At 42.4% G+C, this 72,089-nt stretch overlaps 4 protein-coding genes and 1 long non-coding RNA gene across 5 annotated transcripts in view; 2 read left to right on the top strand and 3 right to left on the bottom strand.

Annotated features, from left to right (window-relative positions):
* LOC308169919 (sperm-specific sodium:proton exchanger-like) overlaps positions 1-554 on the bottom strand; it is a gene marked incomplete at both ends in the record, with an annotated part of 18,613 nt that extends 18,059 nt beyond the window's left edge. The window contains 2 exons of the mRNA XM_080544652.1: positions 157-260; positions 374-554. Of these exons, the coding sequence (XP_080400778.1) occupies positions 157-260; positions 374-554 (285 nt within the window). The remainder of the gene's footprint in view (positions 1-156; positions 261-373) is intronic.
* Positions 555-6,385: 5,831 nt separating this feature from the next.
* On the top strand, positions 6,386-9,980 carry gal (galanin/GMAP prepropeptide; the record flags this gene model as incomplete). Its single annotated transcript, XM_080545049.1, has 6 exons — positions 6,386-6,466; positions 6,819-6,873; positions 7,702-7,773; positions 8,740-8,826; positions 9,362-9,433; positions 9,919-9,980. 6 exons carry the CDS (start codon positions 6,386-6,388, stop codon positions 9,978-9,980), a joined length of 429 nt encoding a protein of 142 aa, XP_080401175.1.
* Positions 9,981-12,712: 2,732 nt separating this feature from the next.
* Positions 12,713-23,928, bottom strand: LOC308170186 (fatty acyl-CoA hydrolase precursor, medium chain-like). The gene is made up of 23 exons (XM_080544947.1): positions 23,853-23,928; positions 23,381-23,514; positions 21,729-21,882; positions 20,953-21,057; positions 20,760-20,861; positions 20,257-20,403; positions 19,334-19,411; positions 18,949-19,096; positions 18,648-18,797; positions 17,768-17,840; positions 17,432-17,605; positions 17,026-17,226; positions 16,678-16,816; positions 15,927-16,060; positions 15,685-15,838; positions 15,349-15,453; positions 15,159-15,260; positions 14,624-14,764; positions 14,066-14,143; positions 13,681-13,828; positions 13,374-13,526; positions 13,073-13,145; positions 12,713-12,904 (listed from the first exon to the last, which is right to left on the bottom strand). Exons 2-23 carry the CDS (start codon positions 23,509-23,511, stop codon positions 12,727-12,729), a joined length of 2,868 nt encoding a protein of 955 aa, XP_080401073.1. The 5' UTR covers positions 23,512-23,514; positions 23,853-23,928; the 3' UTR covers positions 12,713-12,726.
* Positions 23,929-40,224: 16,296 nt separating this feature from the next.
* On the top strand, positions 40,225-41,183 carry LOC308170299. Its single transcript, XR_013937783.1, has 2 exons — positions 40,225-40,366; positions 40,975-41,183. It is a non-coding gene; the product is annotated as an uncharacterized lncRNA (long non-coding RNA).
* Positions 41,184-44,248: 3,065 nt separating this feature from the next.
* Positions 44,249-58,178, bottom strand: ric8a (RIC8 guanine nucleotide exchange factor A; the record flags this gene model as incomplete). Its single annotated transcript, XM_080544651.1, has 11 exons — positions 44,249-44,426; positions 45,907-46,026; positions 46,496-46,640; positions 48,158-48,302; positions 48,408-48,503; positions 49,453-49,603; positions 49,862-49,956; positions 50,282-50,908; positions 55,038-55,055; positions 55,216-55,263; positions 58,089-58,178. The coding sequence occupies 11 exons, from the start codon at positions 58,176-58,178 to the stop codon at positions 44,249-44,251; spliced, it is 1,713 nt and encodes a 570-aa protein (XP_080400777.1).
* Between the last annotated feature and the right edge of the window lie 13,911 nt (positions 58,179-72,089).

Below are 72,089 nucleotides of genomic sequence, written 5' to 3'. Positions count from 1 at the left end.
GACAGATTAAGACTAGCCCTGGACTACATACTTTTTTCAATATAAAATCTCCATTGTAAATGCATTTTAGTCTAGCATTAGACTTAATCTGTGTCAGAGAAACTAGCTAAAGGGCTCCAGGGGGCATAGAATAGTCTTAGGTGGTCCTGATCATACCTCTGGATAGTGGGAACCGAGTGCTCCCAGTAACATGCCAAACAGGGCTAACAATACAGTGTACGGGAGTTTGAGGCCGTTCTGCAAGGCCGTTCTGACAACAGCTAAACAACAAAAAAGAAGAAAAAAAAAGATTGTATTAACTAATGATTGAAACAGGTATTGATTGTATGATGCGAGAGAAATGTAGTGTTGTCAGATGACATCATTTACCAACCTCCAAAGAGACATGCTCCAAACACAGTGAGTATGATCCCTGGTTGGTTATCCTGGCGGAACAGGTGGTCCCAGTGGTCCCAGTGGTCGTCTGAGCCGTTTACAACCGTGTTCATGCTGAACCCAGGCTGAGACGTGTTCCTGCTGAACCCAGGCTGAGACGTGTTCTGGAGTAAAGCCATGGAATGATCCTAACAGTGCCTGTACTGGAACAGGGTATATACAGGAATCTTGAGGTTAATTTCAATACCTTTCTAAGACTTTTTAAAGACCTTGTCAATATTTTTCCAGACTTCACCACCACTTCGAGCTGTAACCGTTTACATCAGTGACACTTTTAACTTAACAGCTTTAGTTTGCAATAGACTAGACCACTATCATACAACACCATTTTCGGTTCATCTTTGTTTTTTAATAAAACTAATAAATTCACGAACTTTTACTAATAGTTTAGGACTCAAACTCTTTGGACAGTCTAATTCAGAAAAATACCTACAAAATTCAAGACCTCATAAAATCGTGATAAGACTTTTTAATACTTATTAAGGGTCTTGATTTTCCCAAAATTGATTTATCAACTTTTAATACTTTTCAAGACACCGCGGATACCCTGGAGAGACAAATAACAAACAACAAAAGTGGCCATTGGTTAACCCATAACGGGTTTGCATGTTAATATGACTGGCTTTGGGATTACTTGTCATAGTTGGGATTACTTTACTTTCTCACGTCGGCGCAAAAAGGCCAAACTGGTCTCAATGGTTTCCCGCTAGCCGCTAGCGCGTTGTTGGCTAGCTAACATACGGTTTATACATGGTCAACGGTCACGGCAACCTGACAACTTACGACTCAATCGTACTTACCTCACTGAATAACGGTTTGCGTTTTCGGAATTCACTCAAATTCAATATGACGATAAGAGGAGAGGGGTGAAGATGACACTTTCATTGATTTATATGAACTCCGAGCGAGCTGGACATTTGCTAAACTAGCCAACTTACTGAAGGATTGTGTTTCTATGGTGATGACGTCATCATAGTTTGACTTCATGTCACGCGCTCACGTGAGTTGATGTTTATTTATGAAGTCGTTTATTTCCAAAACATAATTTGAGTATAGACAGAAAGCATGAAATAACATCTTATCTGCAGTCTATTACTTTCAGACGTTGTGTAATAACATCAGCACTAGTCTGCAGACTCTGCACTTCAGTGCACCATTAAAATAATGTGTGATCTTTGTAAAGGATGCAGAGGACATGGTGTCTCAAAGACATTAAAGGTTGGTGCATTTAAAAAAAAAAATAATATTATTACCAATTGATGAGTATAGCCTGTTTGTTGAACTGTTGCATCCGTAAATGTATGCATTTGTATATTAGTGTGTTGTGTTACTGTGTTGTTCTTTCCATTATTGAAGGTTTTGCTTCACTTCATTTGGTCAGGCAGCTAATTATTTGTATTTTATTTATTTTCTTTGGTTTTGGTTTTGGTTTTGGTTTTATTCCTTTATTTTGTTATTATGAAGTATGTATGTATACAAAGTTTACAATTGTCTGTATGTATATAATGTTGACAATTGTTCAAATATGATTTTTGTGTCGGACCCCAGGAAGACTAGCTAATGTCATGGCATTAGCTAATGGGGAATCCTAATAAACAAACAAACAAACTTAATTTGACTTTTGTTCATCTTACAGGAGGTGTGCTCTGATGATCAGCTTGCAGAGGTTGAGGCAATGTCGGCCTGCACTGCCGTGTTGCCTCATAGATGCCTGCATTCTGAGAGAAGGGGAGAGATATTCTCAGAGTCTGCACATCAAAGTCTCCACACATCTGAAGTTGCACCTCTCCAACCATCACAACTGTGCAAAGTCCAGTTCAACTATCGTGGCAGACATGGATGCGTTGTAATGATGAAAGATGGAATAACAGCATTGTTCCTCCCTGCCCAGAGTCCTACATGTAAACTGCATTGTGTTCAAATGCACGGCCAACAGCCAACATGCTGTTACAGGCCATTGCAATTTGATACAAGACAAGGAAGAGAAGATTTTAAACGCAGGTACATTAGCCTTTAGAATGCATATTAGTTCTATCCATGTATGTGTGGAAGATAGTCTTAGGTTAAATCAGTTGTTGATTATGACCATATATATATATAAATGCAACACTTTTGTTTTCGCTCCAATTTTTTAAAGACCTAAGACTTTTTCTATACATGTACACAAAAGGCCTGTTTCTCTTAAATTAGTTTAAATCTGTGTCAATGAGCACTTCCATCCACCTGACAGGTGTGGCATATCCAGATGCTGATTAGACAGCATGATTATTGCACAGATGTGCCTTAGGCTGGTCACAATAAAAAGACACTCCAAAATGTGCAGTTTTATCACACTGCTCAAGTGTTTTGAGGGAGCGTGCAATTGGCATGCTGACTCCAGGAATGTCCACCAGAGCTGTTGCCGGTGAATTGAATGTTAATTTCTCTACCATAAGCCGTCTCCAAAGTCGTTTCCAATTCCAATTCTCGGAAACGCCATTGGAGACATCTGTGGCATTGTGCTGTGTGATAAAACTGCACATTTTAGAGTGGCCTTTTATTGTGACCAGCTTAAGTCACATCTGTGCAATAATCATTTTGTCTAATCAGCATCTTGATATGGCCATATATGGCCACACCTGTCAGGTGGATGGATTACCTCGGCAAAGGAGAAGTGTTAACACAGATTTTTTAAAATGTGGGAACACAATTTGAGAGAAATAGATATTTTGTGTACATAGAAAAATTCTTAGGTCTTTGATTTCAACTCTTGAAATTGGAGCAAAAACAAAAGTGTTACGTTTATAGTTTTGTTAAGTGTATATATATATATAGATAGATGTAGATATATAGACAGATAGACAGATAGATAGATAGATAGATAGATAGATAGATAGATAGCCAAATACAAATCTGTCTTAGTCCTACAAGGTTTATGTATTGAAGGACCAGGATGAATGTACTGTAGTGTAAAGGATTGTTATACATACATATCTTCTCCTATCTTCTTTCAACCAGCGCTGTGATCAAGCTTTCAACTAATCGTGCAATCAACATCCATGTCATCAATGTCAAAGGGGACAGCAGCCATAGATCTTCAGCATTGAGCTCTTTGGCTGTACTCCCTCATAATCAACTAGAGCCTTGCTGCTCGGCAACTGGAACGTATGACAATGGAAGATTTCCCACACAGACCAATGTGGAAGGGACAGAACTAGTCACAGACCTAACAATGCCCATTGCAGGACAAAAGCTAATGGATGGTAGGCTGACTGCTGGAAGAAAGGAAAACCCAACACTTGAAGAGGGACAGACCATTGTGAGAAAATCTCGAGGGTTCAGTGTGTCCTTGTTATGGGTTGTTGGTGTACCATTTTGCACTCTGTTGGTTGCTGCCCTTTACTGCCACTGGAATAGTGTGGCAACGCCTTGGCATACTGGTAGCTGTTACCGCCGTCCATTTTAACTGGAAACTACAAATGATAGAATGGCATTTTCATATACTGTAATGTCAGGTCGTCATATTTCAGATTTGTTCAGTCAATAAAGCATGCCATTGTAACAAGTTGTTTTTGCCCTTTTGGAAGTCATTTTTTTAATCGTAACTTCTGAACTTTCTGGTCGGGTAATGTTTCATGGGCAAGTAGTGCTACATCTGAAAAGTTGAAAACGTTGTAAGTGGGCTAGATATTATTATAAAAAAATTTTTTTAGGTGAGATGTTTCAATATACATGTCTCTGCAGCCCAGTAGGCTATAGGAAAACATACCATGCATTGTTTGGAGATAGACCACACTACCCCAAAAAAAGTTTCTGAATAAAAGTCCTAAAAAAAGAGGTTTCAGAATAAAAGTCCTTAAAAAAAGATTCTAAATAAAAGTCTGAAAAAAGTCTTAAAAGTTTCAGAATAAAAGTCCGGGAAAAAAAGTTTCAGAATAAAAGTCCTAAAAAAAAAGTAGTTGTATCTGAAGTAGAAGATTTGCTGTCCCTTGACCCAGGTTTGTTTCCAGCTAAAATGAGTGACAAGGACAGGGCAACTATTGTCAAGAAATTAGCAATGAGAGAAGAAGACAAAGAAATCCTGCATGATTCACAGGGGAAGCCATTTCCAAAGTACCTAAAATACACCAAAGCAGCAAAAGGTCTGGGAAAAGTGAAAAGGGACTGGTTAATTCACAGTGAAAGTGCAAATGCACTGTTTTGCATACCATGTGTTCTTTTCTCCAAGGAGCAAAACATTCCCTCTCATAGTGCTTTGAGTAGTGACCATGGATACAAGATGTGTGATGTTGTGTGGCGTCGCATGTATGATACATTTTGTATCTCTTCTACAGTATATCTCTTGTATGAGACACTTTTGTCTTTGTGTGAAACAAGCAATGCTGAGTCAGTAAATATCTCTGCTGTAATTCTTCATTGATCTAATCTTGACAGTATTATGGCCAACTGATCTTTAAAAGATCTACATTTATTTAGACACAATACCACCCCATTAAAATTATATTTTTATTTTTTGTGTGATTTATACTTTTAAAATTGGGTTCAAATCTTCATTTAATTTATACTTTTGTCCTTTTGTTGACATTTGTTTGCTGAATTGTTGATTCCTGTATTAACTGTAATTTTCAATTAAATTTACAAAAGATGGCCATCATTAGATTTCTTGCAGTGCATCAATAGTTCATTCTATGAACTTCCTGAGACCCGGCAATTCATTTTTGTCCTCTGTGGGGGACATGTCAAGCACCATTTATGCAATCTATTTGAGTCCTACTGTCCTGTACAGAGGACATCCTGGGCTTTCTAGTGACATCCTGGGCTAACAGAGCACATGGACTTCTTTTTCAAAATGGCTTGCATCCCATGTTCCATTATGGCAACAAGGGAGGTAAGTGATATTTTTTTGATAATTATCTAATTGTTCCTTCAATGTGAGAGTCTTAACTTCGATTTAGCTAGATTTCAGAAATATACAGTAAAAAAAAAAAGAAAGTCACAAATGATCTTGATGCCTCTGATGAGAAAAAGAACGATGCCCTTTGGTGTAACCTCTCTTTAAACAGAGTGCAATAATGTTCATGAAATGAAAAGAATTTAACAGAATTAACAGAAATCCAAAAATGAATGCAATCATTACATTACATCATTATATTCTGTGATCAAACCAAGACCGATGTCCACACTAAGGGACATGATAAAAAAAATGGTGAAAAGTTTTGCTGCAACATTGTTTCTTTAAAACCCCAATACTTGAATTATATCTTTTTAAAATGAATGTCAAAACCCTTCTGGGTCTCAGGAGGATATGGCAACAAAGACAACATGATCTTATTGTAATTTAATGTAATTTAATGTAATTTAACATGATCTTATTGTAATGTTCTCCTAGTCGTGACATCGTTTAAGCTTGGTGTGACGTCAGAACTTGAGCAGGTAGCCGACGCCTTTGAGCGTCTTTTTTTGTATGAGGGGGTTATAAAAGGAACACAGGTCCAGTCTCAGAGAAGCACTACGAGAAGATAGAAGACCATTCCAACAAAAATATTTTAAGAGGCAGCACACTTTCAGAGAAATCACAGAGAAGGTAAAAACTTTTAATCTGTCTCTCTCTCTGTCTCTCTCTCTCTCTCTCTCTCTCTCTCTCTCTCTCTCTCTGTCTCTCTCTGTCTCTGTCTCTCTCTCTCTCTCGCTGTCTCTCTCGCTGTCTCTCTCTCTGTCTCTCTGTCTGTCTCGCTGTCTCTCTCTCTGTGTCTCTCTCTCTCTCTCTCTCTCTCTCTCTCTCTCTCTCTCTCTCTCTCTCTCTCTCTCTCTCTTTAAAGTATATCTCAACGTCTTGTATTCTTGGAAAAAAACTTCAATCTTTATTATGGTAAGATGCTACAATACCAGTCGTATGTGCTGTGACTATACTGTTTTGAAGTTGAGCGTTGTTTTCGTTAATGAAATAGCATTTATGTTGATCTTTCCTTAGATGCAGAAGTGTATTGGTCTTGTGTGCGTAGCACTGATATTTTGCGCAACTCTGTCGGAGACGATTGGATTGGTCATTGCGGTAGGTCGGCATATTATTATTAGGTTCCTTGGGCGAAATATTGTATTTCATGTCATCTTCTCATCAACAACGTGTATAACGATGATATAAAACATACATTTTAAGAAATAATAGTGGCTAAATGACAATAATGAAAGGCATTGAGAATGTATCAGTTGTTCTTAGGTTTATCATTATTATTATTATCATTGTGAATATTTAATTATTTATCATTGATTTAATCCGTGCGTGCGTGTGTGTGTGTGTGTGTGTGTGTGTGTGTGTGTGTGTGTGTGTGCGTGTGTGCGTGTGTGTGTGCGCGCGCGTGTGTGTGTGTGTGTGTGTGTGTGTGTGTGTGTGTGTGTCATCACAGGCAAAGGAGAAGCGAGGCTGGACTCTGAACAGTGCTGGCTATCTCTTGGGTCCCCGTGAGTTACTGTCGTTTAAAACTGCACGTAGCCTACTGGACAGCACAAACACTCTCATTAGATTTAGACCCAAGCATACACACACCTGTACTGAGAATTTAACCAAGCTGTATAAACATACACACCTGCACTGTTTCCATTATCATGCTCTTTTTCATATTCTACTCCCATTCTAGGCCTATAGTTTTTCACATTTCACCCGTGTGACGAAGCATGGATTTCTATTTATTGTGTGTATCTATTAGTCTCTTTAGTCTTCATCCTATTACATCTATTTTCAAAGAATATAGGATAGCTGCACCATGCTTGGTGACTTGGTGTCACATTGTATTTCTCCTCATGGGAGAAAGAGTGGGAACACACGGACTAATCCAAAACAGTAGATGTTCCTCTTAGATAATGATCGGGATAATGCAGTGTGCCGTGGAATCACATTTGCATTAAGTTGCTCGTAATATGTTGTGACATAGACATTTAGTCATTGCTTACTAATTTGACATAAGGACATTGAGTGGTTCCTTTTGTGGAGCAGGGACTGCTCTTATTTGCACATGTGTTAAAACATTTTTAAAAAATCAACACCATTATTTTCTATCACTTTTGAATCAGTTTTATGGAACAACAAGTTAATACAATGTTCTGTTTGTTTTAATAACAGCGTTTTAGAGTAATAACAGCATAATGAGTAATTCTCCACACTGTCATTATATCTATATATACAGGGTGCACTCCTTTACTTCATGGGCACAGGTGCCTACGTGTTTTAAGGTCAGGTAAAATGGTGCGTGTTTTAAGATCAGGTAAAATACCATCATCCCTGTGTTTCAGGTCGTATTGATCACCTAATACAGATAAAGGATTCTCCCGTTGCAAGGGGGAGAGAAGAACTGCTTGGTCAATGTAAGATAGCTCCTGCAGGACGTTGAAGTCATTAGAGGAATTGCTCTGTGACACATTGCTCTTTGTGCTTATGAATTGTTTGCAGTGAGTGAACATACTGTAAGACTCATATAGGCCTTATATCATGCCATGTCCAACTGTTTACTAGATGAACAAAAACAAACCGGATAAATTAGTTAGAAGATCCTTTCATTACTTATTTGCCAGTATAGAGGTCCTCTTGCAACCATAGTCACATTCATTCCTTATTATTTATTTACCTATGTATAACATCATACTGAGTTTTTTAATCTCAGAGATGCATTATGTGAGTTAGGAGATTGATGGACCAATGATCACTTCATTTTCTGCATGTATAGTACTTCATGCCCACTGTATGTAAGTAAATGCATTAACAGCTTTGGGTCACAGTGACTCAAGGACTACAATTAGTCTTCTTACAATTAGATCATTCGTGCACTTACGTAATTGGTCAATCATTTTTTGACCCAGTAAAAATTGGGGTACAGTATATCGTGGTTGCAATAGGTGTCTGGTCTGGTGTGCCTTACACGTGTAGCTATACTACAAAAGAAGAAGAAAAAAGGACAGACGGACAAACTCTGACAGAACAAAAATATTTTCACCTCATGTTTCCTTCTGCTATTTTGTTTTTTGTTGGTCTTTGTGTTGTCAGGTCGTGTTTTTTCATCATCAGTTTTCAGCAACTGTGCATGTGCCTTTGCTTCATGCATTCCGTTGGTGAAAAAAACAGTTCGAAAGCAATTCCGTGACTCAAGCCCTGCAGGTTGCTCTTCAGAATCTTGACGATTGAAACAAAACAAAAGAAACACACCCACAGAAGTTACAAGGGGGTGCTGTATCAGGCTGTCATGTCAGCTTTAGGCAGGACGTGTGTGTGCGATGCAGATGAAATGGGATGTCATCTAATGCATGGCTAACTGTGACTTTTGTTTTGTCGTTCAGATGGCATCGATGGCCACAGGATCCTAAGTGACAAGCATGGCCTTGCTGGAAAGAGAGACATGCCACTGGATGAGGACTTCAAATCAGGTGAGAGTCGAGAGTCAAGTCAAGTCAAGACAAGTGTACTTCATTATCCCAAGAGTGGGAAATTCATTTGGTAAGCTTCACACATGTAAACATCATGCAGTATTAGAAGAGCAACAGGATTATAGACATATACAAATATAACACATGTTTAGAGTGGAGCAGCAAGAGGAGCACATGGCACAATAGTCAATATAAAAAATGGGAATGGGGGGGGGGAAAAGATCACGAGGTGACCACTCACTGTTTGCTTCTCTAACAATTCACTTTATTTCAGTGAACCAGTGATACAAAATAGATACATTGACCAACGGGTGAATTTAATTGGCCCATGGGAGAAAAAACACAATGTTCAGAGTGGACAAAGCCTTGTCACCCATTAGCCCTACACCCTGCTTCCTTTCTCCTGTAATACAGTGGAGATTACATTTGAGCCCTGATTAGTGCCATATGAAGGTGGCTATTGCCACATTGACATAATGTCTGCTTTGTTCAGTGTAGACTACCCTTCTAATAAAAGTGTGTTCCAATTTCACAGGTGCCTTAAGAATAGCTGATGAAGATGTAATACACACGATCATTGACTTCTTATCATACCTGAAACTGAAAGGTGAGTTCACTTTATAAGTATCAGTTATTTTACAGTAGTTTACCAAATGCAGCTGGTAATATTGACCATAATCATCTACTATATCAGGTCTTACAAGAATTACAAACAGACAAATTCGTATTAGGCTATATCAAGAGTATTATGTCATACAGTTATTTAATGCTACAAGCAGCATGTGTCTGCAAAGTTCTTTTTTTAATTTTCTTGATATTCAAAAATGCAAGAAAAGCATAAATGCAGAGTGCTTACAGTCACACATATCTGGCTTTAAATAGTAATAACATACTATCATCATCGTTGTCTTAGTTACAAAAACATGAAGATAGCCTGGATCCAGATCCATGTGTGCTTTCACCAACCCCTACAGTATGGGTCAGGACAAAGTCAGCTACAGTTGTTATAGGAATTGGTTAAACTGCAAAGATCTGGAGCCAGACAAACATAAACATTATGCTCACCTGTCTATATGTGATCATACCTTGCAGAAATCGGAGCCCTGGAGAGCTTGACCTCCTCTCTCACATCAGAAGAGGTGGGCCAGCCCTAGTTTGGTCTGGACCTGTTCAGCTTCAACATTCTGTGGTCTCTCCTCTGTGCTTCTTCTGTCTGCTGACTGAAGTGTATCTGCTCATTTACCATTATACTGGGTACTGGTGTCCTCACCATAACAGTCTGATCCATTACACAGAATAACCATGTTCATATTATTTTGAATTTAATAAAAATGTGAATGGCATTGGGATGATTTTGTATTTCTTCCATAAATGATGTGGTTTTTCAACACATAATGTACAACACTGAGATTACACATATGAGACAGAGTCTCTTTTTGGTATATGATATACTGTATTTTTTGGCTCTCATTTTGCTATGCAACCAATAATAAACATTATTTTATACAATAACAATCCCCAAACACACTACCCCCACACACATTGTAGATGTGTATGTGACTATGAGTGTGATCATCCTGTATACTATCACAGGTTATACAGTGCCGATAGATATATTTTCCACATTTTGTTGCGTTATAGACTACATTTAAATACACAGACACAGACTAAAATGGATTAAATATTTGTTTTGGTCATCAATCCCCACACAATACCCCATAATGAATAAAGTCCATTCATTCATTCATTCATCATTCATAATGACAAAGTGAAGAGGCTTTTTAGATTTGCAGAAATTTATTAAGATTTAAAACACAGAAATAACTTGTGCATAAGTATTCATACCCTTTGCAATGACACTCAATAAATCACTCAATAAGTTGAATTGAGTCCATCTTACTGCAAGGATAATAGTTCATGTAATTTTAGAATCAATATCTTTGTTTTTATAGGGTCTCTGTTTTGCATAGGAATCAATCATAGAGGTAGCATGAGCAGTCTTTGCACACGCATACAGGTAACACACGCATACAGGTAACACACACATACAGGTAACACACGCATACAGGTAACACACGCATACAGGTAACACACGCATACAGGTAACACACACATACAGGTAACACACACATACAGGTAACACACACATACAGGTAACACACGCATACAGGTAACACGCACATACAGGTAACACACACATACAGGTAACACACACATACAGGTAACACACACATACAGGTAACACACACATACAGGTAACACACACATACAGGTAACACACACATACAGGTAACACACACATACAGGTAACACACACATACAGGTAACACACACATACAGGTAACACACACATACAGGTAACACACACATACAGGTAACACACGCATACAGGTAACACACACATACAGGTAAGGTAACACACACATACAGGTAACACACGCATACAGGTAACACACACATACAGGTAACACACACATACAGATAACACACACATACAGGTAACACACACATACAGGTAACACACACATACAGGTAACACACACATACAGGTAACACACACATACAGGTAACACACACATACAAGTAACACACATACAGGTAACACACACATACAGGTAACACACATACAGGTAACACACACATACAGATAACACACACATACAGATAACACACACATACAGGTAACACACACATACAGGTAACACACACATACAGGTAACACACACATACAGATAACACACACATACAGATAACACACACATACAGGTAACACACACATACAGATAACACACACATACAGGTAACACACACATACAGGTAACACACACATACAGATAACACACACATACAGGTAACACACACATACAGGTAACACACACATACAGGTAACACACACATACAGATAACACACACATACAGATAACACACTCATACAGGTAACACACACATACAGGTAACACACACATACAGGTAACACACACATACAGGTAACACACACATACAGGTAACACACACATACAGGTAACACACACATACAGGTAACACACGCATACAGGTAACACACACATACAGGTAACACACACATACAGGTAACACACGCATACAGGTAACACACACATACAGGTAACACACACATACAGGTAACACACACATACAGGTAACACACACATACAGGTAACACACGCATACAGGTAACACACACATACAGGTAACACACACATACAGGTAACACACACATACAGGTAACACACACATACAGGTAACACACACATACAGGTAACACACACATACAGGTAACACACACATACAGGTAACTTATGTATTCGATTCACATTAATTGTAGACAAATGCAGTTCCGCTATTCATACTCATTCAAAACAAAATATACATTGCATGGTCTTACCTTTACCTGTATCCTAAAAACCTATGTTCCCTCTACAGCAGGGGTCTCAAACCATAGATAATACCTCAATATGTCTCAAACTGCCAGCCATACTGCTTCTTAAAAAATACTCCAAACAGTTCATAACAGTGGGTTGGAAAATTAAAACAAGACCCAGGGAAGGAAGGATTTCTGGTCAAATATAACATAACATGCCATTTAGTCAAAGGTGTAAGTGTACAGTGATTGTAAAAATCATGTGTTCCCAGGGCACCCAACAAGGTACAATAAAAGCATCTGCTAGAGACAAATAAATCATACTAAAATAACAATACTTTCTCATTATTAATAATCACATTTCTACATTCCCTGCATGTATGATTGTTACATTGTGTTCCAGGGCATGGACATACAGACTAATGTTTGTTCAGTGCATTACTGCATGTTTGATTCAAGGGAAGGAAGAGTTGATGAATGCAAAACAGTGGACCTGAGGGGAGATGGAGGGGAGAAGAGCCTTATAGCTCGCTGTGCTCCATCTTCTCCCGACCCACTTTCTCAGGAAGGGTCTGTGTCATGAAGGTGAAGCGGTCCCTCTTCAGGTGCTGACGAGGTACCTGCTCCAGTCCGATCGCCAGGTAATCTCCCTCTGGTCCGTACTGGGGCCACTGAACCAGCCCGGCCCCGTTAGGAGACCTGTTTACACACAGACGTACACACACACATAGAGATGTACACACACACACACACACACACACACACACACACACACACACACAGTATATGAACACAAGAAATTCCAATGAGGCATTCTACATGTTATGCATTTTTGTTCTAGAAACTGGATGGAGAGCAGATTTCTACCCTGTATGAGCAAAGTTGCCCCAGTAGCTCATCATGGTTCTGCTTAGCTGTTCATCTTCCTCTGTGCACGAGGCTGAGAAAAAGTTGCAGAATTAGAAACTGAAAATACCATTCAGTATCTATGGAAAAAATAGGACAGGCTAAAGAAATAATAATGAAAACATAAAAATAATTCTTCAGTGAATAGGTACACAGTGCGTGTCCAATAAAGAGGGGTCAAACCGAGTCTTCTGAAAGAGAACAGTACTATACATATATTTTAGGGCAGAGCTATTCGATTATTAGATTGAGTTGTATTTACCATCAATTATAATATGGGATTGAGTAGTGTAGCAGTATCCCAAAACAAAACATAGCTCGTCTCCATGGTCACTCCCAACAAAGCTTGGCCTCATCTTCTTAAGAACGCTGGGAGATTTCTGGAACTCATACAGGTACACAGGGGCGCCTGCATCTGTTGGGTGGTGTAGGACAACAATATTAAGGAGAGTGTGCATCTGGTAATGGTGGCTGATTCAATGTTACCAAAGCCATTGAGAAGGTTGTAGTTTTCTAGAAATCCTTTTAAATTTCATTAATCTAAATGTCCCTGACTCCTGAATTCTTACCTCTGTGGAAGTTTGCCGTCTTAAGGGCTGGAATGGTGAACATCAGGTCCCCAAACAGCTGAGTGAACCCATCCCTCATTTTCACCCGATCTCCAGAGGTTCCCAGATACTCATCAGCCACCAGCTCAGTTATCCACTTGTCTTTGGGCTGGAGAAGAGAAATAATGTTCATATTGATACAGAAAATGTACAGTTTTGAATAATCAGTAATGAGATGAGGCAGTGATCAGTTTGACATTGCATTAATGCAATACACTGTAGTATGCCAGGTAGTGGCAGAGTGCCATACAGTGATTGATATGACACTAGTCAGTAACTGCATATCTATGTTTTAGAAATTTTACATAATGTCGTCTGAGCAATATCTGTGCAGGTGTTTTCTTACATCAGGGTAGAACATGGCCAGAAGAGGCATAATCTGCTCCCTGTCCACTCCATCCTCCCAACCTGGCGGAGCAAAGAACTTCCACAAGAGAACACATTTGTCATTAGCTTCTCTAACCTCCCTGAAAACAACATACTGTATATTTGGTTTAGAAGTGGCAGAAATCAATGCGCAACCTAACTAATCTGACAACATGGAGCCGGTTTCCCAGACACAGATTAAGCCAAATCCAAGACTAAAAGGTATCTTCAATGGAGATTCTACATTCAAAGTGTGATTTAGTCCAGGACGAGGCATAATCTGTGTTTTTCACTACTGAACATGCTTAGGGATCTTTGTTTCACACGTGAATTAACTAACACTATCGCTTTACATTTGATTAGACAAATTGTACACAATAAAAAAAGAAGAATTCTCAACTGTACTTTCATTTAGACCTACTTATTCTACGTTTGGAAACAGATACATGATTTTAAAGTTCAACCGTGGCAAATGAAGTCATTCGGCCTAATATTGGATTTTCACATGATGTCAAATCATTGTTAAAAGCCAACTCACTCTTGCTAGCAGATAGCCACCTTCGTCATCATTTACTCCAGTCATAAATGGCACTTTGTGTATCTCATGATTTCGGAGAATCTCCTTCCCTGACTTGGGAAGGAACTGCCCATCAACAGTCACACCAAGAAATATCGGATTCTAAAAAAAACAAGATGGTTGAAATGGTCAATAGTTAGAAGTTGCCAGGTGAAAGGAGAGACAGTAAGTCAATATTACACTACTCCTCCAGAAAATATGAACACAAGTTATTACCCTCTAAGGTTTTTAATAGTTTACACATTGTCGGCAGCTAAGTATAAGTGAACACTCAGAGTTATTATACCCATGATATAATCTTATTGAAGGTGCTATTATGTCCTGCAACAGTAGGACCATGTATTTTATACAAAACACTTACGTACATGTATGCTTTCACTGTCCTCTACATCACTTTGGATTAAAAAAAACGTTGCTAAATGTCATACAGTATATTTTATATTATATTAGCAGAAACATTGGTGATAATATCAGTTTGGTGTCCAGGATATCTCACCTGTTTTTGAAGGTTCAGTATGTCATCAACAGTCAGTTTCATCACACACTCTGCAATCTTCTCTGTAGTGGAGATATCACATCCAGATATGTTTGCCACCATCTATTAGCAAGACAGAGGATATTAATTATGTCCTGCAAATCACTGATTCATGGAACTGAATTTGGTGGGAACACTGTAAATATGGGACCTGGGCTAAAGGCAGGGGGTTGGGATTGAAGAGCATATCCACTTCTGCAGTGCCACTCTCAGCTATCCCACCATGGAACAGGCCAGCAGACAATGGAGAGAGATGCTGGTAATGTTAAATAAATAAAGTCAGTTTCACAAGACTGAAGTCTCCTAGTATGAAATAATCTATACTGTGAATGTATTTGATAAAAGAAAAAACATGCACAAAAACATATAGCAAAAATATAAACAATGAAAACATTGTAGAACTACACCTTTTTGCCTTTCTGGAGTGTGTGTGTGTGTGTGTGTGTGTGTGTGTGTGTGTGTGTGTGTGTGTGTAAGTAATCCTCACCAGTAGAGATACGCTCACTCCTCCGGCAGACTCCCCAAATATGGTAACAGTGGCAGGATCTCCCCCAAAGTTGTGGATGTGTTCCTGGACCCACCGCAGGGCTTCCACATTGTCAAGTAGACCCATGTTCCCTGGGGCAGACTTGTCTCCTGTGCTGTATGGAACAGATTACTTGGGTCTCCTCTTTTATTGAGATTCCTGACAATCCACATTCATGTGTTCAACAGCAGATCCAGTCTTACCTGAAGAAACCCAGCAATCCCAGGCGATATTGAACCATAACCACAACAACATCCTGATAGGCAGCCAAAGCAGAACCATCATATGATGATACAGAGCCAATGCTATATCCCCCTCCGTGGATCCAGACCATTACCTGGGAAACATATGCAATACATTCTGTCCATAGGCCCACACATTTCAATTCTCTACACATGCATTATCCTGTTGCTTTTGATGATCAAAGCCGTTTCTCAATGCCATGATAGAAGCCAGTATGGAAACATCTTCACTGCACAGTTCCACTGTACACTTAAAACCACTGTCACTAGTACGGTAACCATTATTACTAGTGTTACAATGATGAACATACAGTACATGGGATTTATTCACTGTGATATCAGCTTTACTGACAACTAGTCAGGTTTGACAATAATAATCAAATACCTTACAAATCACTTTAATAGCATGCATATTAGAGAAATGTAAACTGTAAAGAGCATCACTGACTATATGTTTTTTAAATATCTATTGATGTTAGATTCAACTGGGTGAATGGGATGAACGACAGTCATCCAATAGTCTTTCATAGAAATACAGCTATGCTCATTAAAAGAATGTCATCCTCCCTAACTTTGAAAGGTACCACTGGTTTCAACAGTATCACTGAAAATAACCCAAAAAACTGTCTGTAATTTAAAAACAACTATTATGGTTCAGACTGTTAGCTACAGTCCAGGCTCTAAACTACAATGTGTCAACTGTTAGACTTACAGGTAACTTGGCATTCTCAGAGGGTTTAACCGGGGTGTAAATGTTGAGGTAAAGGCAATCTTCTGACACCTCTGGAAGATCCATTTTGATGGAGTAATTGCCCATAAGGTCGATGGTCAACTGTCTGTCTTGAACACACCTAAAAATATGGCATATCATCAGGTTTTTGGTTATATTGCATTAATGGAATGACATGAACGTATTTGTAGCAGAACAGGTCACCTTTTCAAAGTTAAGTTGGACAAATTATTTTTTTCATGGAATATATTTATCTAAGCCTTATACAACCAGAGACCTTACACAACCAGAGATGAAAAGGTGTGTTAATGTGACCTTGCTGGGTCTTACATGAGAGGCTGCTGGGTGGCATCCCTCACTCCCTCCCATCCCTCTGCAGGCTGGGGCGGGGCCAGTCTCAGAGGGCCCACAGGTGGCTTGGCAAACGGCACGCCCAGGTAGGAGTGCACCACCGTCTCCTTGCCCTTCACACTCAAGTACTGTCCTCTCAGACCCCCCAGTTTGGTCTGGACCACCGGTCCTGTTTTTGGTCTGTGAAGAAATTGCCATTGGGCATTGTTCACACAAATACAAAAATGTACCTCAATTTACAAAGTGTTGACGGTCAAGTATGATTTCTGCTAATTGTGAAGCAAAAATGTAAGCAATCCATTAATTGAAAGCCTATGTTCCTTGATCATCAAATTGAGTTGAGTTAGGATCAGAGGGAACGGCAGAGAGAACAGTGGCAACCTACAGCTCGCTTTGCTCCATCTTCTTCAGACCCAGACGCACTTTCTCAAGGAGTGTCATGAAGGTGAAGCGGTCCCTCTTCAGGTGCTGACCAGGTACCTGCTCCAGTCCGATCCCCAGGTAATCTCCCTCTGGTCCGTACTTGGGCCAATAAACCAGCCCGGCCCCGTTAGGAGACCTGAGTATGCACACGCATGTGCATGTGCGCGCACACACACACACACACACATACACACACACACACACACACACACACACACACACACACACACACGTGATTACAAAGAGGCATTTATGTTTATTATTATTTTTTGAAACTGGATGGAGAGCAGATTCCTACCCTGTACGAGCAAAGTTGCCCCAGTAGCTCATCATGGTTCTGCTTAGCTGCTCATCCTCTTCTGTACATTTGCCTGAGAAAAAAGAGGCAGATTTGGAAGCTGGTGGTGAGTGGAAATACTATTCAGCATCTATGGAGAAAAGTATCAGAAGAAGGTCCTTTGTCATTGCACAGAGTACAACAAAATGTATGTCATGCTCTAGGCAAGGGTTCAGAGCCTGGAGCAATTAGGGGTTCAGTGCCTCGCTCAAGGGTACTTTGACACATGACAAGCTGGGGTTTGAACCCCTAAAAGCCACCCCTAAAAAGTAGAAAAGTAGGCAGGGTAGAAAAGGAGAAAAGTAGGCAGGGTAGAAAAGGAGAAAAGTCGGCAGGGTAACAGACTAGAGAAAAAACTAGAAGTTATGAATGTAACCCGGGTTCTCTGAAGGAGATGAGGATGAGGTTACTGACAGATAGCTCTTCCTACTGCTCATCCAATATACTGTATAGCACCTAGCAATGATATATTACATCTGAACCCAACAGAACACCTTTGGGATGTGGTAGAACAGAAGATTCACAGCTTGAAAGTGCACCTGAAAAATCTCAAAGGAATGTTTCCAACATCTTGTGGAATTAATGCTACAAAGAATTTAGGCTGTTTTGAGAACAAAGGGAGGCTCTACTACCCAGTATTAGTATAGTGTTCCTAATAAAGTGTTCTGTGAGTGTATGTGATAGGGTCTGGTGAAAAAGTCCCCAAGTAGGGCAACATCATTTTTCAGTTTATTATAGATTGTAAAGCCCAGTGGCAGGATATTCACCACAGTCCACAGGGTATCAGAACCCCAGACGATACTAGATTAGCTAACTAGCTACTAGATTGAGTTGTATTTACCATCAATTATAATATGGGATTGAGCGTAGCAGTTTCCCAAAACAAAGAAAAGCTCGTCTCCATGGTCACTCCCAACAAAGCTTGGCCTCTTCTTCTTAAGAACGCTGGCAGATTCCTGGAACTCATACAGGTACACAGGGGCGCCTGCATCTGTTGGGTGGTGTAGGACAACAATATTAAGGAGAGTGTGCATCTGGTAATGTTGGCAGATTCAATGTTATACTAAGGCCATTGAGAAGGTTGTAGTTTTCTAGCAATCCTTTTAAATTTCATTTAAATGTCCTGACTCCTGAATTCTTACCTCTGTGGAAGTTTGCAGTCTTAAGGGCTGGAATGGTGAACATCAGGTCCCCAACCAGCTCAGTGAACCCATCCCTCATTTTCACCCGATCTCCAGAGGTTCCCAGATACTCATCAGCCACCAGCTCAGTTATCCACTTGTCTTTGGGCTGAAGAAGAGAAATAATGTTCATATTGATATAGAAAATGTACAGTTTTGAATAATCAGTAATGAGATGAGGCAGTGATCAGTTTGACATTGCATTAATGCAATACACTGTAGTATGCCAGGTAGTGGCAGAGTGCCATACAGTGATTGATATGAGACTAGTCAGTAACTGTATATCTATGTTTTAGAAATGTTACATAATGTCGTCTGAGCAATATCTGTGCAGGTGTTTTCTTACATCAGGGTAGAACATGGCCAGAAGAGGGATAATCTGCTCCCTGTCCACTCCATCCTCCCAACCTGGCGGAGCAAATAACTTCCACAAGAGAACACATTTGTCATTAGCTTCTCTAACCTCCCTGAAAACAACATACTGTATATTTGGTTTAGAAGTGGAAGAAATCAATGCGCAACCTAACTAATCTGACAACATGGAGATGGTTTCCATTTTTACATTTTTGGCATTTAGCAGACGCCTTATTCCAAAGCGACTTGCAATCGATACATTTGACTAAGCAAGTGAATCATAAATTCACCAGTCGTAGCAGGAAGAGTAATCTAGCTCAGTCCAGGGGCCACTGGCAGACGTTGTGATAGAAAACTGTTACATCATAGTAGTAGTCCACAGTGTAGCTTATGAGCCCTTTCCATGGCTGTGTCACAGTAAGTGTACACCTATTGTCTATGTTTTTCTGTATATACTCTGTCAACTTTAACCTTGCACATGCTTTGTAATCGTTTCCCAATATACTTTTATTTCTCTAAAGGAGGGCTCTTCCGGAATATGAACGCGGGACCTCTCGCACCCTAAGTGAGAATCATACTGCTAGACCAACGAGCCACTTGTTTCCCAGACACAGATTAAGCCAAATCCAAGACTAAAAGGTATCTTCAATGGTGATTCTACATTCAAAGTGTGATTTAGTCCAGGACGAGGCTTAATCTGTGTTTTTCCACTACTGAACATGCTTAGGGATCTTTGTTTAACATCTGAATTAACTAACACTAAAGCTTTACATTTGATTAGACCAATTGTACACAATAAAAAAAAAAAAAAAACTCAACTTTATACTTTCATTTAGACCTACTTACTCTACGTTTGGAAATAGATACATGGTTTTAAAGTTCAACCATGGCAAATGAAAATCATGGCCAACTCACACTTGCTAGAACCCAGCCACCTTCGTCATCATTTACTCCAGTCATAAATGGCACTTTGTACATCTCATGATTTTGGAGAATCTCCTTCACTGACTTGGGAAGGAACTGCCCATCAACAGTCACGCCAAAAAATCGCATCTGTCCCATCTAAAAAATAAAGACAAGATGGTTGAAATAGTCAATAGTTAGAGGTTGCCAGGTGCAAGGAGAGACAGTATGTCAACATTACACAACAAATAAAAAGTTGTATAGAAAATATTAAAATAAGTTATTACCTTATGATGTTTTTAGTAGTTCAGATATTAGCTGAACACTTTGTTGTTTAGTTGTACTCTTGATATTTACTTATTTAAGGTATCTATGTACGGTAGGTATCTATGCTCTCACTCTCCTCTACATTGCTTTGGATAAAGTAGTCTGCTAAATGACATATTATATATATATATATTATATTAGTAGAAATATTACATACTAATATCGGTTTGGTGTCCAGGATATCTCACCTCGTTTGGAAAGTTCAGTATGTCATCAACAGTCAGCTTCATCACACACTCTGCAATCTCCTCTGTGTTGGTGATATCACATCCAGATATGTTTGCTACCATCTATTAGCAACACATAGGACATACATAATTGTGCTGCAAACCATTGATTAATGGAACCTGAATTTGGTGGGAAGACAGTAAACTACAGTACCTTGGCCACATGTAGGGGGTTGGGACTGAGGAGCATATCCATTTCTGCAGTGCCACTCTCAGCTATCCCACCATGGAAAAGGCCAGAAGCCAATGGAGAGAGAAGCTGGTAATAAATAAAGACAGTTTTAAGAGGCTGAAGTCTTCCAATATGCAAGAATCTATACTGTGAATGTATTTACGGGGTAGTGGTGGTCTAGTGGATAGTGAGTTGGACTTGTGATTGGAAGGTTGTGAGTTCAATTCCCGCCTGAAACCACACCACTACTAGTGTGCCCTTGAGTAAGGCACTTAGCCCTCAGTTACTCCAGGGGGAATGTCCCTGTAATTCGTAATTGTAAGTCGCTTTGGATTAAAAGCGTCTGCTAAATGGCAAAATTATTTATTATTATTTGATCAAATATACTCTGCAGAAAACATTGGCATCAAATGGTACCAATATAAACAATTAAAACATTGTATAATTCTTTATCTTTCTGGAATTGTTCTAGATATCAATACAATATAAAAACATACTGCACTCCAAATGTATCTTGAACATTTTATCCACAATATTAATTGTTAGATGTAAAACAATTGTGTAAGGTTAAAAATATCTAAATATATCTTTGATTAAATAATTTGATATACAGCAAAAGACAAGAACGTAATTTATTCCTTTAAACATAATATCAGTCATAATTACAGTTTTTAGTATAGTGAACCTGATAAAGTACATACAAGATAATAAAAAAAAAAGATAAAGTGTGTGTGTGTGTGTGTGTAAGTAATCCTCACCAGTAGAGATACGCTCACTCCTCCGGCAGACTCCCCAATTATGGTAACAGTGGCAGGATCTCCCCCAAAGTTGTGGATGTGTTCCTGGACCCACCGCAGGGCTTCCACCTGGTCAAGTAGACCCATGTTCCCTGGGGCAGACTTGTCTCCGGTGCTGTATGGAACAGATCAGAGAACACAGAAAAACACTGTGTACCCAGGTGGCTGAATGCCTCCATGCCACGCCGCATTGATGCAGTAATTTGTGTATCGAGTGCATAAATGAACATACTTTACAGAAGGTCGACATTTCTGTATTATAAATCCTTTTTTAGGTTGGTCTTATGTAATATTCTAATATTTTGAGATACTGCATTTTAGATTTTCATGAGATGTAAGCCGTAATCATCAACATTAAAACAAAAAAGGCTTGAAATATTTTACTTTATGTGTAATGAATCTAGAATACATTAAAGTTTCACTTTTTGAATTAAACTAATTCATTAATTCAACTTACTGAGTGATTTGTTGATGACATTTTTGCTTTTTTGTTAATTTTAAGAGTGTCATAGCAAAGGGTGTGAAGACTTATGCACGAGATATTTCTGTGTTTAAATTTTAATACAATTGCAGAAATGTAAAAAATAAAAACGTATTTTCACTTATGTGGTATTGTGTGTGGATTGATGCCAATTTTAAAATTATTATAAATTGAGTATAACACAACAAAATGTGGAAAAAGTGAAGCGGTGTGTTGACTTTCTATAGCCACTGTATATGTTATTTAATTTATTTAGTGTGTCTTTATTGAGTGTGAGTGTGTGTAAGTTCATCTACCCCCACCCCACGCCGATGAAACACCCCTCTATCGAATACTCCAACCCCCCAGACAAAACGTGTGTGTGTGAGGGGGGGCACAGTAAACATTCATCTCAAAAGTCCTAGGGCCGGCCCTGGTTAAATACGATCCAGAAACGTCTCAGTTTGGTAATAACATTAAGAGCCAAGCATGGCAAGACTTTTGCACATTGCGCCGGTCACCCCCTTCCCCCCAAGTTTTCTAACAAATGTATTTTAAAATATTTTTTCTCATGCTAGTATAGCCAGATAAAAGTATTAAGTCAGTAAGTAAGTAAAACTTTATTTATATAGCGCCCTTTCCAGCACGAATGCACAAAAAATATCCGAAAAGTGCAATTTAAACATCAATGATTAAAAACAAAAAGGGGACAACATAAACAGAACATAAACAGGATAAACAGGAACAATAAGAAGGCTAAAGCTGACTGCCGGCCTGCCTAAATGTAAATTAGATGTGTCTTTAATTGCCGCTTAAAGATTAGTTCTGAAGGAGCGGCTCTCAGGTCAGGGGGAGGGAGTTCCAAAGTCTTGGGGCCGTAGAATACAGGAAATGACATCTACTCTGTTACATTTCTGAGCGACAACCACCAGACCCCTATTAAATTGGACCCACCCACTTGTTTCCAACTCCAATGCGATGATAAACTATATCAATAGTATCCTTCCCTTGCTCTCTAACTTGATACTAAACACCCATTGGTCATAATGACCAATATGATTAGCTCTCAGGGCTACAGACAGGGACAGATTACTTGGGTTTCATCTGTTATAGAGATCTACATTCATGTGTTCAACAGTAGATCCAGTCTTACCTGAAGAACCCCAGCAATCCCAGGCGATATTGAACCAGCACCACAACAACATCCTGATAGGCAGCCAGAGCAGAACCATCATATGTTGATGCAGAGCCCATGAAGAGTCCTCCTCCGTGAATCCAGACCATGACCTGGGAAACACAGGCAATACATTCTGTCCATAGGCCTGCACATAAAAGGTAATTGGCAGCCACAATTTCCCAAAAATCTTCGCTGCACAATGTCCCTATACACTCACAACTATTATGTTACAATGCCAACCATACCTGGGATCATTCACTAAGGTAACAGTCCGACTGGCAAATGAAGATTGACTGTCATCATCAATTAGCTGTCAGTCATGTCAGTTGTATTTGAGAAATGTACACTGAAAAGTTATTGGCATTACTGAAAATGACACAACATTTGTCTATGTAATAATACGTAAAAAAAACATCTGTAAGCAAAATGTTCCTGCTATTAGACTTACAGGCAGCTTGGCATTCTCAGAGGGTTTAGCCGGAGTGTAAATGTTGAGGTAAAGGCAATCTTCTGACACCTCTGGAATTTCCATTGACCAGGATAGCATGTCCGCAATGTCTATCGTAATCTGTCTGTCTTGAACACACCTGAAACATAGGTTTTGGGTAACATTGCATTCACTAACATTGCATTAACCTTATTTATGTGATTAATAACTAATTTAATGCCGAGTATTGCTTGGGGCAGGTCATGCTTTTTCAGTTCAGTTGTGCACATTTTGAAATCACTACATTCACTGATTGTATTTCATATAATTAGTTTATCTAAGCCTTATACAACAAGAGACTTCATTGAGATGAAAAGGTGTGTTAATGTGACCTTGCTGGGTCTTACATGAGAGGCTGCTGGGTGGCATCCCTCACTCCCTCCCATCCCTCTGCAGGCTGGGGCGGGGCCAGTCTCAGAGGGCCCACAGGTGGCTTGGCAAACGGCACGCCCAGGTAGGAGTGCACCACCGTCTCCTTGTCCTTCACACTCAAGTACTGTCCTCTCAGACCCCCCAGTTTGATCTGGACCACCGGTCCTGTTCAGTTATATAGATGGTTTTAGGGGTATGTTGTTTCCTATGGTTATAGTGTCTCTAACGTCCTAGCTGTGGTAAATCAAGCTCTCCAAAACGCTCCGTTATATTTATTCAATGTGCTTATCAAAGTCATTGAGTCATTGTGAGTTAGGAAGTATTCACTTCTTTTGTGCACTTTATGTTTCCTCTTCATCTAAACTAGCCCCATCTGTGAAGGTATATTAATTGTATATTTTAATTTGGGTAGCATTATGCCTAAATAATATTCAAATGAAAATACAAAATTAATAGGAGCTCACAGAGGGAACTATTTCACATCCATCAGTCATGTATAAATCATCTGTTTCTGCTAAATAATAACTCAATTTACGGCTTTGTGCCGAACAAGCAAAATCCTCTCTGGTTCCAGGCTAGGTGTGCCACCAAACCCAATCAAGAACCCCAAAACAGAGGAGGCATGAGGGGCAGTGATTGCAAACACATTGCAACACATTTGAGTAAGAACTACCTGATCCAGCAATGTAAAAACAAAATGTGCAGGAGTCCACTGAGATACATTATGAATTGATATTCATAATCAGTAACCAACCCACTAAAGGCATTAAGGCAGAGTTCAATCTAACAGGAGGAGTCTAGTAACCCCACCCTTGGAAAAACTTGACGTGCCTGTCTACTCACTTTCTCCAATTGCCTCCAAATTAAGCCGATGTTATAATTGTTTTATATTATGGGATGTTACGCAGAAGTTATACGTCTAACCAAAATAAAAACAGTTTCAAATGATTTCGATACTAAAGTTGTAGCCTTAGTCTTTGAAGAGCAATATCGTACGATATCATTGGAAATTGACTACGAGCTATGTTGCATGCAACTATTATGGGAATAATAGCCTAGGCACTACTTACCGTCCAATTCTGCCGTAGTATACAGAAACAATATGTTAACTGATAGACTGAGCCAAAGCAAGCCTGTTAAACTCTCCATGGCTATCGGACTCAAACACGAGCTGTCCCAACACCCCTGGTTCCTGTTATGCAACCCCGATCGCAGCAAGTTGTGTGAAGGTGCGCCTCGAGTGACAGAGTGCGTGTGTTTATGTGGTTGATAAGCTTTCAGTCAGTGCAGCTAATAAGGTTCAACTGTTCAATAGTGTCCTGACCTCGAGGTGGAAGTCGTATCGTATTCTTTCTTAACTGTGCCTCCTAGTACCAGGAAGTGTCAGAAACTTCAAGTGTCAACACAGTTGCATATTTTATGAATCATAGTAGCAATTTCCATGCACTGTCTGTCCTGTGTTGTCCTGTTTTTGCCTGTTTTTGCATTTGTATTTGTACTTGTTTTTGTTCATGTATATGTGGAAAAAGCATAAATGCACCTTCTGTAAATGCCAAAACAAATTCCTATATGTGTCAAGCATAATGGCAATAAACTTTATCTGAATCTGAATCTGAATTTATTCAATCCAGCATCATGTGTGAATGTAGCAGATGTATATTTTATTCCACTTGTCATGTCCCGTCTTTACCCTGGGACCGCCCCCCCTGTGCCCTGTAGATCTGGGGCGGGACCCCGTCTACCCCCTCAGTGAAATGTGTGTGAAAACTGCAGTGAAATGTGACCCCAAATCCCATTTTTTTGCCGACACGCGACTCAGGTCTGATTTATGCATGACCGTGGGAACAGCGCAAGTCACATGAAACTTTTTTAAAATCCGAACTGGGTGGCGTTCAGAGGTGGTATTACATCGTTCAGAGGTGGTATTACATCGTCCAGAGGTGGTATTACATCTATATATCTATATGATAGGGTAGGGTAGGGTTCAGAGGTGGTATTACATGATCGGATACATATCTGATATTTAGCAACGCGCCCGCGTCTGAACTGTCAAGACGTTTACGTCACTCTAGCAGGGTTGCCAGATGGGATTGACAATTGACAGCCAAACCAGTCTAAACCGCTAAATCCAGTAACCCATTCGGCGGTAACCCGCCCCCATCTGGCAACCCTGCTTCTCGACGCACGCTCTTCGCGCCGTTCTGCTTTATAATGACCAGAGAACGTCTCGCGACCCAGGAGTCAGGTCGTTTACCTCAGGAAGAATAACGGCCGCTCCAGGAGAACAGGTGAATATACATTATTGTTTATTAAACAGGTTAATATGTTATAGTTATTATACATTATTATTTATTAAACAGGCTACTATGTTATAGTTATTATACCGTATTATTTAGTACAAAACAAGGGCAATGCCCGGCTGTTTTACAACATCTAGTAGTTAGTCAGTTTTTCGACGGTCGTCAGCACACAGCTAGCTATAGCTAATCTAATCTAGCACTTTAAGCCCATATTCATAGCAGCTACCAACGGTAAACTGCTGATAAAAACACAAATAACGCCTAATATAAATTATAACTAGTAGTTTAGCCACTAGCAGTACTAGTGAGATGTTATCTTTTATTTAAAATGTTTTTTATTGAGCCAAAACATTGTTCACATCCATTATGTTGTATGGACGCTCATTTACATTTATACGAAAGAGATTGACGTAGGTCTAGGTCTTAAGACGACTTAAGACATCTTGACAGACAAAATGTCATATTTTGGTTCATTAAGACATCTTAAGACATCTCAAGACAAGGTGATGGCTGGGTATTAAATCGCAACGTAAATGGACGACCGCAGCCACGGATATTTGGTAAACAGCTAAAATAACGACAATTCTGTCTGTGTCCAAACATATATGGACCTAACTGTATACTATAGACCTATGACAGTTAGAGGTTACACCAACTTCATCTCAAAATGTGTCCTTATTACAGCTACAGATGATATGATAACAAATCATTTAGTCAATCCACTTATAAATACAGTGTACGGTCCTGTTGCAAACATCGACATTTAGCTACTGCCCAGCTAGTACAAGCTTTATGGTCTGAGGAGGTCAGCTGCTGGGTGCTAATCAGTCACACAACGTCGCCAAGGAAGGAATTCGTGCAGTTTCACCATAGGCAGTGCTAACGCTATGGTTAGCTAGCGCTACACGCCAAAATAAACTCATCATAGCACAACCACTCGATCGGTAATATAACATGTAGTGATGGCGAGATGATATGAAGCTTCATGAACTGTTGAAGCTTTCCATCCAATTGGGTCACACATGGGCCGAAGCTTCGTGTTGCTTTATTTGCTCTACTGCGCCATCAAGTGGACAATAAATGTATAGTGTCTATGTGTTTTAGTATGGTCATCACATAACACATTGGTCACAATAACAATGTGACAATGACAATTTCGTAACAGGGAAGTAGCTAACTAGCAACACCAGCTTCATATGTAACTTAAGATTTTAGATTGAACTTTAGGAGAGTTTTTATGAGTTCGGGAACATCATCTTTGTACAAACCGTTTGGAATATAAAATATTTCAATGAATTACAATGTTGCAAGCTACAGTTGTTACAAACGCTAGCTAGCTAGTTTAGCAATCTTGGTTACTAGATTGACAGAGGAAGCTCATTCACTTGCTGATTCTGTTGATTTGTTTTCAGATGGATTGAGGTATTAAATAGTGAACTATTACATTCTGACAAGGACAGTTGAGTTTGGGTATAAATGGTAAACTGATAGTAGACCTGTTTCGTGGGCCACAATCCTTTTACTTACACACTAAAGTAGCTATATAATTAACATTTGTTTATTTCTTTGTCAAAGGAGGAGACTTAGAATGAGCTTCCACAAAGAGCTAAACCACAGAAGTCATGAGAATCCTGGACCGGAGACCTCATCTGTCAACTCCTCTGACAAGATGGACACAACAAGAGCATGGAATGCCACCATGGATGGCATCCATCATTCAGGAGGGAGTCACTCTGACTTCAGCTTCCCAGGGGTGATGCCCCATACAAGTGGTGAAGGAGATTGGTCAGAGCATGGCAGAGAGGCTGGGTCCAGCAAGATGAACCCTCACTGTGCCACCATGGATGGCATCCATCATTCAGGAGGGAGTCACTCTGACTTCAGCATCCCAGGGGTGATGCACCATACAAGTGGTGAAGGAGATTGGTCAGAGCATGGCAGAGAGGCTGGGTCCAGCAAGATGAACCCTCACTGTGCCACCATGGATGGCATCCATCATTCAGGAGGGAGTCACTCTGACTTCAGCATCCCAGGGGTGATGCACCATACAAGTGGTGAAGGAGATTGGTCAGAGCATGGCAGAGAGGCTGGGTCCAGCAAGATGAACCCTCACTGTGCCACCATGGATGGCATCCATCATTCAGGAGGGAGTCACTCTGACTTCAGCTTCCCAGGGGTGATACGCCATACAAGTGGTGAAGGAGATTGGTCAGAGCATGGCAGAGAGGCTGGGTCCAGCAAGATGAACCCTCACTGTCCCACATACAGATTCTGTTACCCACTACCACACAGTCCTGAACCGTCTCTCCCTAAATGCCCAGTTCCCACTCATCCGGATTACATGCAACCACAGTCCAGTGTGCCTTACCATTTCCTTAGCCCCATGCTCAATTTAACAAACAGTAGCCATCCGAGCTCACTCAGTGGCTCATGGACTGATGGAGGTACTGCCCACCGTGGTATGATGCAAGTAAGTACAGATTCTAACCAACAAACCGCTTGAATAACCTCAGCATCCTCAATCAGTCTGTAGGCCTACTGATTATTGTTTTGTCCAGGGTGAAATCTATGATGCTGTTGCAAGTATTTGCCCAGACGACATTCCTTGGCACACGCAAGGCGCAAGGCCCAGGACACAATTTCAACAGGACACCATTGCAGAGGTAATACCCCATAACCTAATGGACATCAGTCAGCCAGTAAGAAGATTTCAAACTAGTGTTAAAGACACAGATAACTTTATTCAATATATAATAGGTCCTGAGTTTCTTTTATTCTTTTTTGAATGAATGAATAGGGTGTGAATAGGGCCCCAAGCTCAGACAGAATGATATAATGTAGGAGCAGTACTCTATCTCAAACACAATTGCCATGACCTCTCCAGGGTTTATTGATGTATGTTTGTGATAAGCAATAGAAATAATGTGATGTTTAGATGTACTGCAGCTCCTTACATGACCAATACTTGGACTATTCTGGATTGTCGACAACCGCAATGATAATCATCTTTGTGTTTATGCCATGGTCGAGGCCGATGGGCCACTCGCTATGGATCTGCAGCCCTGCCTAGACCAGCTTGGGGAAAACAACACAGTGAGTCTTTAGGCAACTTTGAGTGAACACAATATTTACTCTGTCTGTTACTTTCCCAGAGAGATTAAGTCTATACAGTATGCAGCACAACACGACATCCCAAAAATTCTCATCAATATCATGACTGACGCCCCCCACACTCTCCTGTTGTCCAATCAGCTCAGCTCTGGCTACAGCTACGACCACATGCCTAGTGGACCCTACCATTCACAGGTCAGTGACAAGTTAAAGCCTTTTGCATAGATGGGTTTGAGTGAATTTACATTTTCACAATGCACTCAATACAAGACTTTAGTTCATTTGAATATATCAGCAGCTTACAGCCAATGCACATTCCTCTGTTTTTTCTGACACTGTTCTTATTGCTAATCAAATAGCTAATAGATAAGAGTTCTTATTGCAATTTCACATGATGACGACATCATTTTATCCTGAATCCTGCCAGTATCACCAGGCACTGGTTCCTTGGTACTCCGATGCCCTAGGTCTGGTCCCAGATGGTCAGCCCAATGGACCTGGCATACAGTAGGAGCAACCAATGTTATAATAACCATCTCCTAGCTGATCCATTTGTCATACTCAAATCTGCTGCAGAGATTATTAACAGATCTATAACAGATATCAAAATATAACAAAATCAATATTACTTTATTAATCCCTGCAGGGAAAGTTGCCACCTTGGCTATTGATATAAAACATGCATACAACAGACAATAACAATAACATCACCATATTCATCCAACAACTTACATAGCAATGTAGCATACAGTAATAGCATACAGCCCTAAGGTATTACACCAGATGCAAATCAACGCATGAATTGATACAAGCAACCGACCTATTTCCATCCCTCTCTAGAATTGGGGGATCTTCATGGGACAACACATCAAAGAAGCCCTGCAACTGTACCAAGTCCCAGTGTCTTAAACTGTGAGTTTAATCACTATTAACTTTCCGTATTACCGTATTGACCCGAACAAAAGACCGTCTTTTTATCCCGGAAATACGTCTGAAAAAGATGCATCGTCCTAGAGTCGCCCTAGAGTTTTACACGTCAATATTCATTCACAACAACGTATGGCGCCAAAGGACTGTTCCCCACGCCAGCCACCATGTTTCTCCCTCTCACACACACCCCAGTGACAGGTGCCTGGAGAGATGGAGAGACACTCGGACCAGCTCGGACAAAGTGGCTCTTAAGTTGGTCAAGTTAACAAACAAACTTATACTTGTAGTTAACGAGTTATAAAGCCACATTTAAGACCATGGTGATCAATGAAGCAGAGGCATCAAACAACTGTTGAGCAAACAAGAAATATGATATTACAGAGTGTAATAGAATGCTAAAAGTCAGAGAAAAGCGTATTGCGGTCCACAAAGCGGCCGCTTCCAGGAGATTGACAAAAGTATGTGACTGAAAAACGTAACAAATGTATGCCCATACCCCAAGATGATAAAAATAACCTACATTGCTTTATTCAATGTGAATACAAATGAAATGATTTTCTTTATTAAAAGATTTGGTCTTCAAAAAAGTATTTTTCCAAAAAGTTGTCTTGAAAAAGGGGGTTCGTCTTATAATCAGGGTCGTCTTATATTCGGGTCAATACGGTAATTGTTAGATATAATAATATACGTTAAATGCTGTTGTATATTTACTATGTTTTATACTTACATAAAAACAATTTTAAATCATATTTGATTTACTCTGGGATGAAGAATTGTGTTACGTGTCTGAATACTGTACCTGCGTCAATGTGTGACTGCAGATGTGCATGCCATGACATGTTTTTGACATCTCATCACAGCGCATATTGTTATGTACAGTATAACCTCCTGATGGATTGAAGATGGCCTCATTACTGTGTAATCTTTCAAAGTTACTGCGACTGCTTCGCCAGAGGAGAAGTCTGCAGCAACTGCAACTGCATCAACTGCTTCAACACCACGGAGCATGAGATGGAGAGATGCAATGCTATCACGGTATAATATTTTTAAATTTATTTTTTACTTACTGTAAAGTAACTGTATTGAAGTTTCGCCCTCTGGGGGAGCTCTTGGTTGGTCTCCTAAATGAAGCTAACATTAGTTCAGTTAGGCCCCTCTAAGTCAATTGTTTAGACAGATGCATAAACACAGTCACAGGCTGTAGAGAACAGAGTTCAGCAAGTTAACGCTCATATGTAGCATCCAAACAGTTGTTCTGGTTGTGATCATGCCAGATGGTTTTGTCCAACATGCCCAGCCTCCAACCGATAGGTTGCTCTTTATGTGGCTTATCTGTTAAGTTATGGGCTCCCTAAGCAAGTCAAGGCAAGGCAGAACATAACAGAATTAACAGATTAACAGATTAAACATAACAGAACAGTCTTCAGCTTGTTTAAAAAATGGATACAGAATACAGATACAGCTGACCTAATGTTTTGTGACAGCTTGTTCCCAACCATATTATATAACTGCAAGTTGTATTCATTTAACTCTGGGCAAGGCGCTCAAAAGAAAATTAAAATGTTCATGCAGTAAATGGTTAAACTGACATGAGTGTCCTGACTGAAATGTTGCACCTCCCCACACCCATTAGCAAAAGTTTGTTAACCTTAAACTGGACTGTGGTTTAATGAGATAATAAATCAATTAACATTATATCATAACCCATACATGATTAACATTGTAAATAATTGCTGACAAAAGTTCCATAATGCATCTTTAACCTTTATTTATTGAGTTAAGGTGTAAAGATGTAGGGAGACCAGGTTAAGAAGGCAGCTCCAATTATAGTAAAACAGACAAACATTCTGGATGATGCATCATTTATTTTTCATTACGTTATGTATCTGTTGTTGAGGGGTAGGGATAAGAATAGACACACAGTGGTCCTGTGGTTGTTCCTGACAGCCACTGTATAACCTGAATTAACTAGTCATGGTTATTATTGAACCATTCAAGTGTTCACTACCTGAGGTGAGGCGGTCAGGTAATTAGTGGAATCATTATGGCAGAGTGCCTCACTAGAGTGACGCACACAGCTTCACCAATCTGCTCCTCTCATTTAATGACTGTAGTACATTGTTGGTGTTTACAGAGCCATGTTTGCAGTGTCACTCGATATCCGGTTGCTTCTTACAACGTTTGTTGACATTTACTACCTCAAGATTTGCCTGGATCGAAATCCAGAGGCCTTCAGACCAAAGATTGGCAACGGAAAATCAGGGGAGGTCAAAGGTCGTCACAACAAGGGCTGCAACTGCAAACGGTCAGGCTGTCTGAAGAACTACTGCGAGTGCTTCGAGGTACAGTATGGAATGAGAATGACTACCCAGTGCACTTGGCAAGCCAAATCAAGTACGGTACTCCTTAATGTAATAATGTCCAGAAATTACTTTATTGTCCTATGTCCATGAGCACCATGAGCACCAACCTATTTTTGCTAAGTTTGTTACTCTAAAAGTAAGGGTTGTTTGGTTTAATGAGGCAAGAAATTGATGGATGTAGGCATTTGCGTATAATATTCGAAGCAGAACTGCCATACTACTAAGCACTAGGCCTAACACACGGCTGTGTTATCCCCATTGACCCTTGCAGGCCAATATAAAGTGCTCATCCACATGCAAGTGTGTGGGCTGCAAGAACTACGAGGACAGTCCGAAGAGGAAGACAGCCCAGGAAGACAGCCCAGACACAGTGTGCGACAGCCCAGACACCACCTTCTACAAGAAGGCCAACTGTCAAAAGAACAAGTGAGGCCTTCTAATATCAGTCTCAACCACTGAAATATAGCCGAACACAACACAGAGATGAACCGAACTGAGCTGAGCTGTACTGTACTGTGTTGGCCTGGTCACGCATCCTCCATAGTTTCTGACACAGTGCTGGAAAGGACAATGTGAAAATATCTGAGCCAGCACAGAATAATTTGGGGATGTCCTGTAGTTTGTAATGCCCCATACAGTACATCACATCAATGCCTTCTTTCAAGTGTTTTTATACAGCTTTAATCACAAAAATTAACAAAAAAAAAGTGTTGTGAATGATTATCAGGCCAAACAATCCATGAAAGTCAATTTGAATTAAAGGTGCAGGGTGTAAGTTTGTTGGAAATGTGCCACCACTGGCCTTCGTGGTGAAATTCAGTGTGAAGTTCCAACCTCCTCACTGATAATATAACCCCCTGAAATGGACTTGTAGTGTCGGCCATTAGCTGTTGTGTTTCTGCATGCGCACAAATTTGAGGAGACAGAAGGGTGAAAATCGGCCCACTCCCCTGGCCAGTAACAAGTAAGCTTGAATATTACTTACTGGACCATTTAAGGTGCTTCTGGTTTCAGTTAAATCCAAGGTGAGCAAAGACAAACATCTGCAGTCATCAAAAAATCTAAGGCCTTGTGTCAATGGCAATTTTGTTGTTGATATAATGATGATTCAGAATGGTCTCTTCCTTTCTTTTTGTCTCGTGACTGACTGTGAATCTTGTCTTGGTGTTGTTGTTGTTGTTGTTGTTGTTGTTGTTGTTGTTGTAATGATGATTCAGAATGGCCTCTCCTCTCACTGACTGTGTCTTGTTGAAAGCTCTACTCTACTCTCTCTCTCTAGCTCTCTGGTGACTGACTGTGGGTCTTATTGTTGATAGGTGTCCTATGGCGGGCATCACGCTTGACGTAGTGGAAACCACATGCGGTTGCATGTTGGCCCAGGCAGAGGCGGCCGAGAAGGAAGGCTACACTTCGGTTCAAGCTGAGAGAATGATTCTGGAGGAGTTCGGCCAGTGTTTGTCACACATCATCGGGTCAATATTTAAACCTACTAGCTTGTAGGGAACGGAACTAGGGTGGTTTTCATGTTGGTTAGATAGTGTTTGTTTCAGATTCTAACCCTCAAGAAATTATATTTACACAATGTTTGCTTTGCACGTTCAGTTGGATGTTAATCTCGATTTGTTCCTTGTTCGTATTTTTGTATTTATTAACATAATTATTTATGTATCTGCACAATAATTTATTTAATTTATTATATTCATCCACTCACTCACTCAGGTATGAGTCTCAGAATGCATCTCTGGAATCTCTGTGTCCTGTTATTTGTTTGAAACATTAATGAAAAGATAGTATTAGATTTCATTGTTCATTGGAGAAGTGTCTTCTTTTATTGGTTTGTTTTTAAGATTGAGAATGTGTGTCACTGATCTGTTTTATTCATTATGACCACTTTCCCTTCTACATCTGTTACAGTAACCACAATGTGATCTTAAGAGATGCACAAATAAAACAACATCACCGATTGTGTTATTGACTTTGAAAGCTCATATCTCTTCATGTGTTCAACATGTTCCTCTAGTCCTGTGTTAGGGTGGTTTTCATGTTGGTTAGATAGTGTTTGTTTCAGATTCTAACCCTCAAGAAATTATATTTGCACAATGTTTGCTTTGCATGTTCAGTCGGATGTTAATCTCGATTTGTTCCTTGTTCGTATTTTTGTATTTATTAACATAATTATTTATGTATCTGCACAATTTATTTAATTTATTATATTCATCCACTCACTCACTCAGGTATGAGTCTCAGAATGCATCTCTGGAATCTCTGTGTCCTGTTATTTGTTTGAAACATTAATGAAAAGATAGTATTAGATTTCATTGTTCATTGGAGAAGTGTCTTCTTTTATTGGTTTGTTTTTAAGATTGAGAATGTGTGTCACTGATCTGTTTTATTTACTATGACCACTTTCCCTTCTACATCTGTTACAGTAACCACAATGTGATCTCAAGAGATGCACCAATAAAACAACATCACAGATTGTGTTATTGACTTCGAAAGCTCATATCTCTTCATGTGTTCAACATGTTCCTCTAGTCCTGTGTTACTAATGAATGTATTTGAGAGGCCAATAGACAATGTTGAGCAGTGATGACTGATGACTAGGAAAATATTATATATATATATATATTTCTCTAAATAAGTTGTAGATTAATTGTAATCTTAATCTTTATCTAAATCCCAAAAACAATTTATAAGCCACAGATCGTATTGACTTTCATTATGGCAGTAGTGGTCTTGACGTAAGCTTTTGTTTTTTCAAGCTAGCATAAACAGCTTTCCTGAGAGCTCCCTGATTCCCTACAGGCTGTCTCACACAGGGGGTAGTATTGAACCTGAGACCCTGTTGCTATTGATGAGAATAAAAGGGGACAGGAACATTGGCCAAATCATTCATGGTTTGGTTGGACTGAAAACAACTACCTCTTTCTATGGCAGATATGGTAAGTAGGCTAGATTATGTACTGCAAGTATATTACAAGTAATGGGATTTAATAACTTTTGTACCAGAACTATCCACTATTTTCAGGAAATGACATTTGTAATTGTAAACTTGAATGTTTAGATTTCTGATAAATGCTGAAATGTTGCTAATTTAATTTCTTCCTGTCTCTAGAGGGCAAGAGCAACAGTTGTATGGACTTGTACGATCATAGTGATAGCTTTGTTTATGGAATCTCATCACGCTCAAAAGGTAGTGTTTCATACAGTTTCAGCTAACAATTGTTATTATTATTGTTATTATTTTTAACAGAAATATTCTGAAACACTTAAAAGTAAAGCAACTACAACCAGGTGACTTAAATTAGACATTGTTCCTCTCAACAGATTAAACTGAATCCGAACCACTGGGGCCCACAGTCAATGCTGTATCTCAAAGGAAAATGTAAGTCTTGTTTCCGCTGTAACTCCCAGATTTCTGACGTCATACCTGTATTTATTTTGGTTTCGCTGCACCCCACTAGTGTGAGGTTCCCTAGGAGCTTTATTACACTAAGATCATCTTAATCCCATTGTAGGCTAGACAAAACATGATCTACTTGGAGTGCTATTAAGCTCAGGGAAAACTCACTAAACTCACTCACAAAATGGTGGATAGTTTTGCTATAAATGTAATGAAATCCCATTACTATAGATTTTTCGAAAGAAGTCAATAATTGATATGGTATTTAATGCCTTTCAGATGGGAGAAGATTTGTACCTGACAGTGATGACAGTATTTACAAGTCAGGGTCGATTGGCTTGTACAGAGTAATCAAAGGTCAGTCACAATGTTGTACAACTGACTAGGATGTTATTCAATTACATTACATGTTTTTCAATTCTTATTACATGTTATTCAAATTGCAACATCATACAACAAATCATATCGTTAGCCTCATAGCATAATTGCCTAAGTCATGCTTCACTTGTGGTCAGCCGAGCCATCTTTGTATGTACTGTCAAGAATGCCTAACTAACCACTTACTCTAACATTGGCTTTTCTCATAGGATTCCAGAGGTTGAGATCACTGGAGTTCAGAAAGCCTAGAAGACTTATGGCCACTTAGTATCTACTCATCCAGTAGAGAGGAGTCATATTTTGAGATATAGTATACTGTATGAATTATGTTACTTTGAAGAATTTTCTGAGAAAGATGATTGATTGATACTGAAATATTTTCTAAATGTACATTTTCAATGCATTGTTGATATTCTCCTTGTATGTTTAAATGCCATTATTGTGATAATATTAAGATGTACTGTTCTGAATAGAGCAATGATGAATGATCACCCATGATTAAAATGGCTTAGATATTACTACTGTCACGTGTCTTTTGATTTTGTCATTGTTGTTGTTGTTGTTGTTGTTGTTGACATGTCAGTAGTAAGTATTCAGTGTAGACATATCTGCCTCACACACAGAGGAGATGTGTGTGAAATCTATTGTTGTTTAACACCCAAGATCTGAGATGTGTTCCTTCTGGCATGTGATATACAGTATGAGGGATTGAGAATAGCCTCACTGTACAAAACGCTAGAATCAATTTCTGGCACTATGACACAATTTCAGAAAAACTGCAAAATTACTGGACAACATGAGTCCCTTGTCTGTGGTCTGCTCTAAGTAAAAATGCCCCCTAGAGAACTTCATCTCAAAGTCAAGGACATTTTCTGTAGTCTCAGAGATCTCTGCAATTGTAAGTTAAGGATTTGTATCTTAATGATCTGTTTACGAAGAATAACAAAACAATTAGTTCTAGATACTAACCCTTTTAATTGCTCATATTAAGGAAGTTGTGCAAAGGCTGTTTCGGTCAGATAACTCTTTTCACAGAGCAATATTGTTGTCTTGGTGCTACAGAATGACTTAACACATACATGTAGCATATCCATCTTCTACGGCTAAGCTATGAATGTTACAGAAATGGGATCAGAATACAGTACTGTATTGCTAAATGAAAAACTTGCCATGCTCATATTCAATGAAAAAAAAATATAAAGTCATCAGCAATTGAACTTCCCCACTTCTCACATTCCTGTACATAGTCAGATCATGATGAGTGATCCAAAACTGCCATAGTTACTACCTATGTGGAGCAAATGTGAGAACAAGTTGAACAGCATCATCTACTGGGTATGTGAGGGTAATAGAAGAACCATTGCAGGTTCAGCTTTAAGGTAATAACATCATATAAACAGAGGACCTGGTTGGGCAACCGATAGTACCACTTCAGTTTCAACTCAATAGTGGAGCGAAAATGGGAGTCCTTACTTGAAAATGTTTTGTAAGCAGATAATTACAAGTAATACTGTACATGTACACAAGATTCATAACATGCTGGATATCGAAATGACGCAGATGGGCCATCTTGTGGTGAATCCTTAACCTAAAAATAACTGAAGGGTTTTATACAGCATACCATTAAGGAATGTGGAGGGAATGTCTCACATGAGGCAGAGCTACAACAATGTAGTGATTCAACTGAAGTTAAATCAAACAGTTCAGTAATGTTTTGCATTACTTAGTGTAAGCCTATGATGGGAATTATTTTGGCAATTCCAAATATGAGTTATAGAAAAATGAATATCTGTATGTAGGCTACTGTCATTTGCAGAACAACTGCTCATTCAGGATAGATTTAGTCAAATTGTAGGGTCATCTACATTGGATTTGGAAGAGAAATATGAAGGGTAATCAATTTTCCATTGCAAACAGTATACATGGCACATAAGAAAAATATAATGGCAGAGATACTTCAACAGAGCAAATAATCAGAAAATGCTTCGAAAACCTAAATATACAGTGAACTTACAGCAGATGCCTATTCACAACTAAATAACATCATACACAATACTCGAAATGTCAGCCAATCAGGGGCTCGAAATGTCAGCCAATCAGGGGCTCGAAATGTCAGCCAAACAGGTTCATCAAAAGGCTCAACATTTTGCCGAATCAAATGGCTCGAAATATCGGCCAATTAGACCGCTCGAAATGTCGGCCAATTAGACGGCTCGAAATGTCAGCCAAACAGAGGGGTCGAAATTTCAGCCGAGCAGATGGATAGAAATTTCGGCCAATCTGACAGCTCGAAATTTCTTCCAATCAGACGGGTCCAATATATATATATATATAAATATATATATATATATATATATATTTTTTTTTTTTTTTTACAATAATAAAAAAGGATATACATAGTTCCAGCATGTACTATGTACGGCTTGAATTCAAAGGAAACATTGACAGCCTGTCTGTTATATATCTCACGCAATTTAGAACTATATCCATACTTTTGTGAGATGATAGGCTCGGATACTTCATTGAGAAAATAGCAAATAGCAGGGCAGGACATGACTGACTGTATGCTACAGTAGGCTATAGCCTACACACGAAATTTATAGCGTACCCATGCAAACCTATACGTTAAGGTTGATGTATTATTGCACGGAATTGACGGAAACACCGTTAAAATCACTAACGTCTGTGATTCCACAACGCAATAACGCCTAATCTCCGCTAACCCCTTGTCTCCACACAACGCTGCCTGTCTGCCTGTCTGCCTGTCTCATTACAGCCTCAGCTCTTACAACAGCAATGACACATTTGATGTTTTAAACTCTGATCAGATGTTTGTAATACCCCCGAATGTATACTTAAATGAGTCTCCTACACAATGATTCATGCTTTGATGCTCTGATACTATGAATACAACGTTTGTATTACAAACCGTGAGCTTAGAATGATAAGGTTCTATCTCCGTTTAGGGCAGTTCAGAGATATTGAGCGTCAACGTTTTTACATTCCATTATGTTTGTGAGATGGAACCTTTGTATTTGATTAATTACTAACTCAAAAATGTCAACATTTTAAAAAAAAAATAACAACACACAGGCATTAATAAACACCTAATGGATCAGATTATGTAAGAAACTCAATTTTGACAAAAATTGAGATAGAACCTTATACTTCTAACGTCACGAAACGCTCTCCACAGTTGTTATTGCCGTCCGTGTTGCATATCTGCGAGGTGAGACGAGGACACAGGCTGTCTGAGGGGCGCACCGTTACTGAGCTGGCCAGTTAAATCCCCGCCAGGCTATTTCAGCGGGAGGGGAGCGGAGCGGAGCAGCGCTCCAATAGGCGCAGACAACATTTTTTTTTATTGTGACCTTTTATCAACTTGGCAGGTAGACAACATCCACTCCCACCTCTGACGGACATACTGGAGTTCCTGAGCTCGATACACAGGACTGCTCCCCCCGACCATTGGACTTGAGACTACTAAAGGTTTAGACTAGAGGCACCATGTCTGCACTTAACGGTTCCGTAAACCTTCTGAGGAGCGCAGTGAGGTCTCAGATCGCCTCCAAAGCCCGTCTTTCATCGAAACCTGCGAGGCATGAGATAACGGCGGGCGTAAGTAATAATGCGGCAGGTTGTTGCGCACTTTCCTAGAGCGTGTGTGACACGCGCATAAAAGTTTGCGCATTCATTCATGACCAACCCTTTAATTACTAGTAAGCTGAAAAATACGTGTAGGCCTACGTATGTTTTGTTTGTATGTGTCCGTCGGATTTTCTAAACATTAACTAGATTGTGACTTGTCATTGCCATGATCTTCATGCGTAATAACGTCAGTTTGGCAAAGAGCCCATAATAGCGCCATTATTCCTTTAAGCCCGTTCACGTATTTACTTTATGATTCAATCTTTTTTTATTCACATTAAATAACTTGAAATAGATTGCGCAGTAAATAGTGAAAGTAAACTACGTTTGCCTCGAGTTCCTCGTTTTAGAATGATATGGGCTGTTTATACAGTATTTCCTGTCTTGTGATCAAGCTGTGCCTGTAGCCTACTTGAATTGTTGCCAATGATATGACCTTGATGACAAAATATAGTCCGATTGTGCCTAGTGAGTCTTAAAGCTAGAAACCCTGTTCAATCTAGGCATGCTGTTATGGGGCAAGACATTTATGACTATCAGTGTAGTAAACATGCTCTACCTGTGCTGTCTTTCTCCAGCAACAAGCCTTTGCACTGATGACCATGTTTGTGACCATCCTGGGGCCCTCTGGGTGGGTCCTGGCACACCTGGAGAGCTACAAGACAAAGCACTAAGAAGCTTCTGTATGACCCACCGTGTCCCGTCCAGCCCGCTGCCTGCACCTTACTCCAGATGATGTCTCTTAATAATCTTGTAACACCTTAATAAATTAATGTACCAACCAACACCGCAGGTGCCTCGTATTCATATGTAACAGAACACAGAAGTTAACAAATGGTGTCGGATGGGCCTGTCTTGCTCAAGTCAGAGTAGTGCCCTTAGAGCACAATGCCCATAGAATAGCCACCATGGTTCTGATCTTGGAAGAATTCCTCTGTTCCCCCCCGGCCAAAAAGCTTCCCGCTCTGATGTCAACAGGTGTGCTGTGGCTGGCGCTGCAGGTGGATTAGTAACACATATTATTGTCGCTCTGCTAATAAACAACTGAATAAGTGACAAGTAATCAACTGTTGCAAGGTGTCTGATAAGGTCATACATTCAGTATAGGTTAGAGGACAGACTTTTGGACCGATGCCATTATGACATCAGGTTTAGGCACTCCCACTCCCACATTAGGTATTCACACATTGATGCAAAGCTGCTAGAGTCGGCTAGTAGCTGAAACACAACCTACATTATGACTCAGAGGCTAATCAGGGTAAGCCATCGTAATAAACAGCTACGGCCCAGACAGGGACTTAGAGTTCATGATTGGTTTAGTCTGTGTTGTTCTGAAGTTCCTGTCAGACAAATACTCTTAGTGAGACAACATTAATTCAGTTACTAGTCCCCCCTTATGCACACACCTACTATGTGCATTTGCTATATTAAATGATATGACTCCAAAATGACCCAATCACAATCGTCACAATTAACAATTCTGGTAAAGGCTCAACTATATCCGAAACAATGACACTTGAAATTGCTGTGTTGGAATGAACGCCTTAAATTAATTTTCTATCTTAGACTGTTGAATTGCAGTATTTAATTTCTTTTTCTGAGTGGGGCAGTCCCACATGCTTTTTTTTACTTTATTGGACAGATACAGTGAAGACAGAAAGGAAGGTAAGTAGAGAGAACATGTCAACAGGGCATGGGCCGGATTCGAACCCATACCGACATGGGCATAATGTATGCACTGTAGACCATGGTGCTGGACCAACCCAGGCCACCAAGAAGCATTTTCTAATAGAAAATAATCTTGCTCACCCACCAGATGGCAGTATTTCCCTTGTAATCTAGGGCATGCAACGCCAGTCCTCAGAGGCTGAATTGGGGTCACACTGGTTCTCCAGCCCAGCCTTACCTCACCTCACCAGATTCAACTCCTAAACTAACCATAGTCTTCATTTTAGACATTCAGGTGTTCATTAGGTTTGTTAGTGTTGGACTTGAAGCTGTTTGGTTGCCCACAATATAATCCAACATTTCAAAGAATCCTACTGCACTTGCTAAACCATTTGCCACTTTCTTTTACCTAGCACCCAGGTACTTTAGGCTAGATAGATTGTCCACAGTTCTAGATTACAGACTTTGTTTGGCATATCTCTTGGGGGGAATCCAGATACACAGCTCCCACTCTCTTATCTCACACAGTTCACAATAACATTGTGACGCTCTGATACCATCACAGCACTCACTCTCACACACAGTTAGAAGTCATGGGTTAATGTACTGGCTGGTTTGACAAGACAACTCTCTGACTACTTTCTGACAACTTTGGCGATACGAAATGTATACAACATTACTGCAGCTCGAGTTCAAATTATGAATAAATGTTGATATTTCCATTGTGATGTCATGCAGATAAGTATGAATTGTCTTATACCCATGGGCACCAAGTATATAGTGTATGCCAAGTATTTAAGTTGTTACCAGCATCTTGGTGTGAGGTACTATACAGTAGTTGCCAGACATATCGTATCCATTCGACCACTCACCTATTTACATTCATATAATTATCTCTAGATTAGCTGTATTCCCTTCAAATTACCCCTCTCACTGAGAGCTTTGAAGGGGGCCTTTGTTATGTGTTTGGGACCAATGAACCAGAGGCCTTGATAAGACTGGGCTTCCAACCAAATCCATTGCCATGCTCTTCCTTGAGTCATGGACATCTCCAGTTGCCTCACTAAGGCATATACCAATAAGGGCTTATGTGTATGCAGAGTAACTGTTTTCAAATACTGCACTACCGGTATGTTGAATGACGTTTTTATTTTATTTTTTTAAACATGGCAATTGTTATGACACATACACGAGAGACCACAGACAAGGATTTTGGAACATCTTTACTCAACCTCACATTAGAGTTAATAGATGTACAATACAATATAAATTAGGGTACAGTAAATATACATTTGGATTCTTTTTCATACATTAAAATCCCCATGTCACCATTTCAAATGATCATGTTTGCCTATCTGAGATAGCATGGAGGCAGACCACCTCAAGACAACCCTAAAACGTCAGGAAACATGAAGACGTCTCACAATAATATAATATATTGCTTGATTTACCGCTTTCTGTGCATTAATTGATCTCTAGATTGTTGTAGAGAACAATGCAACATTTAAAAAATTGCCCAATTCACTGAAACATGTGTACTCATCGCACGGTTTACTCTAACAATTGTACTCATAAACAATTTGAATAAATGTTCTGTAAATTCAGGAAAAAAGCACAGGGACCAAATGGACAGGAAACTGTTTCAATCTTTGTTATGCGATTGAACTAAATTCAAGTCAACTTGAAACAACATATACAAGATAGTTGCCCAATAGAGTACTGTTTCACCTTCAAAAGGCAAACAGCATTAAAACCAGGGTTCCATAGAAACTGAAGCAGCTAAAATGCCACCTAATAAGCACAACCCAGGGCACACCTTTGGGACTTAACAAGCTAGTTTACATTTCACATGCTACTCAGAAGCTGTACTTTTAGTACACAGTGGGCGTTTCGACTAACAGGGATCAAGGTGGGTAGACACTACACAACTCTATCTCAAGGAGATGGTCGTTCTTTCTGGTAAATCCCATATCCAAACATATCTGGGTGCTCTTTGGTTTGGTGGAGCCTATGGAGGGTATTCTGTGTGTCTTTAGTGACTTTTTGTCTCTACAATGTGTGAGTTCAATCTCATCTAGACTGAAAACCTCACACATTAACTCACTTAAATAAATGCTAATATTGTCACACAACTCCCTTAGCCTACAGAGCCCTTGCAACACATCAGATGAGGTGACAGTTATTTTACTCAATCTCCTCCTCGCTGTCAGAGTTGCGTTGTTGTTGTTGTTGTTGTTGTTGTTGTTGTTGTTGTTGTTGAGTGATGAATGGTCCCTGCCGGGTCATCTGCTCAAAGTCGGCGGTGCTCAGCTCCGTCATCGTTCCGTCCGACCCCAGTTTCATCGGCTGGATGAGATGACTCCTGACAATGAAATAATCACGATGTTGAGCTTATTATAAAACCTAGAGCTGCATTGCTGTGTTCCAACGGACAGTAGGTCTACTCATTGATAACATGATTCATGATTAACAAGTTGCGGTTGTTTTTATTATCCATGTGCACTTCTAGTTAGTTGTTGTCTTGTGTGTTACATGAAAGTAATGGACCAAGTAACACTAGCATACAGATACGTTGCTCTGCACAATATCAGGACTGAGGAGCTGAGCATTCCCGCTCTAACAGTGAATAAACAAAAACGGAGGCTGTTTTTTGTCACTGGCTGGATATATGAGCTGCTTCTGTGTAGGGTATTTTAACCATATTCATCAGTAATAGCAGAACATCAGGCGGCAAGTGGTCTGATTTTGACCTGGAGTGGTTTAAGCACCAGTTGACGGTCAGTAGCAGCTACTGCCTGAGGGTATGAATATTCTACGACCCTCAGTGACAGCAGATGAGAACTCCTACTGGAGGCCTGCAGCACTGCTGAAGTGAGCAGCTGAGGTGTCCAATGGGTGTTTTCCAGATTATTCTATTGGCCTATTCTGTGTTGGACTGGCACACTGATAACCAGATGATGTACAATGTCTGGAGTAGTGTTTAACACCCACATGATATAACGACCCTGTAATTGTCCCATAACCTGCAGAGAATCAGGATAGCATACTGTATCTGTCAGTGGCTATATTGTTTACCGAAGAACACTTGCATCCCACACACACCTCCCGCTGACACAGGCCACACTGGCTGTTCTCATAATGTGATATCACCAGCACTGGCCAGATACGTTGATACCCTATGAGTATAGTGTCTCTCAATGCAAATCTACATTACAAATCCAAATAATTTTCCCATTCTCAGTTCTCAGTAATCATTGTACTCATATATGGAGTCGTAGGTCAGCAGGTCTGTGAGAAATCAGTTGATCATATATTTAATCTATTTATTTAGCCTAATGATCATGTGATTACCACAGGATCTGGCACACCAGGTTCCACATCAACTATTGCTTACCTTTGGTGGATTACACTCTCCCCAGTGGTAAATACACCAGACTAATGTGTAACAGATTTGTAATGTATGGGCTACAATGTATATTATTTGCTGTGTTGGTGTTTGTGCTGCCGCTGTGTTTAGGAATGTAAGACTTGGATGTTGTCTCTGATGAGGGTGATCCCCCCCTAGGGGTATCTATCGCATTTGTAGTGTCATTTTCTTTTCTGTTTATTTCTGATATGTGACATGCCCCCCGCCCCCAGTTTTTTGTTTGTTTAAAAAAAGAAAAGAAGAACATGCTCTGTTATTGTTTATGGACGAAGTACTGCATATAGGGAAGTGCAAAACTAGTTTTCTACTCTTATCTGTCCCCACAGACACTAGTTGTTCGGATGCCCTGTTGAGTACATGTCTTTATGTGAAATTCAATAAAAACCAGAAAATAAACCAGAAAACGATTGTTTACCTGGAGAGTTTATCAAACATGTTGACCAGCTTCATGGCCTCCAGCTCCTTCTGCTCCTCAGTCATGCCCTCCATGGGGTTGGGCTGTTCGTCTTCCACTCGGCCTGTCACAGGGTTGATCCTGACCATGACAGACACACACACACACACACACACACACACACACACACACACACACACACACGCACACACGCACACACACACACACACACACACACACACAGGGATGGACATACCCTCAGTCAGTCTATGGATAACTTCAGTTGTGTGTCACATGTGTGATCTAGCCCAGCAGCTGATCAAGGGCTTGGTAATCAATTTAAACCAATATTTTAGTGCTGTGTTACACCAGCAATGTGCAACCTTGTGGGAAAGGCACCCCAAGATTGGAGTTGAAAACATCTGAGGTACTTGATTTCTGTCATGCATTCAGATTATCCTTATCAGTTAAGATGAATGCAAACAAGATTTCTCAACAACATGTTTTTACATATATGTACTGCAAGTATGACCAACATAACTGGAACAAGAATGCAATCTTAACTGTGTGTGTGCGTGTGTGCGTGTGCGTGTGTGTGTGTGAGACTCACTGAGCTTTAGCCTCCCTGTACTCCTCTGTGTCGCTGTCGTCATCCTCAGAGTAGGTGCCAGTGTCAGTCCCTCCTCGCATCAGCCCGCGGGCGGCCAGCAGACCTGCTGCGTTACCATATCCTGTATACTTTATGAACCTGGAGACTGTTAATGTTCTACATGTTAGTATGTTCTTCCCCTGTGCATAGAAATGGATTAAATAATTATAATTATTTTTATATAATAATATTATTATTATCATCATCATCATTATTTATTATTATTATTATCATTGTCTGCTTTTCTGTGTACAAACCACTCTTTTTGTACATATTATCAACCTGCAACCTGCTACTTGTTTAAGTCACCAGATATTGAGTTGATGTTCTACTCTATTCTGTCAACAACCTTTGTTCTACTCTATTCTGTCAACAACCTTTATTCAATACGAGGTGTTTCACACATAAAAGAACACTTTTCAGAGGAAATCTAGCTGCTCTGCTTTTTATACTGCAGACGTAGAATGCATACAATGCATCTTTTCTGCTGAGTAATAAAAACTCCCATTCCATACATACTTTTAACCCTAAACTATGGTTATTGTTGTTTTTATTAACCGTGCTTTTGTTTTATTTATTTATCTATTATGTTCTTGTTCGCTCCGTGGAATGTAGTGTCTTTGAGTACTGTGTATTGACCCCCACGGAGTACCGGGTATTGACACCAGCCCCACGGAGTACCAGGTATTGACACCAGCACCACAGAGTACCGGGTATTGACACCAGCACCACGGACAGCGGCCATTCCACCGGCAGGGCACCGTAATGATGCACGGCTGCCTTGCATCCTGCAATCAGGATGGCCGCGGGAAGCAAACCGCGGGCTCGCGTAGCCCAACGTGCCACACGTGCCCCTTACGGGAGGCACAGATAAGGAGGAGTGGAGCTGCCGGTCACAAAGGGGGGAGAGCCAGTCTCCGGCTGAACAATCCTGTGGCAAATGGTATTAATGTGTCTTCTCTGTCAGCAGACTGATCCAGGGCATAGCCCGTAAACAGAGTGGAGAGAGAGCTCGACAGCTATCGAGTGGAGCCTGTAGCCCCTCCGACCCACCCAGATTTTTTTTTAAGTAATTATTTTCTGAGTGGGGCAGTACCACTCATATTTTTCAATTTATTGAACAGATACAGTGAAGACAGACAGGAAAGTAAGGAAGAGAGGGCATGTCAGCAGGGCATAGGCCGGATTCGAACCCATGCCGACACGTGTGCACTGTAGACCGCAGTGTTCGACCACTGGACCACCCCAGGCCACCCACTGGACACTTTTAACGCCAGGTGGTGATCTGAGTTGAACTTTATGCCCTGTACGAGTCATCTTTTATTAAATACACCCAGTGCGGCTGAACTGTTCCCTGTTGTCCTGTACCTTGGTTGTGCTTATACCTGGTCCTACGTAGTGGTCACTACAACTGATAAAAGCACTATACAAAATAAATGCATTATTATAAAAAAATATTATTTTTTATTTATTATTATATCTATTGTGTGAAAATAATGGAGCAACTGAAATAATTAAATTAAATGATAAAGGTTCATGTTAAACGAGTAGGCCTACAGTGTGCTTTGTAGAAATATATAGGCACTGTTTTCTATGTTGATCGAATGAGGACATTCTTCTTACCACTTTCTTTGCAGAGGACAAACAGGAACTCAGCTGCGCAGTTTTTGACATCAGTGTCAATGTATGTCATCAAGCGAACAAGCTTATTACGAAGGGCATCCCCCACCTCAGGTCGATTCATCACATCTCGCAGAGGGGGAAGTACCTACAGTTGACACACAATATATACACACACACACACACACACACACAATACATCAGGAACCCACTCATTGAGCAATGATTGACAAGCCACAAGACTGTAACTGACCCTCATCCTGAGGAACTTCCTGGTTTCTCTGTGGATGCGAGCGCTCTCTGTCAGGAGGTTCAGAGACGGGAGGAGGGTCTCCTTCAGCTTGTTACCCTGGAGACAGAGAGAAAGAGATACATTTATTTGTGTATTTGTCAAGTTCCAAGCACAAGACATTGCAAGTGCCAGAGATTAGCCTGATTCCAGATATGTACATGTACAGTATGTTCTTTAGCATTTAGCTCCTAACTCACACATTGTAATATCATCAACATATTATGTTTAGTCATGTCATATAGTCATAGTGGGGGTTGGCCACCTAAGCACATACAGTATCTGGAAACAGGCAAACCAGAGATAGCTACATAGATCATTTATTTCTAGCAGTGGGTCCTGTCATTTGACATAACCTACATTTTACATATCTTCAGATGATGTGGAGGAGAAGAGGCGCCAGTTTCATTAATGTGATTAGAGTCCCAGCTGTGTCCTGGCTGTTTTTAAGACGATCCCTGAGGCCCTGAGATGCTTTCCATAACACCCGTCTCGACAACAATAACAGCTCAGTAAGAGACGTAATTACATAACAGCCACACAAGCACCCTCTGCAGGCTAACCATTCCACTATCCATAAACAACTGACGACAAGAGATGGGCCACAGAGAGAGAAGAAAGTTCCGAGAAATATAAGATATCTTTAATCCAGCAGACATGAAGTCTATCCAAATGTAGGTTGCATGCAATGCAAGTGTTTAAAGCATCCTTGTAAAAACATGTTGACGTGAATCATATTCAAAAGATGGAGTTGCAATGTTCATAAGGATGGAATTTAATCTTATTCAAAGGATGGAATTGCAATGTTTTTAACAGTGCCTTATTTCAATAACTTAATTGCCGATGCATCTACAGTACCTGTGTGGGAAGTCCTACTCCTGCCTAAAGGGAGAAGCAGGTTTTTACAGAGCTCAAACCACCATGTTATTTCATTCGACGCGCCAGATAAAGATGTCTTGAACTCTTTCGCTGTATTTAAAGGTCGTACTGTTGTACGACACGGCCCCACCTTGTCTAGCCTCTTCTCCATGAAGTCCAGCAGCATGTTGACAGCGTCCATGTTGACCCCCATGTACTCGATAGAGCCCTGCTGGACCTTGGGCATGAGCAGCACGTCCAGACAGGGCAGAGGCAGGTTCCCCAGCAGGTTCACTGCATGGCTGCAGGTAGGGGGGGGACAAGACACACAATAGGAGGGAGAAAACATCTAAAGTATGTGGTTGTGTCTCAGGGCAGGAAACATTTTGCCAAGTTTGATCTGAGCGTCACAAGCTAAGGTCACTTGACAGGACTTGGACATGATTATAAGACAGTAGAGCTTCAAAAGTGTCTACCTTTGGCCTGTTTCAATCGAAAGCTAAATAAAGTGACTTGTATAATGTGTGTGTGTGTGTGTGTGTGTTGTTGACCCCTCTCACCTGTGGAACTCCTCTGTGCGGTCCTCTCCGTCAGCTGTGCTCATGAGACAGTGTCTGAGGATGGCCCCCAGGTGTCTGTAGGACGCTGCCTCCTCCTGGAGGAGAGATAGAAACAACATCCTTGATGATATCATATTAGATGTACTCCCACTGCATACACAACACAATGCAACAGTACAATGCACAGCGTCACTAATATAATAGGGTGATAATGGGCGGTTGAGTTCCACCCAATGCGATATATAGCACAATTTACAATAAAAAAAAAACATTATCGTTATCATCATTTTATAGATACATCATAGATCATTGATCATCACGGTCATTATTGTTATTATTTCTTTAAAAGATCACCTATCAGGCTACACACATAAAGCCTCAAGAAGCTATGAAGGACGGGCCTCCACTGTCAGTCCTCACCTCATCCAGCTTGCGGCGGTTGGTGTCGAAAGTGATGTTGAAGAGGATCTTCAGGATCTCCATGGCACGCTCTATCTGTTCCCTGCTGAGGGGCGGCAGCTCGGCCAAGTCCTCCGCGTCGGCGCGCGCCACCTCCAGTGTGTCCGGCCAGCACAGGCCCAAGGTGGCTTCCAGGGCGTCGGCCAACAGGCTGACCCCCCGGAGCTCCCGTGCCAGCTGGCTACGAATGTCCTTGCGCAGGGCGGTGAGGAGGAAGGTGAGGCGCAAGTCGAAGAACCGCACCTCATGGTTCCACTGGCCCTCGTGGCACTGCTTGAGGCGTTCTGCGATGCCCACCATCAGCTGCAGCTCCGACCCCACTTCCTGCGCCTCCGCGTTGCTGAAGATGATGTTGCAGATGCACTTCAGGGCCTCCACGATCACGTCCAGGTCGGGGTTCTCGGGGGCGCCGTCGTGACCGTGGGTGATGCCGGCATGGTGGCTGAGGGTCTGGAGGGCGTCAAATGTGATGAAGGGGCCCAGGCTGTTCTTGTCCCGTGACAGGATGCGGATGGTCTCCAAGCAGGCCAGCTGGCAGGACGGCTGCAGGTCCCGCTCCAGGAAACCCAGCACTAGCTCTCCCAACCTCTAGGGGGCGCAACGCATCACAACAGCATGACTAACTGTGAACAAACACAGTAGTTCCTTTTATCATCAAACACACTGCTGCTTGTGTTCCAATATCCATGCTAGCATGGCACATGTTCGAATGAAGCAATGTATTGGTCACACATTCTAAATGGTATATTAGTAGTGTGGATATTGGAACATAGCCAACCTGTCTGTGCCATCTCCCCAGACACTGATCTTGGATTATGCTTGATATGCTGATCCTAGATCAGTGCCTATAGGGGCAACTTCATCCAGGAGCTGGTTTAACATAACCCCTCCCCCCCCACCTACGGCCCCTGCCATCTCCCCATTCAGGGTGGGCGAGCAGTGTCCTGTTTTCATGAGGTCCAATATACTGTAAATGGGGAATGTCTAGGTGTTAACATTTTCTTCATCCATGGCCTCTGGTGAATTCTGCATTAGCTATGGGCCTTAAGTGGAGCACTCTGTTTTGAACTACATTTTCGAGTTCACAGAGCTAGTTTCAAACTAACCTATTTCTGTGTGCGGTGAAAGAACACATTCATGCAGATGCCAGCCACTCTCTGACTTTCTGAGAAAGTCAGCAGTACACTCTAAATATATATACACACACCAGGGACAAACCGAGAACTGTCTCTTTTGACTGAGGACAGTAAGCAGGAAATCTTGCCCATAGGCCATGAGAATAACTGGCAGCTTCTTAAACAATACTGTCACACTGTCAAAACGGGGCCGTGTGATTTCATAAGGTAACCACTGCCACCCAATATCAACCCTGTAAAAAGGAGACAGTTTAATTCCCATACTATAGATCTATTTCAGTTGGATCATGTTGCATTAGAGCCAAAAGGCATAAAATAAATAGTTTATCCCATGTATTTTTACATTAGCAGAACAGAGCAGAACATTGCAATTGTTTAGCAGCTAAAAATTAGCTCATCTCCATAACTAGATGCGCCACGGTCTGGTGAAAAGGTCCGCATGCCAGCAATTCTCAAGTCTCGCAAATGACCAAAAAGCTTAAGAAAGATTAAATACTTATAGTCAATTAGATTCACTGTATCATCTGCCGTCCTGTTCGTAGGCCACTGGGTTAGTCATATGTCTTGCAAACAACATATGTTTTAGGACATGTCCAAAAGCAAGGACTGTGTGATCATCTAATTATGTGTAGTTATGTGTTTTTAGCATGTTTTTATGTGTTCTGGTGTGCTAAACATGCAGTTAGATGTTAATATAGCAGCTACCTTTTTAGCTGCTAGCTAGCTACCAACGAGATGGTTGCAAACGCGTGTTTTGATTCAGAGCGATTTTCTCCCATTCTCCGTTTGAGGTATACCAACATTCCAATAAGCATATCTTCTTCAACTATTTTCAGATGTCAATGTATGACAATCTGCACTTTGAGTCTGGTGAACTTAGGGACTTTTTCACCAGACCCTGTCACAAATGAAGTCCTTGAGTCTGTCCAGTAGACACGAGCACTCTGTGATAAGAGTACGGTAAAGTGTGTACCCCGCGGGGCCTGAATGTGCGTTAAGGGCCTGAGAAACAGAATTATAGCTGCCTCAGTCAGGGGTCTGGCCACCGTCATCCATCACTAGAACAGAAAAGAGAGAGACACTGGGGAGGACTGGGACACCATTACTTTTAACAGACAGAAGAGAAACCATCCCTTTAACAGGAACAGAGTAAGGACACCATCCCTTTAAAGAGACAGAGGAGGGACACCATCCCTTTAACAGGAACAGAGAGACACCATCCCTTTAACAGAGACAGAGGGACACCATCCCTTTAATAGAGACAGAGAGACACCATCCCTTTAACAGAGACAGAGGGACACCATCCCTTTAACAGAGACAGAGTAAGGACTGTTCCCTTTAATAGGAACAGAGACGCCATCCCTTTAATAGGAACAGAGACACCATCCCTTTAATAGGAACAGAGACACCATCCCTTTAATAGGAACAGAGACACCATCCCTTTAATAGGAACAGAGACACCATCCCTTTAATAGGAACAGAGACGCCATCCCTTTAATAGGAACAGAGACGCCATCCCTTTAATAGGAACAGAGACACCATCCCTTTAATAGGAACAGAGACGCCATCCCTTTAATAGGAACAGAGACACCATCCCTTTAATAGGAACAGAGACACCATCCCTTTAATAGGAACAGAGACACCATCCCTTTAATAGGAACAGAGACACCATCCCTTTAATAGGAACAGAGACACCATCCCTTTAATAGGAACAGAGACACCATCCCTTTAATAGGAACAGAGACACCATCCCTTTAATAGGAACAGAGACACCATCCCTTTAATAGGAACAGAGAAGGGACACCATCCCTTTAACAGAGACAGAGAGACACCATCACTTCAGGGACAGAGACGATAATGGCCTTTCCTCAGTTCTCCACTCACTTCCTACAAAAACTCATTAGAGGAGGAGATCCAGGTTAGATATTCTCCTCCAGTGCTTTTTGAGAAGTTAGCAGGCAGAAAACGGAGCAGAGGATACGAGGGTTTGAGGATCGAGTTTTGAATCCCTTTAACATAGGAGAGACACCCTGCCTTTAACAAGGACAGGTGAGATACGCCATCCCTTTAACAAGGGCAGGGGAGATACGCCATCCCTTTAACAAGGGCAGGGGAGATACGCCATCCCTTTAACAAGGGCAGGGGAGATACGCCATCCCTTTTAACAAGGGCAGGGGAGATACGCCATCCCTTTAACAAGGGCAGGTGAGATACGCCATCCCTTTAACAAGGACAGGGGAGATACACCATCCCTTTAACAAGGGCAGGTGAGATACGCCATCCCTTTAACATAGGACAGGTGAGATACACCATCCCTTTAACAAGGACAGGGGAGATACGCCATCCCTTTAACAAGGGCAGGGGAGATACACCATCCCTTTAACAAGGGCAGGGGAGATACACCATCCCTTTAACAAGGGCAGAGGAAAGATAACATACCGCTAACAGAGACAGAGGGACACCATTATTGAATGTTTTTCTGTTTTCTGTACTGAATGTTTTCTGCCCTAACTGAGCTGTTTGACAACAAAATTTCCCCATTGGGGACAATAAAAGGTTTTCAATCAATCAATCAAACCATTACTCAAACAGAGCCAGGGTAGAGACACCATCCCTTTAACAGGGAGTACTGTTGGAGCTCACAGCAGAACACACCTGCCTGGCAGAGACTGGCAGCATCATGCAGCCGCTGAGTCAGACTAGATGTTTAGATTGACATCTCGCTCAGCTTGCCTGTGTTCTTTACCCAAGGCCATTTTGATAATGAAAATGGTCCTCATTAAATTGTATTTGGTATGTACTGTATGTTACCAGAGTTTGTCTATTGATAATAGGCTTGCTTCTAAGCTGTCCTTAAGTGATAACAGACAAACACAGTGCGTTTGCATGCCAAAACAATGCATTCTGCTGTGTGATTAGTATTGTCGCTGGCTAAAAGACCTCTTTACTGAAATCAACTCCCCATAGATAGTGACTGCCTAGCTGGCTTGCATAATGTCTTCTGATGGCAGCCTGCATTTTCAAAGCCCTGCCTCAAGTCCTCATCCCACACAGTCAACTTTGACATGACTTGGACAACTATCTGCATTTATGGAGAGAGGGATAGTGTATGGACATGGTCAAAGGATGTCCAAGTTGACCAAATAGGATAGGGTTATTGAATTGTTATGATGGGTTATCAAACTATAAGGCTATCCTGAATTTCTGACAAAATGGTGTCAACATAGACAGATCCAACAGGCCAGGACTCAGGAGGAACATGGAAGACATTTTGTAAATAGATGGGTAATGGGAGTGTGTCTAGGCCTGGTAGATTGACAGCCAGAGTTGCTTTAGGTTGATCCCCATGAAAACAGTGTTTTAGGTCTCTAAAGAGCTCTAGATTTAATAGTTCATCGCAGAAACCCAGAGTTTATTTCTTAATTTATATGTAATTACAATGGGTCATACTAGGTAGCAGAGGAAAGGGGGTTTATACCTACGCCAAATTATTTAATACCCAATAGTAAATGCATTTTGTTTCAGAGATAAACTTTGGGTGAAAGTATTCTAGAACATACATGTCATCTTCACACTTATACCTCTTGTAACCTTCCATCCTAATACACAGGCATGCAAGAAAGAGATGAAAAGAGATAAAAGAGAGAGAGAGAGAGTTAAAGGATAAGAATTTCACAACATAGATATACAAGGACTCACATTATCTGGTATTGACTGATGATGTGGATGTTTTCAGTGCAACAAAAATTAAAACCCTACCTCTCTATCTTCCTCTTCCTCTGAATTAAATGTGAAGCATTGACTCTTCTAAAAAGCAAAAACAGATAAGAAAAGCATAATATTAAAAATACTTACACAACCTGTCACAACAAAAGCAGATATCATATCAGTGCAACAAGGGGGAATTAGCATAATGGAACACTCGTGTTCCAGGAAGGAATGCCTCAGAGCAGTTTGTTCTTTTGCCCTTGCAATTCTGATTTAAAGGTGTGTGACATTGTCTTCAGACAGGATGCCCAAAAATATGTGAGGTAATGTTTTATCTGACTAAACCTCAGTGAAATACTAAGCTCACGTCAGGCAAGAGCCATTTAGATGGACAGGATTTGACAGAGCCACAGGATTCTATTTGTGTAGCCTGGCAGTCCTAATCCTATTGCGTCAATATAAACCCAAATAGGTCTTGGGCTGATTGCTTTTGCTTGGTGAACTGTCTCTGAGAGGTAACTTGGGGAAGGAAAAGCATGCGTTGTGAATGGCCGTCTGGTTCTGGTGATGTACATAGGGTTAGGGTAACTCTGACTTTACATTCGTATTTCAAAATTACACACCAATGAATGGTTGCATGGCAAAATAAATTAGTGCATTGGAGAGTCTGTTAAGATGCAAACAGATGGATGGAGCTTGTCAGTACAACTAATCTATGACACAACAATATCTACAGCACCAGTCAAACGTTTGGACACACTTCCCCATTCAATTGAATATATATACATGTATATATATATATATATATATATATATATATATATATATATACACACTCACAGAACACTTTATTAGGAACACCATACTAATACTAGGCAGGGCCTCCCTTTGCTCTCAAAACAGTCTGAATTCTTTGTGGCATTGATTCCACAAGATGTTGGAAACATTCCTTTGAGATTCTGGTTCATGATGACATAATTGCATCACACAATTCAAGATTTTTCAGGTGCACTTACAAGCTGTGATGCTACCACATCCCAAAGGTGTTCTATTGGATTCAGATCTGGTGACTGGGAAGGCCAGTGAACTCTTGGTCATGTTCATGAAACCAGTTTGAGACAACCTTTGCTTTGTGACATGGTGCATTATCATGCTGGAATTAGCCATTAGAAGATGGCTAAATCGTGGGCATCGTGCACATGGTCAGCAACAGTACTCAAATAGGCTGTGGCATTCAAGCGATGTTTGATTGGTGTTAACACCAAATTTGGACACACTTCCCCATTCAATTGAATGGGAAAGTGCGTCCAAAGTTTTGACTGGTACAGTGTGTATATATATATATATATATATATATATATATATATATATATTCCATAGGCCTGTATCAGCAGAACACACTTAACTGAGCATATAAGCATACAATAATATTCAACATAGCCACTTTCCAAAACAAATGTTGAATGTGAAGGTTAGGAAGTGAGAACATTGACTACATAGGGTCTGGGATTGGTTGCCCAGGCGATAGCCTCCACAGGGTAGGAGGGCAGTCTGGAGGGAGACGAGGGATCAGCCTGAGAGGATCTGAAGGCTCAAAGTTCCTCTGTTTATTGCGTGGGGTTACCCTGATAATTCAGTACAGATCATCCCACTGTATTAATGTATTAATAACAAAATGTATGTATTAATAACAACACATATTATTCACACAATATCAAGAGAGGAATTCATAGCTTTCAGTCACGTGGTTTCTTCCCTAGCAACCACCGACCTGACGGGCAAAAAGTATCATAGCAACATCACTCAACATGGCGATTTACCGGCTGCCTACTATTTAGACCACCTCACCCATGAAGAACTATCAAGATACACGACGGTGATAGGAGTAGAGGATCGACTCCATTCAAAAACGTTTGGATTCCATGTCTTCTCCTCTATCCGGACACGTTGGAATTATTTTCCTAACCCCCGGAGAATCAAAGTTATTAACCCGCAAAAGGTGCGTCCTTGACCGGCTTTCTCCGTGAATAACACCGGTTATGGAGGTGGTACAAATACAAGACTATTATTGCTAAATTCACCATCAGTATACGGTCATTTTGAGCCCTTAACCACCTCGCTGACACCCCGAGAAGATATACTTTTAATACGAAACTCGATCAACCGGGCGTTCGGGAGTTCTACCGCTGCTGGACGGAACTCCCGCTGACAGCGGGTCGAGGGGATATTTCTACCCGGGAATTCGCTCCTTGCTGTGTCCACGGTGATAGGAGTGGAGGATCGACTCCATTCAAACACTTTTCGATTCCCTGGCTTCTCCTCTTTCCGGACACGTTGGAATTATTTTCCTAACCCACGGGAAATCAAAGTTATTAACCCGCAAAAAGTGGGTTTTGCCCGTGGGTTTTGCCCGCAAAAAGTGCCTTTTGCCCGTCAGGTGGGCGTTTCCACTATGCTGTGACGTCACATGAAAGCTATGAATATGTAGCCTTATTATAATAATAATAATATATATGTATACATGGCATCATGATTCTTAACATCGCCGATGATGAGGGAACAATTGTGTTTGTTGGGTGGGTTGAAGTTGGCCACATTTTCAAGCCTTATACAGATTATTATACCAAGTATAATAACAAGAGTGCGTCTATTGGCAATGCTCTCCACAAACCGGTCCGTACTACCAGTATACACACCTCTAGGATCATAAAACCTAAACATTTCTATGCTGTCGTTGAACAAAACACTCGCATTGTTCTGTTACAATTGACTACCACCACTTCATGATGGCAGGTGTGACATCATCTCAAATACAATCTTATTGACATCAAATTGCACTCAATAGTTTTAACTCAAACTAAAGGAACACATTACACGCAGCTTTCATTTAAATTCCTTCTTGATAATTATGTTGAAATTGTTACCTCTTTATTATACGTCTGCAGTGCAATCAATGCGGCATCTTGATCTCCCGTTTCCATATTTTCTATGATGGCATTTAAATCCATTTTCATAACTGTGTTCCAAGTACACCCGAATGTTATCCGCCTTGCCGACAATCATGTACGGGCTCTTGCGATGGCAATATGATCATATGACTCACACCGTTATCTTCACTCTCCTGCTCTGATCCCTGGAACTCCAAAGCCGGGATGATAAGATTAGCGGAGGATTGCGAATGTACCGCAAAGCATACCGGGATTTGTAGTTTATAATAGGCTCCTACGACATAGGCTACTATGGATGGACATGGATGGACTTGATCCGTAACATGACATAATGCCAATGTTATTATTAGAGACATTTACAAAACTATCTGAGATAATTACATAAACGTTATCAATTAAATATTATTTTTTTTTTCACCCGAGGCCTAAATGGTTAACTTCAAGTAGCCTACAGTATTCCTAGTAAAATTGCCAATGTCCACTTGCTACTCATCCCCTCGTAAAACCGGCAAAATGTAGCCTGGAATGCGGACAGGTGGGACATTAAAGAGGTGCACTGTGGTAGGCTAGTGCTATAATGATTGATGTTATATCCTGAGGACTAGGAACCTCACCTGTATAACATGACATGTACTACTCAGACAACGGCTGTAACTTGAGTATTTATTGTTATCTACTGTGGAGCCCCACGTTAGATCAACATAACAGTACAACATGGCATCTTCAATACCCAGTATGCATAGCGTTAACAAAACCATGGCAACAGTGAATACATCACATCTCCTCCCCCCTTACAATAAATGTCCCATTTAACATCAGCTAGAAAATCTTCAAATAACACCATAACCCTATAGATGTCTGTTACGTTTCTCAATAGGTTCTATGTGTATACAATAATGTCGGATCCAGGTGCGGTGTAAGTAAAGAATGAGACGGAGATATAATAAAATAAAGATTCTCTTTACTGAGACGTATGATTCGCAGGTACAAACATAACTCTTAGACGGAACAACAAAAGGGGAGCAGTAGGGCTCAGCACGTAGGTAATAATAACTAAGGCACTGCGGTCAATAATAAAGTGCACGAAAACTAAAGTTTGAGCAACGGGGCTCCAAAGGAGGTACAAGGTTGCAAACTAGCAAACAAAGTCAAAGTTCAAATTACGTTCCGGGTAACGGATATGTGAAGTGGTAATACATACACAGGGTTCTGAAGCATTCCAAACGGGGTAACACAAGTGATCGACTGACAAGGGAACAAGGAAATGGGACACACCTATATACACAGACAAACACTCACAGGTGACAACAATCAACAGATAATTAGTCCAGGGCTGGAGCACTGTCGCTCTTCGACCAGTAGAGGCGATGGGGAGTCCTCTTCGCTGGCCCCCCTTGTAACAGTGCCCCCCCCTGACGAACGGCACCAGAAGTTCATCCGGGTGCCTCGGGATGGAGCCGGCGAAAGTCCGTGATGAGGCTCGGGTCTAGAATATCCCGCCGAGGCACCCAGGTACGCTCCTCAGGCCCATAACCCTCCCAGTCCACCAGGAATTGGAGGCCCCTCCCCACCTTCCGGCAGTCAATAATCCTGTTAACCGTGTAGGCAGGTTGTCCATCAATGAGACGGGGCAGGGGGGCGGGGCGGGGTGGAAGGGCCATGGGGGAGAAAACAACGGGCTTGAGGAGTGATACGTGGAAGGTGGGGTGAACTCGCATGGAGGGTGGGAGTAGCAGTCTGTAGGCCACGGCATTGACCCGCCGCACCACCTTAAACGGCCCCACGAAGCGAGGAGCCAACTTGCGTGACTCCACCCGGAGGGGAAGATCCCGGGTAGACAGCCAGACCCTCTGACCAGGACGGAAGACCGGGGCAGGACGGCGCCTGCGGTTGGCCTGGCGTTGGGACCTGTCCGAAGCCCGCACAAGCGCCGCCCTCACCCGCCTCCAGGTACGGCGACAGCGGCTGACATGGGCTTGGACCGATGGTACAGCTGCCTCCTCCTCCTGCTCCGGGAAAAGGGGGGGCTGATACCCGTACTGGCATTGGAAAGGGGAGAGGCCAGTGGAGGAGCAGAGGAGGGTGTTGTGGGCGTATTCAGCCCACGCCAGCCGCCGGTTCCATGTCGCCGGATTGCTGGAGACGTAGCACCTCAAGACCCCCTCCAGGTCCTGGTTGACGTGCTCCGTCTGCCCATTGGATTGGGGGTGGAACCCGGAGGACAGGCTGACGGAGGCGCCAAGGCTGGTGGCGAATGCCTTCCAGAACCTGGAGGCGAATTGAGGACCTCGGTCGGATACCATGTCCAGGGGTAGTCCGTGCACCCGGAAGACATGCTGGACCACTAGCTCCGCCGTCTCTTGGGCCGTGGGGAGTTTGGGGAGGGGGATGAAGTGCGCCGCCTTGGAGAACCGGTCTACCACCACTAGTATGGCGGTGAACCCATCAGATGGGGGTAGACCCGATATAAAATCGAGGGCTATGTGCGACCAGGGACGTTTGGGGATGGACAGGGGGTGTAGGAGTCCCGGCGGCCGTTGCCGGGAGGCTTTACTGCGCGCGCATAGGGCACAGGCTGCCACAAACGCACGCGTGTCCCCCTCCGCTGTGGGCCACCAGAACCTCCTTCGTATGAAGTCCAATGTCCTGGTGGCCCCTGGGTGACTGGTGAGGGAGGAGGCGTGCGCCCACTGCAGCAGTCGTGCGCGCGCAGTCCTCGGAACGTAAAGCCTCCCCGGCGGACCCCCGCCCGGGTCAGGCTCCCGCCTCAGCGCTGTCCTCACTACCCTGTCGATTCCCCAGGACACGGGGGCGACGACCAGGCCAGTGGGGACGATCGAATCCGTACTCTCCACCAGGTCCACAGGATCGAACTGCCTCGACAGTGCATCGGGCTTGGTGTTTTTAGAGCCCGGTCGATAGGAGATCGTGAACTGGAACCTGGTGAAGAATAACGCCCACCTGGCCTGTCGGGAGTTGAGGCGTTTGGCCCCCTGGATATAGGCCAGGTTCTTGTGGTCCGTCCACACTATAAAAGGGTGCGCGGCCCCCTCCAACCAGTGCCTCCATTCCTCCAGCGCGAGTTTGATTGCAAGCAACTCGCGGTTCCCCACGTCGTAGTTGCGCTCCGGCGCGGACAGCCTGCGAGAAAAAAAGGCACAGGGGTGAGTCTTATTGTCTTTGGCGCAGCGCTGTGACAAAACCGCCCCTACCGCAATGTCCGAGGCATCCACCTCCACAACAAAGGGTAGGGACGGGTCCGGGTGCACCAGGATGGGCGCTGAGGTGAAGCGCTGTTTTAATGCCGTGAACGCGGTGTCCGCCTCCGGGGACCAAGAAAAGGAGCGTAGGCTAGTCTGGGTGAGGGCTGTCAACGGGGCCGCTAAGGCGCTAAACCCGCGAATGAACCTCCTATAAAAGTTTGCGAAACCCAAAAAGCGTTGTAATTGCTTGAGAGAGGAGGGTCGGGGCCAGTCCAACACCGCACTGACCTTTCCGGGATCCATGAGCAAATTCCCCTTGTCCACCACGAAGCCCAGAAAGGAGACAGTGTCCACATGGAACTCGCACTTTTCTACTTTGACAAAAAGTTTGTGATGGAGAAGGCGTTCGAGCACCTGCCGCACATGTATTCGGTGTTGGGCTAGGTCCTTGGAAAAAATTAAGATGTCGTCGAGGTAGACGAACACCGAGTGGTCGAGGAGGTCTCGTAGGACATCGTTAACAAGCGCTTGAAATACCGCCGGCGCGTTGGCAAGGCCGAACGGCATTACCAAGTACTCGTAATGTCCTCTGGGGGTGTTAAAGGCTGTTTTCCACTCGTCCCCCTCCCGGATCCTCACTAAGTTGTACGCGTTTCGTAAGTCCAGCTTAGTGAAGACCCGGGCCCCCTGCAAGGACTCAAAGGCCGTCGTCATCAACGGAAGGGGGTATCTGTTTTTCACCGTAACGTTGTTTAACCCCCTATAGTCGATGCACGGCCGCTGCCCCCCGTCCTTCTTGGCCACAAAGAAAAACCCTGCACCCGCCGGGGAGGTGGAAGGGCGAATGTGGCCCGCGGCGAGTGCGTCGTCGATGTACTCCTTCATGGCCAGGGTCTCAGGACCGGAGAGGGAGAACAATCTCCCCCGAGGGGGCGTGGTGCCGGGCAGGAGGTCGATGGCACAGTCGTAAGTCCTGTGGGGAGGTAGTTCCCTAGCCCGCTGCTTGCTAAAAACCTCCCCCAGATCCCAATAGACCTGGGGAACGCCCACTACGGCCGGAGTCACTGGAATGTCTGTAGACCCCGCCGCTAGCGTGGAAAAGGGTCTAGGGGCTGTAGCTAGGGAGTGGGAAGGGACTGGGAATGGGGTTGGCAACGAGACTGGGAAATGGAGTGGGGTTCTGGGAGGGTTGGTGATTCGCCCCGTGGACCAGTTAATGTTGTGGTTGTGCACCGCCAGCCAGGGGTGCCCCAGGACCAGAGGACAGTCGGGAGACTCAATAATAAAAAACTGGATGAGCTCCCACTGTTCTCGCTCCACCTGGATACGAATAGGTGGTGTGCACTGGGTAATGAAGCCGGTCCCCAGAGGCCGGCCGTCCAGGGCGCGGACCGGTAATGGAACGGGAAGGTCCTTTAGAGCTAGTCCCCACTCGTGGGCTAAGCCCGTGTCCATCAGGTTCCCCGCCGCCCCCGAGTCCACCAACGCCCACACCCGTCGTATGCGGCGTCCCCCCTCTAACGTTACCCCCAAAAAAGTCCGGTGATCGCCCATTGCGGAAGGTGATTCATGGCTCACCAATGCCCCTCCCGACATTAGCGAGCCCTCCCGTTTCCCGGCTTCTCCGGGCACGTAGCGACTAGGTGTCCAGCCCGCCCGCAATACAGACAGCGCCCCTCTCTCTGACGCCGCTGTCGCTCGGTCTGAGAAAGGCGTGCCGCTCCTAACTGCATTGGCTCATCGTAGGTGGGTTCCTCCTCCATGAAGCCACTGGGTGGTTTCACACCCGGCGTTAGGTGGGAGGGCGCGCCCCTAGCCGAGCCTCTCTCGCGGTCCCGCTCCCGGCGTCTATTATCCACCCGCCGAGAGAGGTCGACTAAGTCGTCCAGCTGCTCAGGCAGCTCTCGGAAGGACAACTCGTCCTTCATGACCTCCGAGAGCCCCTGAGCATACAGGACGACCACAGCGCGCTCCTCCCACCCGGTCTCTCTGGCCAGGGTGCGGAACTCCACGGAATAGTCCGCCACCGTGCGATGACCCTGTCGACAGGCGGTGAGTCTCCTGCCTGCCTCGTAGGTAGAGAGTACCCGGGTGTGATCGAAGACTTTCCGCAGCTCTGCTATGAAGAGCTGGGAACTGGCACATATCGCAGTCCCCCTCTCCCACTCTGCCGTCGCCCAGGACAGGGCACGTCCCGTTAGCAGAGTGGTGATATAGGCCACCCGGGACTGCTCGGTGGGAAAGGAGGTCGGTTGTAGGTTGAACACTAAGGTGCACTGTGTGATGAACTCTCGGCAGCCCTCTGGACGTCCGTCGTACCTCTCTGGAGGTGGAAGGCGAGGCTCACGAGGTGTAGGCGGAGGTGTAGGGACCAGTAGTGGAGGTAGGGCTGCTGCGGCGTTGGCTGCGGCGGCGACCAGTTCAGTGTTGTCCTGGCGGTCCACCAGGCTCTGGACGGTGAGGGACAGCTGGCGGAGATGTTCACTCGTCTCACTGAGGAGACGTTCATGCTGGGTCAGCATGGCACCTTGGGTGGCCAGTACGGTGCGAAGGTGCACTACATCCGCTGGATCCATAGTGGTCAGTCGATCTGTTACGTTTCTCAATAGGTTCTATGTGTATACAATAATGTCGGATCCAGGTGCGGTGTAAGTAAAGAATGAGACGGAGATATAATAAAATAAAGATTCTCTTTACTGAGACGTATGATTCGCAGGTACAAACATAACTCTTAGACGGAACAACAAAAGGGGAGCAGTAGGGCTCAGCACGTAGGTAATAATAACTAAGGCACTGCGGTCAATAATAAAGTGCACGAAAACTAAAGTTTGAGCAACGGGGCTCCAAAGGAGGTACAAGGTTGCAAACTAGCAAACAAAGTCAAAGTTCAAATTACGTTCCGGGTAACGGATACGTGAAGTGGTAATACATACACAGGGTTCTGAAGCATTCCAAACGGGGTAACACAAGTGATCGACTGACAAGGGAACAAGGAAATGGGACACACCTATATACACAGACAAACACTCACAGGTGACAACAATCAACAGATAATTAGTCCAGGGCTGGAGCACTGTCGCTCTTCGACCAGTAGAGGCGATGGGGAGTCCTCTTCGCTGACCCCCCTTGTAACAGATGTCTGTAACAAAAACAATAACAATGTTGCTGTTTAATTCACCAATAAACTTTTTTTTTTTTTTACACAAGCAAAACAATCCTGGGGTGAGGGTAGACCACCTCAAACCCCTGACTATACCCCAGGGTTTCCGTTAACCGGTAATTACCGGTCTTTGTCCGGTAAATTTAGTTGAAGTCCGACAAATTGAAAACTCGTCGGACATAAATGTCCGGTGAAAATAATTCCCTCTAACCATTTTCAGCTGAGCACCAAACACACACACACAACACTGCCCGAGAGAGAAGGACCCGCCCCCTTTAGTTAGCCTATAGGCTATAGGCTAACTAAAGGGGGCGGGTCCTTCTCTCTCGGGCAGTGTTGTGTGTGTGTGTTTGGTGCTCAGCTGAAAATGGTGTCCCGAAGCGGAGCGCTTTAACTTTATCGCACAATAACAAGGATAACAAACGAAACGGACAACATTTACACTAAGATGGAGACAAACTTCAGCGATATGATCTAACAGCCGGTCTTCAGGACGACATACAGACCCGTATGAGCTTACAGGGCTATCCCCTATCTATCTGAGAAAAGGCATAGCCTAGGCTGTAACATCGAACGGAAATTAGCCTATACGCATTGCAAGTTAATTTAAAGCCTATTTATTTTCAAAGAGTTTTATTCTATTTTATTTTATCTGATAAAAGGCATATGAACGGAAATTAGGCTAGCCGTGTCACGCCAGAAGCCTACATGCTTGCACTGTTACTGTTCAATAAAATGTTATACATCTAGACATTGTGGTATTTCTTTATATACGTATCCCAGACTGCCTATCAATTGTTTCTCAATAAACAGTTATGTTCTCCCCATTGTCATACTCCCGAGCTAAACGAAATGCCTTCCCAACCAGCGAGACCTGGTTATAGAAATGACGTTGTTTTATTGATTTAAAAAAAAGGGTAAAACTGGAAAGAGAAAATAGAAAACTCACATTAATCCCAAACAATTTAACAAACTTCAGTTAACGTAATGTGGAGTCCGTTCATTGATCGATGCTGTCTGTTCAGTTCCCAGTGAGGCGCCCGTTCAGCGCTGGACCCGTTCAGCGCTGGATTTGACGCATGGCATAGCGCGCATGCGTCAAATCATGTTATATTATTATATATTATATAGCTCGCATCTAATCGTATCGGATGAGAAATAGACATTAAATGGCATATATAGGCCGCTACACAACAGTAATCACCGCGACAAACAGCTATATTAGATTTGGAAGAAAAAAAATATGATTTTGAATTTTTATTTATTTATTATATTTTAATATGATGACCGGAATATATCACGTTTGTCCGGTAAATCGAATTCTTCCCGGACACGATGTCCGACGGCAAATTTTTCTAACGGAAACCCTGCTATACCCATGGAGTTTATTCTGCTCCAGTTGAATTGGGTAAGTCAAGCTATAAGTCCAAACGATCAGGAGGCCGCCGCTGTCTTTCAGGATTTCGCCGTGCAGCTGGAACCTCAGAGTCTCTGTGTCTCTGTGGTGGGCTTGGACCAGAGGCAGATTCAGGCGGAGGTGTTACAGTCTCTTTGATTGGAGAGTCAGGTGCTGCGGCAGCAACCTCAGGCTCAGGCATAGAAGAGCCTGAAACTTCTGCAGGTGGATCAAGAGGCGGTGTATCGAGAGGGTCCTTGGCAAGCAGCGGGGTGTGTGTTGGAGCTTGCAATAGCTGGTCGATGTGCCTTCTCCAGACGATGTCAGTAGCAGTTTGAACCATATACGATACCGGTCCAGTCTGTGCAATGATGGTGGCAGGAATCCACTTAGGTCCACTGCAGTAATTCCTTGCCAACACAGATTCACCTGGAGTGAAAACTCTGAACTTGGTTTGTCCTCTTTGTTGGATTTGTTTCTTTTGCTGCTGTGAAACTGTCTCTTTCACTGACGTTGGCTTCAGGAGGTCAAAGTTTGATCTAAGCTCTTTTTGTAGCAACAAGCTGGCAGGTGATACTTTTGTAGTTGCATGTGGCGTGTTGCGATACGTCAGTAGGAATCTGTGCAGCCGCTGATGGAGGGTTCCCTGCCCTTGTGATGCCTTTAATGCATTTTTCATCGTTTGCACAAACCTTTCAGTGAGGCCATTCGATGACGGGTGATAATGTGCTGTATGCCATTTGCTTGCAAGAAAGCAGCCATTTCCTGGGACACGAACTGTGGTCCATTGTCAGAGACGAGTTGAACGGGACATCCAAAACGGCTGAACATTTCTCCCAGCTTCTCAATTGTCTTTTCTGTTGTGGTGGATCTCATGATAGCCACTTCAGGCCATTTACTGTGTGCATCCACAGCGACAAGTAGCATTCTGTCCTCAAAAGGTCCTGCGAAATCAATATGCACACGATGCCATGGCCTTTCTGGAAAGCTCCAGGGGTGCAGAGGAGCTAGTTGAGGATTGTTCCTGATTTTCTGACATGAGGAACAGGCTTTTGCTATCTCCTCTATATCTGTCCATCCATATTTGGCCACCAAAAGTAGCTTCTTGCTATTTCCTTCATCCTTACTATTCCACTGTGTCCTGAGTGGAGTTGCTGCAACACTGGTTTGCGTAGTGTTGGTGGTATAACCACTCTCCTTCCCCACAGCAAACATCCAGACTGCACCGTCAGTTCCACCCTCCTCGCGAGGTAAGGTTTCAAAGCACTGTCGTTGCTGCCAGAGTGGCCCTTTACAACAATGTCCAAGACAGCTGACAAGACCGGGTCATTGCGTGTGGCCTTCTTCACTTGTTCAGCTGAAACTGGCGCATCATCCACCTGACTGAAATAGGCAACGTGCTCAGTGTGCAGCTCTGGTTTGGTGACAGGGAGTGGCAACCTTGATAAGCCATCGGCGTTGCAATGTGAGTCTGCTTTACGATACTTTATGACCAGGGGTGCACATAACTGGTGCGCCAGTGCGCATGCGTCGCCAAAATGCATGCTGCGCGGCAGATCAGCCGCATGAAAGCGCTCTTGCGCACCAACAGCTGGAACCGCTGGGAGAGGAATTTACTTCCTCAAAATCCAACTGCTGACTGCTGCATCACTGCAAGCCCCACTAAGTAACTATTTGCCGTCCCCTCAGTCGAAGGCCCGACGAGTAATCCATCACAACAGTCGACCGACGACGACCACAGCGACTCCCCTCACGAAAACATTCGGAAAGTATCGTAACTCGTACTTTCATTCCGCGTATCGCACGGTTATCACGCCGCCACGTGAAAATTCAGTCCCGAACGACTCGTCGCTAAACGGAAAAACAACACCAAGGGACACGTTTCTTTTCTCTGAAGCCTTCAAACGTTCAGACGTTTGTTTTACAGCTTCATTATCGCACCTCGACCCCTGACCCAGGGAATATGGTTGGGAATTCTATTAGAAAAAGAAAAAAAAGGACTTTGTTGCACAATCAAAATAATGAGCTATTTAAAGTGATAGCCTACAACATCCTCTACCATGGTTGAAATTGAGGACAGTCAAGAGAGCAGTGATGATGATGATTAAGCTTGTAGCATAAATAAATGCTTAGGCTGTAACTTTTTGTTGAAAAGTTGATTTCAGTGTTTACAGAACAGAGCAGTGCTTAAAGAGATATCCGTTTATTTCAGTGTGTTTAAAGAACAGACATTCAGTTAGTGCTTAAAGAGATGTCAGTTGATTTCATTGTGTTTAAAGGAGTCTGACAGACTTTCATGCTTAAAGAGCAGTCATTTGATTTTGCATTTGTTTGTTTTGTACACAATCATTTGTTCGTTCATCTTTATTTATGAATAAATGTCGTTTTGCTAATATAAGTTATCCATGTATCCCTTTTTCATCCATCCTGTGGGACGGGTCGTGACTCGCGAGCTCGGGGAGCACCAAGCAGCATCCCCAGGTGCTCCTCTGAGCACTGGCCCCAAAAAGTTATGTGCACCCCTGTTTATCACATATGAATGCCCAGACAACAGCAGCGCCCATCGTTGCAGACGGCTTGCGGCGAGAGACGGTATCCCGGTATGTGGTCCAAGGATGGTCGTAAGAGGTCGGTGATCGGTAAGGAGTGTACATTTCCGTCCAAATACTGATGGAATTTACGAACGCCAAAAATGATGCTTAACGCTTCCCTCTCCAGCTGAGCATAATTGGCTTCGGCTTTGTTTAAAGTCCTTGAAGCAAAGGCAATGGGCCTTTCATCCCCATTTGGCATTATGTGTGAGATAACTGCACCCACCCCGTATGGAGATGAATCGCAGGCCAGCTGGATTGGGAGTGACGGGTCATAATGAGTTAGGACCTCTGACCCCACTAACAAACACATCCTTTGATTTCTGAAAAGCCTCCTGGCATGCTTTATTCCATTCCCACGCCTTGTCCTGGCAGAGTAAGTCATGTAGTGGCTTTAGTAGCGGTGCTAGATTTGGGATGAAACGACCGTAGTAGTTGAGCAGCCCTAGGAACGAACGCAACTGACTGACGTTCTGGGGTGGCGGTGCATCCATGATGGCTGTGACCTTGGATGGGGCCGTGTGTAGGCCCTCGGCATTAATGACATGTCCCAAGTACTACACGGAAGAGCGGAAAAAGTCTAATTTTTCCCTGTGAACCCTGAGTCCATATTCCTTTAGTCTTTGAAGAGTGGCGTCCAGATTATGAAGGTGCTCGGAATCGCTGGCCCCTGTGCAAAGGATATCGTCTAAATAGCACTGAACACCAGGCAGGCCACTGAGGATTTGATCCATAGCACGTTGAAACAGTGCTGGTGCTGATGTGATTCCGAAAGGTAATCGGCGGTACCTGAAGAGGCCCTTGTGCGTTGTGATAGTTAGCAGCTCCTGTGAGTCTTCATGCACATGCATTTGCAAATAAGCTTGGTTAAGGTCTATTTTACTGAACTTTTGACCCCCACTAAGTCCAGCAAACAGGTCCTCAATATGAGGGAGTGGATACTGCTCTTCAGATAGCACAGGGTTAACTGTTACCTTAAAATCCCCACAGGTCCGGATTCCTCCATCCTTCTTAGGCACTGGCACTATCGGTGTCGCCCAATCACTGGTAGTGACTGGCTGCTCCAGTACTCCACTCTTCACAAGAGCATCCAAATCAGCTTCCACCTTGTCTCTTATAGCATATGGTACCGGTCTAGCTTTCAAAAACACCAGTTTGCTTTCAGGCTTTACATGTAGCTTTACTGTAATGTCCTTCATGCTTCCTAATTCGTTCCGGAAAACCTCCTTGTGTTTTTCCAAGACAGCCTGTAGGCCTGTGGAGCCGTTTGCTATCATAATAATTAATTAAAAATAATTTTGCCATTTAGCAGACGCTTTTATCCAAAGCGACTTACAATTACGAATTACAGGGACATTCCCCCTGGAGTAACTGAGGGCTAAGTGCCTTACCCAAGGGCACACTAGTAGTGGTGTGGCTTCAGGCGGGATTTGAACTCACAACCTTCCGATCCCAAGTCCAACTCACTATCCACTAGACCACCACTACCCCCCCTATCATGCGTACTGCTTGCCAGTCCAGCCTTATTTTGTCTAGCCACAGACGTCCCATCAATGCTTGATAATCTCCATTAGCTATGTAAACAGGGAGCTTTTCAATTTGTCCATTACACTGGACAGTCACATCCGTCATACCCCTCATCGGAACGGGCTCTCCTGTATATGTTCGAAACTTGGTGTCTAATGAGAGGTGCTTCATGAATTTCTTGTAGACTCTATTTGAGATGATTGAAGCCCTTGACCCAGTGTCGATCTGCATTTTCACTGGAAGTCCTTCCAGCTCAGGGGTAGCCCAGTAGCAATCGGAGCCCTCATCCATGTTTAGTACTCTGAGAAAACGTATTCTCTCCTCCTCCTCTGAAGAGTCACTAGCTGTCTTTCCCTGCTCGACGGTACGAACATGTCTTTTCTTTTTGTCATAACCAGTGTTTTTGTTGTATCCAGACTTTGTTGGCCTTTCAGCGCTCTTTTTGTTTCTACAAGCCCGCTCTACATGCCCTTTCTTTCCACAATTATGGCAGTCCAGGTCCTTACACCAGCACGTAGATGCAAGATGTCCTGTTCTCCCACAACGAAAACATGGACCCTGGCCACTTTGCTCCTCACTACTGACCTTATGCACTCTGCTCGTTGTATGTAACTGTTGGGCTTCCTTTGCTGCCATTTCCATAGTCACGCTGATATTGACAGCTTTCTCCAGCGTCAGATCACTGACTGTCAGTAGCTTCTTCTGTGCCGCTTCACTACTCAAACCGCACACAAGACGATCTCTCAATGTGTCATTTAATGTTTGTTTAAAATCACAATGTTCAGCTAGCTTCCGTAAAGCTGCAACATACAGGGTAACAGACTCGCCTTCTTCCTGGCTGCGTCGGTGGAACCTAAACCTCTCAGCAATAACTAAAGGCTTCGGTGAAAAATGGAGGGCTAGGATATCAACTATTTCCTCATATGTCTTGGTACCTGGCTTTGTCGGCTGTAGCAGGTTACAAAACAAATTGAATGTCTTAGGGCCCATAATAGTCAGGAATGTTGGAACTATCCTGTCATCATCAATGTCATTTGCTGTGATGAAGTAGTCAAAGCGCTCTGTATAGCTAGACCACTGTTCAATACTCTCATCAAAAGGTCCAATATTACCAATAATTCCAGCCATCTTCTTATTTTCCCTTAACTGGATATCTTGGTCGCTCCCCTCCTCTTGCTGCTCCATACACTGCGCAACGCAACACAGCGAGTGGGACGCACTTTACCGTTACTCCGGGTGCATGCTAATAACATTGGTGGCTAACGAAAGCTAGCCCAGCAACCGAGCAAACAACTCGCCGAAACTTCTTCCGGTCGCGCACACGTCGTGGATTCAGACGTCCTCGTCGCCAAATGATGTTATATCCTGAGGACTAGGAACCTCACCTGTATAACATGTACTACTCAGACAACGGTTGTAACTTGAGTATTTATTGTTATCACTGTGGAGCCCCACGTTAGATCAACCTCACATTACAACATGGCATCTTCAATACCCAGTATGCATAGCGTTAACAAAACCATGGCAACAGTGAATACATCACACTTTCACAGTAGCCCTACAACTATTAGCCTATGGACATCTTCCTACACTTTTACGAAGTAACTGTGAAATACCTGCATTTGCGCAAGTGGTCTCATGAGTAGCCTATCCGCACTGTTGGCGAGGAAGTAACCCTTGATTATGACGCAATCTCTTGACCAGTGTATTGCGTGACACATTATTATGACGTCATAACCATTTAATGCATAAGATGTATGCCAATCATCAATTCGTCATCGGTTTCCAGCTCGTGGTGTTTGTCCTTGTCGTATATTTTCTACTTAAACACACACATGCATAGATAGTATGATAGGGGGTCATGCTATTCTGTAGCCTTCATGTTTGCACCAGCGGGCACCCGGAAGGGTGACATCACAGTGACATCACAGGGGACGGCCCTCATGACCATCTAGATAAGGTGATAGGCTATGGCCTGTGACTGTATTTGCATATTGTTGATGAATAGGGTTGAGACCCAAGGGGCTCTCTCTTGTCCAGCCCAGGCTCACGGGGAACACACGTAATGTATATATCTGCCTGTAACTCTGATTAAATTGT

The sequence above is a fragment of the Nansenia antarctica genome (assembly GCF_963989245.1).
Source record: "Nansenia antarctica genome assembly, chromosome: 14".
NCBI classification, from domain to species: Eukaryota; Metazoa; Chordata; class Actinopteri; order Argentiniformes; family Microstomatidae; genus Nansenia; species Nansenia antarctica.
The sequence above is the reverse complement of the archived record's forward strand: the minus strand, read 5'-3'. Positions and strand labels throughout refer to the sequence as shown.

What these genes read in the sequence shown, in the direction of transcription:
- LOC308170186 (XM_080544947.1), bottom strand. Translation starts at nt 23,511, where the DNA reads ATGGTCTGGATTCACGGAGGAGGACTCTTCATGGGCTCTGCATCAACA. An exon ending in TGGCCATGTTCTACCCTGAT is followed by an intron (nt 19,097 to 19,333) that starts GTAAGAAAACAC and finishes TCTCTTCTTCAG; the next exon opens with CCCAAAGACAAGTGGATAAC. An exon ending in GGCAACTTTGCTCATACAGG is followed by an intron (nt 12,905 to 13,072) that starts GTAGAAATCTGC and finishes GTGTGTAAACAG; the next exon opens with GTCTCCTAACGGGGCCGGGC.